General features: G+C 35.3%; 3 protein-coding genes, 2 long non-coding RNA genes and 1 other non-coding gene across 11 annotated transcripts; 2 read left to right on the top strand and 4 right to left on the bottom strand.

The window, feature by feature from the left end:
• Nucleotides 1-257: 257 nt before the first annotated feature.
• On the bottom strand, nt 258-777 carry LOC112756942 (two-component response regulator 24-like). The gene is made up of 2 exons (XM_025805543.1): nt 577-777; nt 258-434 (listed from the first exon to the last, which is right to left on the bottom strand). Exons 1-2 carry the CDS (start codon nt 775-777, stop codon nt 258-260), a joined length of 378 nt encoding a protein of 125 aa, XP_025661328.1.
• A 17,157-nt stretch (nt 778-17,934) lies between these two features.
• Nucleotides 17,935-19,085, top strand: LOC112757980 (uncharacterized). 2 transcript variants are annotated; one of them, XR_011874180.1, is made up of 3 exons: nt 17,935-18,105; nt 18,222-18,316; nt 18,399-19,085. It is a non-coding gene; the product is annotated as an uncharacterized lncRNA (long non-coding RNA). The 2 variants fall into 2 exon arrangements; XR_011874181.1 differs by having other exon boundaries at nt 17,970-18,105; nt 18,218-18,316.
• Nucleotides 19,086-22,349: 3,264 nt separating this feature from the next.
• On the bottom strand, nt 22,350-29,861 carry LOC112758864 (uncharacterized). Of its 2 annotated transcripts, XR_003814920.2 has the most exons (3): nt 29,705-29,861; nt 29,310-29,514; nt 22,350-28,901 (listed from the first exon to the last, which is right to left on the bottom strand). It is a non-coding gene; the product is annotated as an uncharacterized lncRNA (long non-coding RNA). The 2 variants fall into 2 exon arrangements; XR_003179837.3 differs by lacking the exon at nt 29,705-29,861 and having other exon boundaries at nt 29,310-29,682.
• Nucleotides 29,862-41,577: 11,716 nt separating this feature from the next.
• On the top strand, nt 41,578-43,779 carry LOC112756940 (putative AC transposase). The gene is made up of 2 exons (XM_025805541.2): nt 41,578-43,418; nt 43,524-43,779. The coding sequence occupies exons 1-2, from the start codon at nt 41,636-41,638 to the stop codon at nt 43,574-43,576; spliced, it is 1,836 nt and encodes a 611-aa protein (XP_025661326.2). The 5' UTR covers nt 41,578-41,635; the 3' UTR covers nt 43,577-43,779.
• A 4,999-nt stretch (nt 43,780-48,778) lies between these two features.
• On the bottom strand, nt 48,779-51,033 carry LOC112758205 (uncharacterized). The gene is made up of 3 exons (XR_011873602.1): nt 50,695-51,033; nt 50,049-50,297; nt 48,779-49,129 (listed from the first exon to the last, which is right to left on the bottom strand). It is a non-coding gene; the product is annotated as an uncharacterized protein (transcript).
• Nucleotides 51,034-53,206: 2,173 nt separating this feature from the next.
• Nucleotides 53,207-66,014, bottom strand: LOC112758863 (CLIP-associated protein). Of its 4 annotated transcripts, XM_072220179.1 has the most exons (23): nt 65,626-66,014; nt 65,118-65,485; nt 63,683-63,838; nt 63,516-63,578; nt 62,808-62,876; nt 62,494-62,653; nt 61,530-61,691; nt 60,901-60,998; nt 60,612-60,686; nt 60,450-60,518; nt 60,283-60,368; nt 60,088-60,205; nt 59,741-59,839; nt 59,305-59,659; nt 57,719-59,170; nt 57,369-57,628; nt 56,721-56,822; nt 56,102-56,206; nt 55,854-55,928; nt 55,705-55,773; nt 55,503-55,571; nt 54,419-54,520; nt 53,207-53,608 (listed from the first exon to the last, which is right to left on the bottom strand). In XM_072220179.1, exons 2-23 carry the CDS (start codon nt 65,448-65,450, stop codon nt 53,447-53,449), a joined length of 4,239 nt encoding a protein of 1,412 aa, XP_072076280.1. In that variant the 5' UTR covers nt 65,451-65,485; nt 65,626-66,014; the 3' UTR covers nt 53,207-53,446. The 4 variants fall into 4 exon arrangements, with proteins under 4 accessions (XP_072076280.1, XP_025663432.1, XP_029149820.1 ...); XM_025807647.3 differs by having other exon boundaries at nt 57,369-59,170; XM_029293987.2 differs by lacking the exon at nt 65,626-66,014 and having other exon boundaries at nt 65,118-65,603.
• Between the last annotated feature and the right edge of the window lie 6,075 nt (nt 66,015-72,089).

Genomic DNA, 72,089 nt, shown 5'->3' with positions numbered 1-72,089 from the left:
ACAGAAACTTGAAACACCTAAACTCCAAAATCTTCATGAGAATATATAAAAATAAAAAAGAGGCAGTTAATGAAATTCCTTCACTAAAGTCAACTGTCCGAGCTAGTCATATATAATATAAGACCTAAATAATGCAAACCCCAAACAATTAAAAAAGAAAACAATAAGAACAATCAACTAACAATATAGCTTAGTGAATAGCACATCCTCAATTTCATGACTTATCCAACAATGCAACTATATAACTAAAATAGAGTTTAATTTGTAGCATAGAATTTGTGAATGAATGAAGTAAGCTTAGCAATATTTAGAGGCTTCTCTAAGTATTCATCTAATCCTGCTTCCATAAATTCTTGAATATGTGATTCCATTGACCGTGCTGAAACACCAGCAATCGTACTACAAATTCCCATTGATCGAAGTTCTTTTATTGCCTAATAATATATCAATCAAAATAAATCTCATTATTAAAAAAGACAAATTAAATTATTATTATATGTAAAGAATATTCTTATCAAACAATATTGTGCATGTAATTGAACATAGTTAATTAATTAAATGTAAATAAATAATTACCTCGATGCCATTCATGATAGGCATATCCAGGTCCATTAGAATTAGGTCAAAGCTTTGACCAGAGAGATGAACATTAATGGCTTCTTTACCATTTTGCACAACTTGATTTTTCACCCCAACACTGTTCAACATCTTTCCATGGATAATTCGTACCATCCTATCATCATCAACAACAAGCGCCGTTAGTTTATGAGAATCCATGATCACTCCCTTAGCTTGCAAATAATTGCAACTGGGATCTTCGAATCACTACTACTACTTCTTCTCCCTATCAAATCACCTTTATTGTTTTTATTTTTAATAATAGACTAGACATAAAAAAAGAAACAAAGACACATAATTGGTACGTAATATATATACTATGTTAGTGATATCAATATATTGTGTGAGAGTGTACACGTGACACTAACTTTGGATTTGATAGCTCTATCTCCAAATCCAATAGACAATACGTATGGATCATATACTAAGTAGATATCTATTTGCAATAATGCAATGGATCCTAATAAAAAGGAAAAAAAAACTAAAAAAAAAAAAAAAAAGATTTTGCTCAAAATCTCATATCTAAAAAAAGTATAATTAGTTTTTCCAAAATGGGTTGATTCTAATCTTAAATAAACTTTTAGGGCATTTTTTTTTTGTGCAAAGCATGGGACAATATATTGCAAAGTATATTTTTGGGTCATTTTATTAATATTTCGCTTTAGTTTTCTTTAACAACTAAAATAAAACTAAGCAAAATAAAAGAGTAAATACTATTTTCGATTTCTGATGACTATTGCTTGGAAAATAAGGTGTTTTTTCTTAATTTGAAAAATTTTAGTTGATTTTTAATTATTTAAATATTAGTTTAAACAACTTCTGTTATTAGTCTAGGAGGTCCTTGACGCATTATTAGCAAGTTACCGTTTACAAAGACCATTTAAACTAATAACAAAGGATATTTAGACTAATTACTTGGATAGTCAGAGATCGATTAAAAAATTTTTAACTTGTGAATAGATTTTTTGTCCTTTGAGTAAATAGTTAAGGATTAAAAAGAGCATTTACTCCAAATAAAATTTTTATTAATGGACTCTTTTGAATAAAATTTTAAAGGAAAAATAATCATTTGTACCCATGAACTTTGCGATGCTGATAAAAGTACCCATCAAATAAGGAAACTAACGTTATACTCATGAAAGATGGGTTTCGTGTGATAAAAGTACCAAAATCCTAATTTTTTGTTGACTTTTTAATAAAATTTTCAAATTATCCCCGTCTTTTATCTTCATCCTCAATTCCACCGCCATCTCTTCTTATCCAAATCCCAAATTTTCATAACCCTCATTACCACCAGCACCTCCCCTGATTATCACTGCCTCCCCTCTTTCAGTCCTTTGCCAACACTGGCTCTCTCGTTACCTGTGTCAAGAACTTCCCTTAAAACCTTAGCGTTGTCCTTGCAATCATCAGCCCAATTGTACTACGCTTTCTATTACGACGACTCCAAGACATTGATTCTTCTTATTGGGTGGCTTGCTGCTATTTCTTTCGTCTTCCTATGAACCGTTCGCGACATAAATCCTATTTGTCAGCACAACAAACTCGTTGTCTTCTACAAATTCCTTTAAGGGGTGATGATGGCAGTGTTGGTGGTGGTGACGATGAGTGGTGGTAGTGAAAAAGGAGAGGAGAAACAGTGGTAATCAAGGGATCAGGTTGGTGGTGGTGAGAATTGTAAAAGTTTAAAATTAAAAAAAAATGGTAGAATTGAGATTGAAGATAAAGGATAGAAGTAATTTAAAAATTTTATTACAAAGTCAATAAAAATTAGAATTTTAATATTTTTGTTACATGAAACCTATTTCTAATGGGCATAACGTCAATTTCTCATTTAATGAATATTTTTATAAGTGTTCATAAAGTTCAGGCGTAGACATAGGTGGTTTTTTTTTTTAAATTTTAAAAATATCACTTTTCTTCTTAGACCCTGTGTATAGAATTCGATCTATCTATATCTTAGTATATATGTGTCGTACAATAATACAACAATAATAAATTAAACACGAGGAACATGTGTTCATGTCCATCTTTTCCTTTTGTTTTTTCCTTCAAAGAATAAAAGTTCACATTTTAATTTTTTTCAATTTACCAGATGTTACGTAATCAATGTCTATTAATTAGGTAATCGTTTATGCCTAACAAGAATAATTGAACAAAATGCTCAATGTGTTAATGTAGACCTTGGTTGTAAACATATAAATAAATTTATATTCTTATTACTTGGTTTAGTATAGTGGAATATTAATTATTAATTCGCAGCATTGGGTATCTTTTAGAAGCTAAGTAAGATTCTATAGTCTACTTCAATTTAGTTTTTGACATCTTTTTATGATGGAAGTACAATGATGGCAAGTATAAGTGAAACTTATGCCATAAATGGATTATACTATCTTGTACTTTAGTGAAAAACAGAAGTTTAAAATATGATATTTTAAAGATATTAATTAACATATGTGCATGCTTTAACGAAGATTGTTTTCTCAAAGTATAAAAAAATTAAAATCTTATTTCTTAAAGGAGTGTGGGTAAAGAAAATAATGAGCAGCAGAAAAGGATTTGCCTCGGTCTTAATCGGAGTTTGGATGATCAGGTGGAGGGTGCCAGCCTTCAATTGGCACCCAAGGAGATATGAAGCTACTCTGCTGGAACTGTCAGGGTTTGGGAAGACCCCTGACAGTCCATCATTTGAAAGGGATGTCAAGGTCCCACTTCTCCGAGCTTGGTTTCTTATGTGAAACTAAGAACCAGGCTTGTAATGTGGAGCAAAAATTAAGCGCAGCTGGTTTTAGTAATTGGTTTATCGTTGACCCTGATGGTGTGGCGGGAGGAATGGCGTTGGCTTGGAGGGAAGGGGTGACAGTGCAGGTCGTGCAATCGGACCACTTCTTTATCGCGGCAAGAATTACTGATCAAGGTCTTAACAAGAGCTGAGGATTGATAGGGGTGCACTTAAACGCCAATAAGCAAGTGCGTTCATTGCAATTCTCTCAATTACAACTGGTTATCCAACAATTTGGAGGAAAGGTTGTAGTTACTGGAGACTTTAATGCCATCACTTCGCAAACTGAGAAATTGGGAGGTATTGCTAAATCGGCATCTTCCATTGCTGCATTTCGCAACTTTATTGATGATGGAACTCTGGTAGACATAGGAATAGTAGGGAGACCCTTCACTTGGACAAATAGGCGCCGCGGAAATGACTTGGTACAGGAAAGATTTGATAGGGTCCTGGTCGGAACTGATTGGCTGTTGTTGTACGCTAATTCGGTGGTCCTTAGGCTCTCGGAGTTGGGCTCAGACCATGCCCCTCTTTTGATAGACTCCAACCCAAGACCAGGGAACACTAAGCGACGATTCACGTTCCAAGAGCGATGGTGCTCAAAACCGGAGGTGCGACAGATTATTTGTGATGTTTGGAAAGAAGAAATCTCTGGTTCCCCAATGTTCATTCTGGCCCAGAAGTTAAAACAATGTAGACACCGCATCGTTCAATGGCAACGAGAGGGAGAGCATAACTCTAAAAAATAGATTGAGCATCTAAGCCGTCAGATTGAAGAGATGAAGTCAGCGGGCGTGCATGGTGGGGAGGAACTGCTGGAACTAGAGCGAAAATTAGAAATAGCCTACCATGATGAAGAGATGTATTGGAAGGCGAAATCCAAAGTTAAATGGCTTAAAGAGGGGGACCGCAACACTCAATTCTTCCATCAAAAATTCAGAAACAGGATGAGAAGGAACAGGATTTGGAAATTAGAGAATGTAAATGGTGAAATAGCAACTACAAATGCAGACATTGCAGGAGTAGCTCAGGAATATTTTAAGGAGATCTTCTCTTCCACATGCCAAATTGAACCGGATCCTTATTTCACCGACTTTGAGCCTAAGGTTTCCCCTTCCATGAACCGTAGGTTGCGAAGGCCAATTACTATAGAAGAAGTTAAGAGAGCCACTTTCAGTGTGCATCCCCAGAGTGTCCCGGGAGAAGATGGCATGACAGCCAAGTTTTTCCAGTGTTACTGGGATATCATTAGCAGTGACTTATTTCGTGCAGCTCAAAGTTTCTATGCAGGTGGAAGACTTCTTAAGAGCTTAAACCACACCCATATTTGTCTCATTCCTAAAGTTCCAGATGCTAACAACATGACTCAGGTGAGACCTATTAGCCTCTCTACGGTGGTCTATAAAATTATCTCTAAGATTCTGGTTTTTAGACTTCAAGGCTTGATGAAAAATTTAGTAAGCCTTAATCAGAGTGCTTTTATTAAAGGCCGCTTGATCTCAGATAATATTTTAATTGCACATGAATATATGCATTCTCTTAAAAATAAGAGGCAAGGGCTGGAGACTGAAATGGCATTGAAATTAGATATGAGCAAGGCTTATGATAGGGTGGAATGGCACTTTCTCTGGTTCATGTTAACTAAACTAGGCTTTGATGGTACACTGATTGCTTGGATTCTGGAGTTAGTCACAACTGTTTCTTATTTTGTCGTTGTGGAAGGTCAACCCTATGGTTTCTTTAAACCAAATAGAGGTCTCCGTCAAGGAGACCCCCTATCCCCATATCTTTTCTTATTCTGTGCAAAAGGTCTCTCCTTCTTGCTACACAAGGCAGAACAAAACAATCTAATTCAAGGTATTCAAGTGTCAAGGAGGTGCCCCAGAGTCAATCACCTACTATTTGCGGATGATTCGATCCTATTTTGCAAGGCTTCTACGATCTCGTGTGCGAATATTTTGGAACTCTTACATACCTATGAGGGTTTTAGTGGACAAAAAGTGAATCTCAACAAATCGTCAGTCTTCTTCAGTCATAATACTCCGGATTTACTTAGAAATCAATGGGCAGCGGCTCTAAATATTAACCACATTGGGGCTACAGACAAATATTTGGGCCTTCCTTCTATAGTTAATAAATCGAAGAAAGCTACTTTCAGCCTCATTAAGGATAAGATCAGGAAGCATATTCTAGGCTGGAAAAGAAAGTTACTGTCGGCAGGAGGTAGACACACATTACTCAAGGCAGTACGAGAAGCAGTCCCTATATATACACTGTCCTGTTTTAAGCTCCCAGACACACTCATCTCAGAAATTCATAGCATGCTCTCTCAATACTGGTGGGGACAACGTGGTACAGAGAGGAAAATGGTGTGGATCAGCTGGAATACTATGACAAGACCTAAGAAGGAAGGAGGACTAGGGATCAAGGACCTCAGGGCGCAGAATCTAGCCTTACTGGGGAAGCAGTTTTGGCGAATAACAACACAACCAAGTTCACTCCTATCTAGAATATTAAAAGGAAAGTATTATCGATATTGCAATGCATTAAAAGCCGAGACTGGAAACACACCTTCATGGGGGTGGCGCAGCTTGCTAGAGGGGCGCAAAGTGGTTGAGAAGGGGCTCTCTTGGAGTGTTGGCACAGACTCAGAAATCAGAATCTTCGAAGACCCGTGGCTTCCACCTCCATATCCTTTCACTGTCCCTCCACAATCAGCTCATCAAGCTACAAATCCAACAATTTTCTGGGTTAAAGACCTAATTAATTCAAACGGCCAGTGGAACACAAATATGATTCAGCAAGTTTTTACCGAAGACATTTGTAGCAGAATTTTATCAGTTCCGATTGAAGGTGATAGTGATAAAATTAAATGGGCTTTGCACAGATCAAACACTTACAGTGTCGCTACAGGATACCAGATTGCCTACAACTTTTTCCACGAGCCCTTGGAGCTTGGCCCTCCAAATCTGCGTCTGAAGGACCTTTGGACATCCCTATGGAAGCTCTCAGTCCCCCACAAAATCCAAATCTTCCTCTGGAAAGCATGCCATGAACGACTACCAGTCTCCTCTCTTCTCCATCACTGATTCCCGTCTACTAGTGGAATCTGCCCTTGCTGCCAGGAAACAGAGGAAACCTAGCTTCATTGCTTGGTCAAATGCAGAGAAACACAAGAAATCTGGGGGCAATCTCAACTCAACTGGTGCTTACCTAGCTCGGAGGTCATTGAATTCAGCTCATGGTGGTTGGCATTAGTTCGAGGACATGGAAGAACAAGAGGGAACTTGCTGCTACAACAGATCGCTGTAACCCTTTGGTTGATTTGGAAGGAACGAAATAGCTGGATCTATGAGGGCACATGCCGCAACCCAGTGGAAGTAATAGCCTCGGCGACGAAGCTAGTCAGAGAAATGAGAGACCTTCCTCATCACCTTCCCCTTTAGTTGCTCTTACAAATGTTTCACTGTTCTCATTTGATGTTAAGTTTGGTCTCTTCAGATGACCTTTTGGGAGATCCCCTTTTGCTTATTTCAGTCCTTGTAATGTGGACACCTCATTTTATTTCTATTAATGAAATTTCATTATCTTTGGAAAAAAAAAGAATATAGACTTCTATATCTAAATATTTAAATATCTGATCTAAATTAGAAAATAATCAAAATATCCATTATTTAGAATGGTGAATGCTTTCGCTCATAGGCAGCATAGAATGATCAGATAGAGAGGTCCATTAATGAATAAATAGTTAATTATGGTATATTTTTTTTATTGAATAAATATTTTAAATTTATTTTACTCAAATTTACATGCGACTTAAATAGAACGTCCCTGTTACTGACGGCTGTTTCACGGCTTGATAAAAAAACATAGATGTCGCTAAAATAGGACACATTTATTTCTGTGGAATTAATTTATTGACGGCCAAGCCGTCAGTAAAATTTGGCATCAGTTTGGCTCCACTTGACTCGCGCTAACATTATCAACACGTAGTCACGTAGTATTACCGACGCCTGTGCTGTTGGTAAACAATTAAATTTGTTACTTGTTTTTTATTTAGGGATAACTACTTTTTTCGTTCCCAAGGTCTGGGGTCAAAATTAATTTCGTTCTTAATCTTTTTTTGTTATTAAAATCATCCTCAACGTTACAAAATGTTATAAAGTCGTCCTTTTCTATTTTAATTTTATTTTTTTATCAAATTACCCTTATTAAATAATAAAAATAATTAAAAAATTAAAACAAAACCTAACAACCCCCCCCCCAACTCCCTCACCGTACCCCTCACCCCCTCACCGTAACCCCCCATCCCTTACCCCCTTCTTCATCACCACTAACCCAGTAACCCCCAATTCCCTTCTTCATCACCAAACCTCTTACCTCCTTCTTCATCACCAAGCTTCTTTCTCTCTCCCTCCCTCTCCAAGACTCTTACTCTCCCTCATCATTTACCTCTAACCACAAAATAAATAAAAATTTCAGCAACAACATCAATCACAAAATAATCACAAAATTAGCAACAATCCATCATCAATCATGTATATGTTCTTCAAAAATTAAAAAAAGAAAAAAGAAAAATAGGAAGAACGAAGAACAGAGAAAGAGAAGGGTGAATCAACAATGGTAAAGCAACAACAAAAACCATCTTCTTGCTCCCAGGGTTGGAGACAGTTGCAGCAAGCAAGAATGGAAGGGACGTTCTGGCAGCTATCCCCAATGCTGTTGGGTAGAACAATGCACCGAGGAACGAAGCAAGGAGAACCCCAGACCATATCCACACTTCAAAGGTAGAAAATGGGGAGGGTTTTCCCATAGGTTCGGCATCTACCATTTGTGTCTTCACTGCTTTTCTCACTGCTATAGCCGTGAAACCGGCAACACAAATCGTAGCTAGCCATCCTCCAACTGCAAATGAGAGTCGACAAGGTGCATAAAGAAATATGAATGATGAGTAGTTGTTGAGAGAAAAAAGGGACCTAGAATGAGGCAAATTTTGATGCCAGAAGCAGGCAGAATATCTCTGACAGAAAGAGGCAGGACAACCAAAGATGGAATATAGAACAAAGGGAGATATCTTTGTATGAACATGAACGCAGGCTCGCTCAAAGAAGTTCATCAAGGCAGTAGCCGCAGAAGGTAGGGTGGAGTCAAGAACAATTAGAAGCGAGAATATACAGAACATCCTGAACAATGCGCTGGGGAACTTAATGGCAGCAGCTACAAACGCTTTCTTCAAATACTTGTCTGTTGCAAGAATAAGCCCCAGGGACACAATCAAATGGAAGAGCCCAACTACCTAATCATTGATCAACAACAAAATAAGGAATGATTGCCTCATTCCTGTTTGTAGTGGTTCAAATAAAAATTAGAAGCTGACTGACACTTTGGGTAAGTGTGGAAGAGGAAGTGCCGCCAGATTCAGTGCCAGCTGATTTTGCTAAAATTTCTCTGCTTTTGCGAATTCCATCACAATGAGAGGCACCCATTTGCCTTTGGAGGAGGCAGAGGCCTTGGCCTTTTCCCTTGATAGCGAAGGGGATGGCTGTATTGTGTGAAAAGGAGCCTTTCTGGAGGCCATTGGGAGCAAGAAGATGGTTTGACCTGGGCGCGGGTTGGAGGCAGGGGCGGCGGCGGGTTGGACGCAAGGGGTGAGGGGGTGATGGAGTGGGGTGAGGGGGTGAGGGGGTGAGGGAGTGGGGTGAGGGGGTGGGAACTGATGATGATGATGATGATAGGATGGGATGGGATTTGGGGTGGAGTGTCAGAGAGTAAGAGGAAGGGAAATTGGGGTGGGTTTGGGGTGGGGGGAGAGACGAAGAGATGCTGGGTGTGGGTGGGGTGGGGTTTTATTTTTTTAATATTATTTTTATTAATAGTTAAGGGTAATTTGGTCCAAAAAAATAGAAAATGACGATTTTATAACGTTTTGTAATGTTGAGGATGATTTTAATAACAAAAAAAGATTAAGGACGAAATTGATTTTGATCCCAGACCTTGGGGACGAAAAAAGTACTTATCCCTATTCTAAATTAATTTAAATATTTAATTATCTATGATTTTGTCATTGGTAAATTTCAATAAATAAAAAATTTATAATAAAATTAACGTTATCAATTATTTACGGCTTAACAGTCGATAAACTTAAAAAATTTATTTGATTTTTTAATAAATTATGCTAACGCTATGATATTACCGACGGTTTAGGTAAGCGTCGATAATAGTACATTAATGAAACAATGTTAGGCATGGCAACAGGTATCCACAGAGGCGGGAACATGTCCTCCGCCCCCCTCCATATCCAGTCCCCATCCCCGTCCCGTCCCCGCCATGGGTAACGGAGATCCCGTATCCACCGGAGACCGAGAATTCCACGAATATCTGCGGATTTTTAAAAAATTAAAAAAATTAGAAAAAATTGGAAAAAAATGAAAAAACCGTATCAATCATCATGTTCCTTCTCTCTAAAGCATTAACAACAACAAAGACATTAACAACATGTTCCTTGTCTCCAAAGATATTAACAACATTAACAACAACAAAGACATTAACATGTTTATAGTCTCCAAAGACAATAACAACAACAAACAATATCAAACATATCCATAAAACAACCAAAGTATCAAACATATCCGAAAACTACAAAGCATAATTCATCACATTGTAGAAACCTCAAGCCTTTTTTCATGATATAATGGTAGTGATGGTAGATTTCAATTTGTTTGAATCCTACATAAAAAAGAATACAATTAAAAGTTAAAATCGTAAAATAAATCAAGAATAAGTCAATAATATGAAAAAAATAGTATTGTATATAATTTAGTAATTTTCTTACATCAATATCTGCTTCAATTCTATTAATTGTGTAGCACTCAAATCCTATGTTAGCTGTGGTTCCAAGTTCATTCCAAAGCCAATCTTGATTACACATTAAAGCCTTTAACGTATCTGGACGCAACCTACTACGATGTGGTGTAACAAATCGACCACCAGTACTAAATGAAGACTCAGAGGCAACTGTAGATATAGGAATAGCCAAAAAATCCCTAGCAATCGCTTGCAAAGTGGGAAATTTCGCGCCATTCGATTTCCACCAATTTAACCTAACTCTAGATTAACTCAAAATTGACTCAGAAATCAGAATCACATCAACTTAACTCAGAAATATAAATTAAAAATCAGAAATTTAGAATCAGAATCTCATTAACCTAACTTAGAAATATAAATTATAACTAAATTAGAAATAAAAAATCAGAATCTCATTAAACTAGCTCCAGATTAACTCAAAATTGACTCGAAAATATAAATCAGAATCACATCAACCTAACTCGGAAATATAAATTAAAAGTCAGAAATTCAGAATCAAAATCGCATTAACCTAACTCAGAAATATAAATTATAACTAAATTAGAAATCAGAAATCAAAATCTCATCAATCTAACTCCAGATTAACTCAAAATTGACTCAGAAATATAAATTAGAATTAGAAATCAGAATCACATCAACCTAACTCAAAAATATAAATTAAAAATTAGAAATTTAGAATCAGGATCTCATTAATCTAACTCCAGATTAACCCAAAATTAACTCAGAAATATAAATCAAGAATATCTATTCAGAATCACATTAATTTAACTCAGAAATATAAATTAGAATCAGAATCAGAAATTCAGAAATCAGAATCTAATTACCCTAATTCAGAAATCTAAATTTAGAAATTCTTGAATCAGATCAACCTAATTCAGAAACATAAATTCAGAAATCATAGGGCTAACTTACCCGACGGAGAAGAGGGGCAGACCAGCGAAGACCGGCAATTTGGCGGACGAACGGCGCAGATGCGATGAAGACGCTGCTCTGCCGTGATGAGGAGAAGACGATGACCGGCGAGAACGCGACGAGGAGAAGACGTTGCTCTGCCACGATGAGGAGAAGACGACGACCGGCGATGATGCGATAAGGAGAAGAAGACGACATGGCCGCGACGGTGAGCTCGAGACGTGCAGTGAGCGACCGAGCCACTTAGGGCGTGGGAGGCGGCGCTAAAGGACCGAGGGGGTGGGAGGTGGCAGTCGGCGGTCAGCGGTGTTCGGGAAGGAGACAGGAGGGGCTGAGAGTTTGATGAGGAGTGGAGAGGAAAGGAGAAGAGACTCTCTGTCTTTAAAGTAGTGAAGCACCGAAGCTTTGAATATGTGATAGCTAGGGTTTTTTTCAATGGCTAACATATTATATATTTCAGGAGTATTTTCGTCTTTTTACAATGTGTTTCACGGTTATTGGTAATTGAAGCGCGCCGGTAAAATTAAACTCCAAAATTAAAATGCTACAGCCTTCTTTTTCCTCCGTATTCCTAAACACACACACACACACACACACTCTCTCTCTCTCTCTCTCTCTCTCTCTCTCTCTCTCTCTCTCTCTCTCTCTCTCTCTCTCTCTCTCCACCTGGACCTTCTATTGTCGTTTTCTCACCCATCAGATGTAAGACCCAAAACTTTTGGAAAATCTTATTATGAGTCAATTTCAATTTATTTATTCATTAAAGACTTTAATTTCAAAAATTATTTTATTAATGCTGATTAAACTAAGTTTTGATAATTAAATTAGAATTTTTATCTAATTTTATAATTATTGGATAATTTTTATATTTAAATTATAAAATTTAGTAATTACAAAATAATAAGAATTTTATATGAATTGATTTAAATAATTGAGATTTTAGAATTTAATATTTTAATTTTTATGAATAAAAAAAGTAATTATATTATCTCTAATTATTAAATTAGAGTAATTATTTGAAAATAATTTATAAATTGATAATTAAACAGTATTTTATAAATATTAGTGTTGAATTAAAATAGGTTTTCAATTAATCTATTACTCCTAATTTTAGTAAAATTACTAAACTATTCCTAACCTTAATTCTAACACAACACATACTCACCTTTTTCCCAAAAACCTAGTTGTTACTCGCCAACCCCCCTTCCACACTCTCAACGGCACTCGACACACTAAACAAATACACACACAACCAACAAGAGAAAAGAAAAGAAAAGAAAAGAAAGGGACGAGGGAACAGAGAACAGAGGGAGCTGCGTTGCGAGGGAGAAGAAGAGAGGAGGAAGGAGGGAGCTCGCGCCAGCCATGGGGATTGCCGTCACTGCACGTCGCGCTTCTGCCATAAACCAACCCGCCTTGCATCACCGCCGTTCCGTCCAGCAAGGACCAAGGAGAGAGAGAGCATCGCGCTTGCCACAATTCCACTGTCAGAGAAGTCGCCATCGCACAAGCCACCCACGCCGAGAGGAAAGAGAGAAACGGAGGAGAAGTGCAACGCGAGGAAGGAGGCAACGCGGTTTGCGTCACCATCGCTGAACTCCATCGCCATCACCGTCACGTGTGGAGTCGCCGTCATGTGCTCCGTTACCGCTGGTCTACCTCGGAGCCACCGTCGAGCAGAACTCCGGAGAGAGATGGTTCACGAATGAGAGAGAGAACCTGAAGGGGGAGCCACTGCTGGAGGAGAAACCAACTGCGCCACCGTGCCTAGCCGCTGTGAAACGCCGCTGCCATTGCCAGCGACCATTGTCAGTAAGGGTTTTGAGTTTGGTTTCCATTTTTTGAATTCCGAAAAAATTATTATCACTGAGTGGTTGTTATAGTTGCCGTCACCGTGCCTCTGGCCTCCAGGAACGGTTCTGTGGCCGCCGAAACTACCACCGAAGCTTCTGCAGTTTGGTTCAGTCATTACTCCTTCGTTACGGTAGGAGTTTACGTTTCAGAACCTTTGAAAATCTGTATTTTGTTATGTTTGGTTATAAATTCTGAGGTTTTCGTAACGTAGGGTCGAGTACTGATTATTGCATGTCGCAATTATAGCTGTTGTTATTGTGAGTGGTTTGGAGCTGAGGTTGCGGCTGCCGCCGTTACGGGCCAAGAGAGAAAATAAAGTTTTGTCGCATAGTTAAGTCGCGAATGAGGTATGAGCGCTTTCTTTAAACTTATTTTATTCTCAAGAATTGTTATAAATCGGTATTGATGCAAATAATATATTTTTGATGATTATGTGAGTCTTATGGATTGAACTGAGTTGTTTTGGATAAATGATTAATTTATTAATTGATTAAATTGGCTTCTGAATTGTGATACAATGATTATTGAGCGTTAAAATGCGTATTGACAATTGGGGTTGAAATATTGTGATTTACTAGATTGGTTGTTCAAATTCTGAGTTTTTGTTGATTTTCTTGAGTTGAGTTGGAGTTGTTGAGATAATGATTTATAAAAAATAATTTTGAGAGTTGGAATTGATTTGTGATATTCGAATTGACCTGATTTTGGAAATGATTTGAAAAGAGTTGAGAAATGGTTTGGTTGGGACCCTTGAAGGGTGGAAAAGTCCGAATTTTAGAGGAGATGTTGCCGAAATTTTTATAAAATTCTGAGATTTTGTTTGAAGTGTTATTTAAAAGAAATTTGATTTAAGAATCATATTAAATGGTTTCGATTTATTACGGAAAGAGTCATGTTTTCAGTTAGATTTATTGAGAAAAGAAATATGTTTTTAGTTTTATTTATTAAGAAAAGTATTTTGTTTTAAGTTCGACTTATTAAGGAAAGGATTTTGTTTTGATTTTGATTCAATAAGAAAATGATTATGTTCTGAACTCGATTTCATATAAAAAAAACTACGTCTTAAGTTTGATTAAAGAATCCCATTTTTGAAGTTGTGGTGAAAAGGAGTTTTAAGAAAAAGAAAAAGAATTTGAATTTGTTTTTTAAAAGAGATGTGGTAACGAGAATGATTATGGCCAATGAGATGAGTATAAGCGGACTTGTGCTATGAGCAGTGATCTCTAGGGGTGGCAAAGCGGGCTGGCCTGCCCCAACCCGCCCCGCCCCGCCTAGGCCCGCCCCATAAACGGGGCGGACCGGCCCGCTCCGCCAACTAAAATGGGTTCAAAATGCTAGCCCGCCCCGCTTTATGGCGGATTGGCGGGCTAGCCCGCTTCTTTTATTTTTTGAAAAATAAAATTCATTAAAATTAACCAAAAATAATAATTATAGTCAAATTATAATATAATTTTTTTGTTATTTTTTTTTAATTTTTAACTTCAATAAAATTGTTCAAAATAATATTTGTCAATAGAATAATTTTTATTTTAAAAAATAAGTCACATAATTTGAGCATATATACGAAATTATAAAATAAAATAAATAAAGTTAATAACTAAAAGAAGAATAAAAACAAAAAATGAAAAAAAAAGTGTTTAAAAATTCTATAATTATTAATTTTATAATAGTAATCACTCTTTTATTTAATAAAAAAAAGAAAAATAAAAATCTTTGGCCCGGCGGACCGGCCCGCCCCGCCCCGCCAAAACCCGCCAATTTGGCGGTGCGGGTTTGGCGGGTTTTTAAAATTTGGCGGGCTCCAAATCCTAGCCCGACCCGCCTTTTTAGCGGGTTTAGCGGATCGGCCCGACGGGCTCGACCCGTTTTGCCACCCCTAGTGATCTCTAAGATTGAGTATATGATTGTGATATGCATTATTCTCCGTCGTAGGGGATGTGACAGTCTCCTGCCTACGTTCGGATGTGAGGGCTGTGGCAGTCTCCTGCTCACGTGACATGCATTGATTTGGTATGTCGCTATGTGCTTCGGGCAAGGTTTGTGGCAGTCTCCCGCTCACATAACCTTTCTGCCACCAGAGTGAACTTGGGCACTATAACTCGAAAGAGTGTGCCGGGCACTATAACTCATGGGGCGCAAGATAAAGTGATGGGCACTAGAAAAAGTGGGCAGGGCACTATAACCCTGGTTGTGGCATCAGAGCTCTATTCGCCGTTCTGAGACCACCATCCTGTTCCTGGTAATGAGCCCTTCAGTTTAATCAATTTTTTTTTTTTTTGAATTATCCAATTTTTTCAGACATTTTCAATGCCCCTATTTTGTGAGTTTTGGGTGCATTTGTAACAATGTTGATCAATTTGCAAGTGGTTGTTGTTGCTGTCATGTTGTTGCTCAATTTAGTGCTTGAAGGAGTCAGTGTATTTTTATTACCTTTTAGGTATATGGTTTAATTTTGTTTCAAAGTTATGAAAATGTAGTTAAATATATAATTAATTGACCCAACAATTATATTCAAATTAAATAACGAAAAATTATTATTTTGCCAATTATGCATATTTAGGATAGAGTTGTAAGATGGGAGAGACAAAATGATTCTGTATGGGAGCATAGAGATCCTTCTCATTTGCATGTTAATTGTTTGTATTGTGTTATGTATCATTGAATTTATGCAATATACGATTGGGATTGATAATTGAAAAAACTGGAGTGTTCTGATTGTAAGGGAGGTTGTCAACTTTTTTTAAAATTTTCAAATACTTTATAAAATTTAAGATAAAGTATAATTTTTGTCCTTGAAGTTTGGCAAAAGTTTCAAAAATATTCCTAAATTTTATTTTGTTTCAATTTTATCCCAAAGTTTTCAATTTGCATCAAATATATCACTGACGGCTAATTTTTCAAAAAATTTAGAACCAATTCTACAATAATTACATAAAAACAAACTTCAAAATAAGCAAATCAAATATAATTGTCATACATTATTCTTGAATTGGTCTAAAATTTTGAAATTTTTGTTGTCAGAAATATATTTGATACAAATCGAAAACTTTTGGAACAAAATTGAAACAAAATAAAACTTAGGAATATTTTTGAAACTTTTGCCAAACTTCAGCGAAAAAAATATACTTTATCCTAAAAATTAAATACGAAATCTTTTTTGTTAATGTAAGAAGAATTTTGGGTTAATAGTTCAAAATTTCTCATGGATGTATGATGGGGTCTATCCAAATAGGGGATTTGAAACCGTCTTTTGTTGAGGGTTTAACCATTTTCTTAAACACTTGTCTATTGTCAGATGATTATCTGAAGTTAAGAAAGGTTGTGATCATGTGCCAAGTGAAAATTCACTAAGTTTAAAGCTACTGATGATGTTATATGTGATTTGATGATGAAGGGGTTTAAGCCGAGTTATTGGGTTTGTATACAAGACGGAAAAGATAGTTTAGAAGTTGAAAGTAGCTCTGGAGTAGATGGATATTGTCATCTAATAATGTTCCGGGTATGGTTTCCTAGAAGGATAACGTTGTTAGGTATGAATCGATATCTTTCAACAACCTAACGTAGTGGTAAAAGAGGAAGAATAACTTAATCCAAATACACAAAGATTTTATCAAATCTTAGAATTAGTGCTCAGGCCTTTCGAGAAAGATCTGTTCACTCACAACTGTCAATTGCCATAAAAATATTTAAGAATTAAATATGAGAATAATCACTCGCAATACTCTTTTGACCAAGTGGCTACGCTACTTACATTTTAACCTTTAAATACAGACAAAACATGTGCTAGTGGTTGCAAGAGTTGAGACTTTTTGATGGTTATGCTTCCAACCTAAGCAGGTGCTCTAATGTCACTAATGAAAGACTTCATGGCATAAAGAGTTATGGTTGCCATGTTTCCATAGAATACCTACTCCTAGTGGCCTTGAGAGAATTGTTTGACCAAGTTTAAAAGTCCTTAACAGAACTGAGTTTATTTTTTAGACATTTGTGTTCTCTTTCTTTGTCTGTAGAAAATCTCCTTGTAATGGAACACAATATCTCAAACTTTCTTTATAACTTCGAAAGAATCTTTCTGCTTAGATTCTTTAATATCATGGAACATCTCTCATTCACTTTAGCATATGAAGCACAGGTGTGTGGTCTAGCATAGTATTGATGGATGTAACTCTTTGAGTGTCAGATAGGTGTTTATAAGAGATCGATCAAGAATTGAGACAGGGTAGAAGGCTCAATATATGAGGCATACAAGTCGAAAGAAACCATCTATTTTTGTTCTTACTATTTTGAACCTCATGTGCAATCGAGTCACACAAGAGTAGGTCGTAATGATGATGGTGGCGAAAGTTTGTTTGAACCAACATTGCCCATTTTCAACCGAGCCGACACTCTTGGTGGAAAAAAACAAACTAGGTGGTTAAACTTTACAGAGTTAAACTCGGCTCACCTGCATATTCTACTAAATTGTCCCGAAGTCAATGAAATTAGGAGGTAATATCTTATAAACAATTAATCAGTTAAAATAAAAAAGTTAACTTAAGCGTGTTAAATATAAAAGTTTGTTGCCATGCCTACAGGTTGTACGAGGCATTTTATGGATCAAAAGATATGCAAGATTTTTCTACATGATTTCAATCACATGTGAATGATCCTAAAAAAGGTGTAACATGTCCTTATCTACATAACATGGTTCAGGATCCTACTAGTAGTGTACTAGTTGGACTATGATGAAAGTCAATAGAATGAAATTTTATACACCCGAACATGCTCGAGTAAGAGCAACATACAACATGGAGTTTTCTAAAGATTGATGTTGGAAAAGGTGGACGTAACTAATTTGGGTTGTTGTATGAAATTTTAGAAATTGAATATCTGGACGCACTAATCAAATGGGTTCTAATATTTAATTGTGAATGATATGATCATGGACGATATCCTCGTCTAGGTTAAGGAATACTAAGTCACAGAGGATTATCAAGAAATCTGGGCTACAGGCATGGGCTAGTCAAGCATCCAACAATGGGGAATATATGCCCACCCAAGGATCCACCACCTACAAGGTGAAGGCGAAGAAGATGGTGTGTATAGAATAATTGTGTAATTGTATTATTAATGTGTTTCCTTTATTGTTCATAAATATGATATATGATGACTTCCTGATCTTCTAAACTATATTGTTATATGGGCAAGCAAGGTCGCACACACACTCAGAGTGAAATATTCAAGAGGACATCGATGAGGAAGGATGGCAGCTCCAAGTAGGTTTAAACATACTCTGAGGAGACTGTTGTAAGTTATTTAGACCTTTATAGTTATTCAACATTATGGTTTATATTTAAATAGTGTTAAACCTTCTACTATATGAAATCAGCACCTATTCGAGGAAACCATTCTCAAGGCCCACGAGGAGTGTGCGACTCAGATTGCTCAGGGGCCCAAAGCCAATACATATTGAGGAGGATTCTCCGTGGATGCAAACTGCAAGTGGACGCAAGTAGGGGAGGGTGTACGGTGTTGAGTCCACTATTAGCGGACCTGTAGATATCAAGGAGCAGGTTACCCTGCTCAACGGAGAGCTACAACAAGACTTAGAGCTAAGAGAGAGCTATAATAGCACTGGACGAGATGCAAAGTTAGAATCAAACTACAAGCAGGAGCGAGCGGAGTGGATATGTGCTTATCATAGATATGAGGAGGAGATTGGTCGCCTCCAATAGACCGTCCGCACCCAACTCTCCGATTCGACCAATGGAAGAATGACATGTACTCCTTTATGCGGCAAATTTCAGCGAATGGCTCATTTAGCGATGTCACTCATGTCTCCTCTACTTCCACCTCATCGTTCATCTCATCCTCGACTGTTGATGCCACTACCACCAGCACCACAACTTGGAGGTGATGGATTAGCAGGGGGGTGATGATGATGCCTTCATCTTGGACGAATACTTGTAGTTTAGATTTTATTTATTTGTAATTGGATTTTTAGTTTTCATGATAGTTTGTATAAGGTTGTACATTTACTATTTATTAAGCATTGAATAATTACTTTTTTATATTATTAATTGGTTTAAACTTTTATATAGACAATTGAATATTTAACTAGTGTTTGCATATATATATAAACACTAACTCTATATAAAACTCCAAAAAAAGGAAACAAGGTCATTCGTAACAACAAAATATATATTTATGCTCTTTTTAAATTATTTTTAATATTTTTTCCACACGCAATTTTACCAACAGCAAGTAAAATTAATATTTTTTTCACGTTTAATTTACTAACATTTGTTGCCATTGGTATTATTATTTTATTATTACCAACAGCTTTGAGTCATTGGTAAGATTTCTCGAGTTTTTTCATCAACCAAATTTTCCAATCACTTTTACCGATGGTGTGGCCGTCTGTAAAATTAAATACCGACACCTTGGCTGTTAATAAGACCGTCGGTAAAATTAGCGCATCTTATAGTACCCTTAATGTCATTGGTAAAATTAAATGTTGACGCCTTGACCATCAATAAGGGCATCAGAAAATTAGTGTGTCTTATAGTCCTGACGTTTTGGTTATTAACAAAGTCATCAGTAAAATTAACACATCTTATAATACCCAAAAATCGTCGGTAAAATCAAATACTGATGCGTTGATCAAATTAGTGCCTCTTATAGCAATCTGATGATATCATGATACTTTATTCATATTCTTATTTTACAAATTAAACGTCTCTTTAACTAAATTTACAATGAAAATAAGGATATTTTTCTAATTTTATTTTAACATAACTCAGTCAATTATGCACTATACACTAGAGACCATATTCTCATTCAACCTAATTCTAAACTAATTTTGTAATGTAAAACTTTCCTAATTATTAATAAATATATCTCAATCAAAACCTAAAACCAATATGTGCATACACTTATTATCCATTTAATTTTAATGTCACAACAATTTGACAGGTGTCTTAGTTAGCAATGTATTTATCACAACCAGTTACACTAAGTTAGTTAAGCCTTAGATAATTAGAATAAGAACTTGCTATTAGAAGCTGTTGGAAGTAGTAAGTTACTTTTCTGCCAAAACCACTTGCATATATATGCAACTGTATCACTGTGTTGCTAATAAATCAAGTTTCTTTTTTTCTAGTTCTCTGTCTATTAACATGGTATCAGATGAAATTCTCTCACCTTTTGCACCTTTCTTCATTTTCTAGAAAATTCTCATTTCTTTCTTTCATCTTCTCTTAGACTCACACAATAGAGCTTTGATGAGAGCTCGTTTGATTCACTACCTCTGTGATCAAAAGAGTTTCCTGATCAAATGAGTATAGAGAAGAAGTTTTGAATTTTGTTTTCTCTCTCACACAGATCCATTGATAATCAACAATGGCAAATTCGTTTGATCTCTCAACCGCATATCAACCTGGTTTGATCCTAGCTAGTCACTTAATAACTCACTGAAAAAAAATTACCATTCATGGAATAGGAAGATAAAGAAAGCACTCAATGTTAAGCGCAAGCTTGGTTTTATCACTGGCTCAAAATTGAATTTAGTTTCTAAAGAAATTGCAACTTCACTTGTCTATACAAATTCTGTTGTAGAATTATGGAAAGATCTCAAGGAAAGATTCAAGCATCGGAATGGACCTCGGATCTTTGAATTAAAAAGAGAATTGATGAATTTAAAGTAAGGAGCCATGATAGTTTCTCAGTATTTTACTCGAATCAATATAGTCTAGGAAGAGTTGAGTTCTTATAGACCTATATAGTGCAACTGTGGATTTGCACGTCCATTGCAAGATTTTCTGCAATCAGAGTATGTATATTATTTTCTAATGGGACTTGATGAATCCTTTGCTCAAATTCGTGGCCAGATTTTAGTCATGAAACTTCTCCCAACTATTAACATAGTGCTCTCACTTGTTCAAGAAGAGAAGTATAGATCAATTGGTATCAATTCTTCTCCAAAGCAAGTTGCTTTCTTGGCCAAGAATACACATGCACAATGGAACCAAGGGAGAATGCAAAGCCAGATGAAGAAAGATAAGCCTATGTGCTCCCATTATGGTTTTTCTGGCCATACCATAGACAAGTGCTATAAAATACATGGATTCCATCCAGGTTATAGAGGAGGAAGAGGCAACAAGCCTTCAATTCATCATGTAGTAGCTTCTTCACCAAACACTAAAATTCTTTAAATTTGGATGCCAACTAGATTCAACAATTCATTGTCTTGCTAAATAACCAAAAGATCCAAGAAGTACCAAACACAAGATAACTGAGGTCTTAACATCAGCAGGTATAGTCCTCAATTCATCACTATCAAAACATCAAATTCCTTTAAATTTTTGGATACTGGACAGTAAAGCCATAATTCACATAGCATGTGACCTAAAACTATTTTCTAACATTCATACTTCACAATTCTTTTTCAGTAACCCTCCCAAATGGTGCAAAATTTTGAGCAAATTTCAGTGGTTTTGTAATTGTGAATGCTAATTAAATTTATCTATGGAACTTTAGACTACAACATGCATCAAATAAAGTCTTACAAAGACTACCATTGTCTAATGAACCTCCTTTTAATTCAGTTTATCTTATTTGTCCTCTAGCAAAATTCAAAAAGGTCCTTTTTAATTCAAAAAATAACATGTATCTACATGCATTTGATTTGAACTAAAAAATAATATGTATCTGACGAGCGAGATTTAATGTCGGTAAAGAATGAAAATAATCGCGTTGTAAGTATAGTTTCTAAACCAACAGAAAATCCCTTCGTACAAACGTTTTGGTTGTCATAAGTAACAAACCCCTTTAAAATTGATAACCGAAGTATTTAAACCTCGGGTCGTCTTCTCAAGGAACTGCAGGGAAGTATGTTCTTATTATTGGTTATGAAGATTGTAAATTGGGGTCTTTGAAAATAAGGAATGAGTAATTTAAATGGCAAATAAAATAAATAAATAACTGTAAAATAAACTCTTGGCAAGGTATAAGAAATTGGAAGTCCTATCCTAGTTATCCTTATCAATGGTGATGAGAATTGAGTCTTAATCCCACTTAGTTAGCCTTTACTAAAGCAAAGGAAGATCAAGTGGATTAATTAGTCTGAACTTCAGGTTCTGGTCAATCCTTAAGAAAAGACTGGAATTATTGAAGTTCAATTCAATTAACAAGATAACAATTATCAATCACGTTGAGTTTGATAACTCCTGAGTTACTGATTTCTTGACCAAGACCAAAAGGGGAAAAAGTAAATATGCTGGAATAAAAAAAATGTCTTCAGATTGGAAATAATAATAATGTAAATAAAAGAAAGCAATCATAAACTGAAATACCTCAAATATCATTAATTAAGAGAATTATCTGTAACATAGAAAAGTTCATAAATCAATATTGAGAAAATAAATAAAAAGGAATATTGAACCTGATGAAAAGAGATAATCCTGAAAGCAAAGAAATCATAATTCTAAATCCTAAAAGAGAGAGGAGAGAACCTCTCTTTAAAAACTACATCTAAATCATCAAAAGTAACTAATTGGAGACTCTCCTTTGAATGGATGCATTCTTCCACTTCATAAGCTCTGATCTATGCCTTCTGGACTTGGATTTGGGCCAAAAAGGGCTTCAGAAATCGCTGAGAGCGTTTTCTGTAATTTTTTGTGCGTGGCCTCTGACACGCGTCCGCGTGGGTCACGCGGTCGCGTCATTTGGAGTTTTCCTTGTCACGCATTCGCTTCGGTCAAGTGCCCGCGTCATCTGCGTTTTGCTCGTGGCGCGCGACTGCGTCATTCACGCGTTCGCGTCGCTGCCTTTTCGTGCTAGGCATGCGGCCGCGTCGTCCATGCGCGTCGCTGCCAGCTTCTTCAAAAACTCAATTTTGTGCTTTCTTTCCATTTTTGTATGTTTTCTTTCCATCCTTTAAGTCATTCCTGCCTTAGAAGATCTGAAACTACTCAACACACAAATCACGGCATCGAATGGTAATAAAAGGGTAATTAAAATAATTATTTTTAAAGCATAGGAAACATGTTTTTCACATACATCACATAATAAGGAAGGGAAAGTAAAACCATGCAATTAACATGAATAAGTGAGTGAAGGATTGAATAAATCACTTAAATTGAGCACAAAATATATCATAAAATATGGGTTTATCAGTATCCACCCGCATTTGATTTGATTCATTGTGATGTTTGGAGACCTTACTATGTTTCTCAAGATAATAGACTCAAATATTTCTTAAGCTTGGTTGATCACTGCACTCGTTTTTGTTAGATTTTTTTGTTGCATAATAAAAGTGAAGCTGCAGGATACTTAAAGCAGTTTTATAAACTAATTGAAACTCAATTCAACATCAAGATTAAATACTTTCGATCTGACAATGACAAAGATCTCGCCATTTTTTATTTTCTACAAAAACAGGTGATACTTTACCAATTTTCATGTCTGTACAAACCATAGCAAAACGATGTGATTGAAAGAAAACATTAGCACATTCTTAATGTGGCAAGAGCCTTATACTTCCAATCACAAGTTCTAATTTGGCTATTTGGGGGGGGGGGGGGGGAGGAGTGCATCACTACTACAATGTTCTTGATTAATCAAACACCTTCTAAGCTATTGAATTTCAAGTCCCCTTTCGACAAGCAACCAACATATGAGAGATTAAAGGTATTTGGTTACTTGCCTTATGCAGCAACTTAATCAGGTGAAAGACTAAAATTCAATGCCAAGGCAGATCCATCAATCTTCATTGATTATCTACTTGGCTACAAAGGATACACATTAAACAATTTGAAGACTAAACAGTTCATGATCTCGTGAGATGTAATGTTCCATGAAACCATATTCCCATTTGCCAACAAATCTACACTACACACACTTGACATTTTTACTGACACTGTACTACCCTAACCCATCTTAGATCCCATCCAACCTCAATCCAAACACTCAACCCAACACTAATATAGTTGATCCACAAGACCCCATCACCATTAACAACTATATGCCTTTTATTGAACTCTAACAAATAATAGTCACTAATCCATCCTAGCCTCAACCCCTTCGAACACCAACTAGACAACACAATCCTCTACCCTATCTTCGAGATTATATTTATCACACCACCTCTCATCCTATGTCCAACCACATTAGCAATCATAGACTTAGCAATATCTATAAGTACATCATTGCCTTATTCAATAAAGATACCTGAACCACAATTTATCACCAAGCAGTGAGGTACGAATAATGGAAGAGAGCTATGCAAGAAGAATTGAAGGCATTGGAATCTAATCATCCTTGGCAATTGGTACCTTTTCTACCCAACAAGCACACTATTAGGTGAAGATGGGTCTACAAAATAAAATTAAAAGCTGATGGTAGCTTAGATTGGTATAAGCCAAGGTTAATCGTGAAGGGTTACACCCAACAAGCAGGCATTGACTTCAAGGACACCTTTAGTCTAATTGCAAAGATTTCAACAGTGAGAGTCCTTTTGAATGTGGCAGTAGCTGAGAATTGAACATTGCTCTAACTTAACAATAATAATCAATGTTCTGAGAATCGAACCAAACCGGCCGGTCAAACCAGTCCAATCAGAAACTGCTAACTTATGCGATTCGATTTACAGTCTAAAACTACCTGAACAGAAATCGCCGTTGAACCGCTAAACCAGCCATGAACTGGTCGGTCGGACTAAACCAAAATCCGATCATTTTTCTAAAAAAATCTCTCACCCTAAAAAAGAAAAAGAACTCAGACCCTCTCACCTTCAAAATGCACATAGAGCCAAATTCAACTATCTAACACTATTCCATTGACTTATTCTCTGCCGCCAACAACACCTGGGACTTCCACCAGAAAAAAATAACACAGAGAAATGTAGAGAACCAAAAAGTAGTAACGCAATAAAAGTGGAGAAAAGTGAAAAATGAAGAAGAAAAGCCAAGCAGAACGATGAACGCGGGCAAAATATTGATTCAAATTTTTCTCAAAAAGAATTACTTCGTCGATAGTATAGTTCTGAACCAACAAATGACCCGTGTCAGAGTTTAAAAGATTGTCACAATATAAATCAATAAAACCAGGAGTTTTAAATCTCGAGTCGTCTCTCAAAGGAATTGTAGTGAGGTGTACGTATCATTAGTTATGAGAAAAGGAGTTTTGATGGCAAAAGGCAAGAAATTAAATGACAGGAAATTGAAAAGCAAACAAGGAATTCAAATGCTAAAAAGCATCTTAGCAAGGATTGAGAGTTAAGGATTCCTATCCAAGTCATTGACTACAACCATGGTAATTAAGAAGAGGTAATCCCACTTCGTCATCCCCAAACATCGAGAGAAAGTCAAATAATTGATCTTAATTCACAAGTCCTAGCTAACTCACTAATTAGACTTAGTGAAAGACTAGCGTTAGTGGAAACAAAACCAACTAACAACCCTAAATTACCAATCAATATTAGACATCAATGACTCAAGGTCACCTAAGTCCTCAATTCCAAGTCAAGAATGCAAAATTCTACTCTAAAACTAGAGAAAATATTTCAACAAACACTTGGAAGGCATAAAATGAAAACATCATAAATTGTAAGAATAATAAAATCTATAATTACCAAACAAGAAAGCAGTAATAACAACTAAAAAGAATATCAATAAACATAAAACATCAAATTGCATTAAAGAAAAATAGAAATTAACAATTGTTCATAAACCAAAATTAACAAAATAAAGAAATTAACAAGTAAAATTAAACGAACTAAGATGATAGAACATGAAAATATAAAAGAAACTACACTAAAACAAGAAACCTAAATCTAAGAAAAATGCAAACTAAAAACCCTAAATTCTAGAGAGAAGTTGGAGCTCTCTCTCTAAAATTCTATCCTAAAATAAAACATAAAACATAATCATCAAAATAGAACACAACCATGCATCTTGCTGTTATCCTTACTAAACTATTGAAGCTCTAGATGAACTTGTTGGTTGATCCTTGCTTGTCTTCTTTGCCCATTTAGTCTTTGATTTTTCCATTTAGATTTCTAAGCACATGTTTGCAAGTCCTGTATACTTGACACATGTTGTTAGTTATGTTGTATACTTGTGGACCATGACTGAAGTGTCATTTTGACTTGCATGATGGATCAAGCCACATCATATGCACCCATGTAGTGACATTCACCTACTTTAGCCTCTCCATGTGGGCATTAAACCGTATCCATGTGGTTATCTTGGCACACTTTTAAGCAAGGCTCTTGATTTTTTTGTCTTTAAACATCTTCGCAATCATTGCCCAAGCTTTCTTACAACTGTGTTAGGAACCATTTTCTTGTTTTAGTTTTTTGCTATCCACCGTTGCATAAGCTATGACAAAGAAATGGTTGTTTGCATCTTGTACTACTATTGAGAGGAGTTGTCCACCATAGTATCCTTTTAAAAAAATCCATCAAGGCCAATTAATCTTACAACTAGCCTTGAACGCAAGCGTACAAGCCTCAAGAGAGATGTAAAGCCTGTTAAAAAATGACATCCTTAAACCAGGGTTGCTCCGGTGTAGTTCCATCAAGTAATCTCTGATTTTACCATATTGTTCTCCCTGCTTTCCTATTATTTGTTCTCTTGCAAATTTCAAAGTTCTTATAATCATCTTGTCATTAACTTGAATGTTATAATCTTGATTCAAGTGTTCTTTAGCCTTTCTTAGTGTCAAGTCTAGCTAAGTGACTAATCTCATAACCAACTTGCTTGCAACCCACTTGTGATTGGCCAGCTTGGAGCCAAACTTCTTCTACGTGTATGCTTATCTAGAAATGCATTGATTTGATAACATTCATTCTTAGAATTGTATGAAGTAAAAAATCAACCCCTTCAACACACTTGGCACTAATCCTTTTTTATTCGTTCCTAATGTATTGACATTTCTTTCTCTCATATACAAAATAACCCTTCAAGGTGGTCTTAAAACTCAGCCATTGTGTCAAACTCTATTCCCAACTCAAAAATATAATTTTCTATAGCCATAACTAGTTTTGTACTTTGGCCATTTGTGCTTATTATCTCCCTCACCATTTGATGAAATAGAAGAAACAAATGCCTCTCGCATATACATAATCATTCTCTTCTTCATAATCAACTTCTTCAACAATTGGCTCAACAATCTTAGCACGATTAGGCCCAGTTCTATTTTGTCTAGCCTCGGATTAGAGCATTCTACAACCAAGCTCACTACTATGGCCACCATTATTAGACCCTGAACTAACTCCAATATCACACCGCTTGTTGGGCCTAAAATTGGGCCTAGCATGTTTCTTGCTCTTTCCAGCATAGTTCCTAGACACAACCTTATTCTTGGGTATAATGACATCCACATCAATTTTCATCATCACAATCTGTCTCCAACCCCGCACTTATCATTATCCTTTGCTTAATACTCATCCTTATTCTTCTTGATACTTTCTCATTTTCACTTTATATTCATCACCATAAGTGTCACTACTCTCATATCCATTAGGAAGAGGCTTGTATGCCTCATCCTCACCACTCTCGTAACCATTATCAGATGAGGATAAGAATGAGAAAGAAGAATAATTAATTTGAACTATAGTTGGACCTATATCCTCTTTAGCAAAACAAGGCTCACCAACTAGTGTTTAAAGTATAAATTAAAATTCACACATGCCAATTTTCAGAAAACTATTCTTCAAATCATTTATCTTATAACCCCCGTTGATCACATGATGCCGAAATTCTAAATTAACAGTTGTAGATTCTAACTAGTACATTGCAGTATAATCAGTATATCCTAAAGTCTTTAGTAATTCTTCCATATAAAAAATATTTAATAACTCTATGTCCATATGAAAGATTTTATGCACCTATCAATCCAAATAATGTAACATCTCATTGCTATCCTTCATAAGTCTCTTACCATGGTTAAACACAAGAATAACAAAGTTGGACATCTATAGCAGCAAAAAAAAAAATTAGCACCAAAATTTAAAAATTTCAAAAATTGTAAAAGCATTTTTATTCCAAAAAACACAACAACACTAACTTTGTTTTAAAGTAGTTTCTCTTAATCCCAAAGTCATATTTTTACAAATATAACAATACAACATGATGAATCTTTTAATTTTTTTAATGAAAGTGCTTAATGGTTTAATAGTTTAATAACATAACAATAGTTTAATCACTAGATCATAGATTTCAAAGTTTGAATCTATTTAAAAAACAGCAATTATTATTCTTATTTTTTTAATTGTTATACTCTCTAAAATTTAGCTATTGATATCCACTACATCATTACATCAATTAAAAGCCCAAAAAAATCATTTAAAAAAATTAAATAAATGACAAAGAAAATTCACGAATTACAGTGAGAACATTAGCATATATGGATATGAAAATGACACCAAGACAATGTTAGCTACCTCCACGACCAAATTTAATCACGTTGACAGTAACAATTTCTAAAGTGCCAAAATGTTAATGCATATATATTTTCAAGTTGACAGATGAAAATTGTCCTCAATTAAAAATTATTTAACTTCTTAAAATATATTTTTATATCGGTCAAAAGAGAAGCACACATAAACTTAATTAAATATTGATTGTTATGAACTTACATACGAACGATACAAGACATCACGCATTAAACAATAATATTCCACCCGAATAATTATCAAATACATCATGAATTCATGAGTAATGAATTTCTAAATCATGTCTTCATTCTTCAACTACAGTATGATGATATTCAAATGCAATGGCTGAGTGAATGAATGAAGATATTTACCTCACCGATGAAATGCTCTGTCACAGCACCATCAAACATCGTCAGTAGCTCCGACAACAACAACATCTTCCTGGGAGTCAAGCTTCATCAACAAATTTTGGAGGGAGAGGGGTTAGGATTTTGTGTAATTTTAGAGAGAAAAGTTGGATTTTGTGTTCATGGGGTAAAGATTAGGTATATATTCTCTCCAAATATATTGAACAACGATATTTTTTTACAAAATTATCAGGTGTCAAAATCGGCTATAGCTATTGAGCCCCTTCAAGCTGGCATTTAACAGACATATTAGCCGTTTAGCATGTCATGTAGTCATATTCTGTTGACTCTAAAGAGCTCATTGATGGAGGGACCAACCAGTCTCATGGAGTTAAAGAGCAAGGGTTGGAAAGGTTTTTTTTTTTCACTAAAGGCCTTGTCGTCCGTCAAGAAAATTGTCAAGAATCGGGTTAGGTATTTACCAAAAAAAAATGTATCAACAATGTCAAATTACCTATATTTGTATTGATGTCGTCATGTGCAATACTTAATCGAGATGGTACGTGTCCTCTGGTCTACCTGCATCTGTTGTTGTTGCATCCTCCCGGGCACCTACTGAACTTTCATCATAGCAAATCTAGCCTCTTTTCTCTTCGACCCATTCACAATTCTGTCTCCTCCTTTCGTAGTGGCATCATGCATCCTTCTCCTCTCGGCAGCTTCACGTAAAAACAAATGAAGAAGAGTGAAAAACATGAATGAATGATAAAGAATATAAACGGACGAAGTTGGAAGGAATAAAAAAAGACATAATAGAACACAAAAAGATAGATAATAGTTTTTCTACTAGACATCTAAAAAACTTGTTCTTAGCAACCTAGATCACCGAAAGGATTTTTCATACTAGACCTTCAAAGAACCTATCCTTGACAACCTAGAATAATCTGATTGATAGAGACTTTCAATTTGACAAGAAGAAAAAATCAAATTATATGAAAAAAGACACAAAACAAGGATAGACACTTTTTTAGAATTTTAGAGATACTAGAATAATTTCCAATCCCAATTGATATCCTAGGGTAATTTGAAACAAATATAAAATTTTGGATACTTGAAAATTGAAAACAAACAACCTTGTTAATTATATGATATTCTCTTCCTTTTTTGCACTTCAAAAACAGTACCTCTTCCTCTTTTTTTTTTTTTTTAATTATATGTTTTTTCTGTACCTCAAGAACGTTACCTCTTTTTTTTTTTGAAATTTTTTTTATTTTGTGCTATTTTATTAATTTTTGAATTTTTTTAATAAAATAAAGTAAAATTGCAAAAATAAAATAAAACAAAGAAATGAGACAAAGATCCTAGAACATGTAGATAAATAAGAATTTATTAATGACATATAATTAATATCAAATGACAAAGAATATAGACAGATGAAATTGGAAGGAATATATAAAAAAAGACACAGTGAAAACACAAAAGATAGATAAATATTTTCGTACTAGACCTCTAAGAAATCTGTTCTTAACAACCTAAGTCACCGAAAGAATTTTTTCTACTAGACCTTTAAAAAATCTATCCTTGACAACCTAGATTAGAAGGCTAAAAATTGAAATAACTAATACTAAAAATTTACTTTAAGTTTGGATCCTTCAAATTTCAAGCAAAACAAGTCATTTATCTTATTGGATTTACCTGCTTGCACAACTTACTCATAAATTGCAATGACTTGTGCGAATTTCTTCTCTTAATAAATCACATTGGTGTTTAGGAGTTTTCTTTTCAGTTTAAAAAATGTAGGGTAAAGTATATTTTTTATCCCTAAAATTTGACAAAAATTTCAGAAATACCCTTAAGTTTTATTTTATTTCAATTTTGTCCCAAAAATTTTTTATTTGCATCAAATATACCCCTACCGGCTAAATTTTCAAAAAAATTAAGACCAATCTAACAATAATGCATGAAAATTATGCTTGATTTGCTTGTGTTGAGAGTTGTTCTTATGAAATTGTTGTTGAATTGGTCTCAAATTTTTTGAAAAATTAGCCGTTAGGGGTATATTTGATGCAAATCGAAAATTTTTGGGACAAAATTGAAACAAAATAAAACTTAGGAATAATTTTAAAACTTTTGTCAAACTTCAGGAACAAAAAATATACTTTACCCAAAAATATATTATCAAAGTGGGATTTATGTTTTGCGATAGATAAAGACACTATGGTGCGATTTAAGAACAAAAAGGAACTGTTAGAAACAAGAGACTGAGAGAATAATATGAAAAGTGTATTATTGAATTGTGATGTTGAGGTACAATATACAAGGGGTATTTATAGGTGCTAAGTGAATCAAAGTAATAAAGACATAGAATCCTACAATTAATGTACAGATATGCTATATAAATATAGACGATGCTAATTGATTTATATTGATTCTCTAACATCCCCCCTCAAACTCAAGTGGGAGCTAAGGATACCAACTTGAGTTTGGATAACAAAGTCCGAAAGCGAGTCGGGTGATGAGCTTTCGTGAAGATATCAGCAGTCTGATCCAGTGTCCCAACGGCAATGAGACGAACAGCATCAATAAGGATACGTTGTCGAACAAAGTGACAATCAATCTCAATGTGTTTGGTGCGTTCATGAAACACATCATTATGGGCAATCTGAATAGCACTGCGGTTATCACAAAAAACATCAGTAGGAGACGACTGAGAAGCACCCAGATCTTCGAGAAGCCAACGAACCGAGATAACCTCAGCAGTGGTGTCAGCGAGGGCACGGTACTCAGCTTCTGTGCTTGAGCGAGCAGTGAATGTTTGCTTCTTAGCACGCCAAGAGATGAGAGCGTCACCAAGAAACAAACAGTAACCAGTAGTAGAACGATGATCAGTGGGATCACCAGCCCAATCAGCATCAGAGTATGCCTGAAGGGTCAAAGAGGAATGGGCAGAAAAATGAAGGCCATGAAATAGAGTGCCTTTGACATACCGAAGAATGCGAAGAACTGCCGCATAGTGAGTAGTACGAGGAGCTGACAAGAACTGGCTGAGGACATGAACCGGATAGGCAATGTCTGGTCGGGTGACAGTCAAGTAGACGAGACCTCCAACTAACTGGCGATAAAGTGTCGGATTATCCAAAACAGTGCCATCCATAGGGGTAAATCGAACATTAGGCTCAAGAGGAGTAGACTCAGTGCGACTATCTGTAATCCCAGCGCGAGCAAGAAGATCTGAAGCATACTTAGCCTGAGAGAGATAGATGCCATCATCGGTGGAGATGACCTCGAGACCAAGAAAATAGCTGAGAGAACCAAGATCTTTCATCTCAAAGGTACGGTGAAGTGAGGCCTTGAGATCAGAGATACCATCAACATCATCCCCAGTAATTATCATGTCATCAACATACAGAAGTAGAAGAACAACTCCACGTTCGCTTTTACGAATGAAGAGCGCATTCTCATGAGGGCTAGAAGTAAAACCAAGACTGCATATGGTAGTGCTGAACTTGTCAAACCATTCACGAGGAGCTTGCTTAAGTCCATAAAGTGCCTTGCGAAGGAGACAAACCTTATTAGAAGGACAAGGATATCCCGGAGGTGGTTTCATATAGACTGTCTTTTTCAAATCCCCATTAAGAAATGCATTCTTCACATCCATCTGACTGAGAGTCCATTTTTTAGCCGCGGCGATGGCAAGAAGAGCTCTAACAGACGTAAGACGAGCGACAGGGGCAAAAGTCTCTTCATAATCAATACCATACTCTTGCGTACAACCTTGAGCAACCAAACGGGCCTTATAACGGTCAATAGAGCCATCAGAGCGAGTCTTGATCTTGTAGACCCATCTACTGCCCACAACTTCCTGATCAGAAGGAGGATCAACCAGATCCCAGGTGTGTGCCTTTTCAAGTGCCTGTAATTCTTCTTGCATTGCTTGTTGCCAATTTGGGTTTGAGGAGGCTTCTCTGAATGCCTTAGGTTCATGTTGATGAAGAATAGTAGAAAAGCAATGGTAATCAAGAAGATGAGGAGGTGGATTCCTTACCCTAGAAAAACGAGCGGGAGGAGGAGGCATGACGGTAGGAGCAGGATCATCGTCCGGTCTGGAATCATCGGGAGATGGAGAAGGCGGAGGAACAGGAGGCTGTGGAGGGTCACTCGAGATAGAACCTGTAGAATCATCACTAGGAAAAAGATCAACATTGGGGTTAGTGAACAAAGGTGACTGAGTAGTAGGAATCGACTCAAAGGATGAGAACCGAGAAAACATGTGGTGCTCCCAGAAGACAACATGACGAGATATACGAATACGTTTAGAGAGAGGATCCCAACAACGATAACCCTTGTGTTCAGTGCCATAACCAAGAAAACAACACATACGAGCCCGAGGTTCAAGTTTACTATGTTCATGAGGCTGAAGAAGAACAAAACATACACAACCAAAAACTCGAAGAGAACTATAATCTGGGGGGGTATGATAAAGACGCTCAAAGGGAGTAACATTACCAAGAACAGAAGAAGGGAGTCTATTGATAACATGAACAGCAGTAAGAACAGCTTCACCCCAAGTACGCTCAGGACACGAAGAAGAAAGGAGCATTGCACGGACGGAGTCAAGAATGTGACGGTGTTTGCGTTCAGCTCTACCATTTTGTTGAGACGTACCAGGACAAGAAAACTCAGACAGAGTACCCTGTTCTGCAAGAAAGGCTAAGAGTTTGGAATCACGGTATTCCATAGCATTATCACGTCGGAAAACCTTAATGACCTTGGAAAACTGAGTTTTAATCATAGTAGCAAAGTTGATATATATCTGAGGTAACTCATGGCGATTAGTCATCAAATAAACCCAAGTAAAACGGGAATAATCATCAATGAAAACGACAAAGTATCGAGCTCCGCCCATAGAGGCAGTGGGAGCGGGGCCCCAAACATCAGAGTGAATGATATCAAAAGGAGAGCAAGCAAGAGATGAATTATTGTGAAAAGATAAAGCAGGTTGTTTGGCAGTTTGGCAAGAAATGCAATAAAAAGATTCATTTGGAACCTGACCTAAAACACCTTGAGACACAAGAGGACGCAGTTTTCCTAAGGAGGTGTGGGCAAGACGTTGATGCCATAAGTGAAGGGTAGAGGGAGAAGAAGCAGCACAGAGATTTGGTACAGGAGGAATATGAAGACTTTCGAGTTCAAACAACCTTCCGACCTTACGTCCAGTCCCGATGATTTGTCCCGTCCGAGGATCCTGTACACGACAACCAGAAATAGAAAAGGTGACGTCAAAGCCCAAATCAACAAGTTGACCAACAGAAATAAGATTGAAGTGTAAATTGGGAATGTAGTAAGTATCTGGAAGATTAAGAGATGACTGGGATATAGAACCCTTGTGTGTTGCGTGCAAGAGGGAGCCATTTGCAGTATTGACAGAAGGTCCATTTGTAGTTGTAGACATGGACGAGAAAATATTACGCAACGGAGACATGTGATTAAAGCAACCCGAGTCAAAGTACCATTTAGAATCACCTGAAGGGGTTGATAAAGCAGCAGGAGTATTACCAGAAACAGAGAGAAGACGCCGTAGAAGAGATGCAATATCAGATAGAGAGACAGAAGACGGGTTGAAAGGTGCAGAGGGGGTAGGTGCAGTAGTAGCAGCAACAGTAGAAGCAGGCGCATGACGTGGGGGACGAGTAGGACAGGTAGTAATCAAATGTCCCGAGAGCTTGCAATAACGGCAGAGCAACTGTGAACAATGGTAGCTAATATGCCCTTTCTGGTGGCATGTCCGACATTCAACAGAGGGGCAGACGGAGAAAAGGTGCCCAAAACGGTTGCAGTTTCGACAGAATGTATCCTTTCTGTCTGTGGCAACAAAAATATCCGACTTTTCCATAACAGGAGTCACACAAATCAAAAAGAGGAGAGAAAACTGCAATTTCGAAGCAGAAAATGAGAAAACGGAGCGCGAAATCGGAAAGAGCTCACCAAAAAACCTTAGGGAGGGTCCGCTTGTCAGCCACGTCAGCACTATGTCAGCGCCACGTCAGCAGTGACGTCAGCGCCACGTCAGAGGGGGTGAAGACACGTGGCGGCACCGGAGTGGAGCAGAGGAGACACGCTGGCAGGAGAAGGACGCGGGTCAAAGCCGGGTCGAGCCGGATCGCGTGCGGGTCGGGCTAGCGCGCGCGGGTCAAACGAGAAGCTTCTGGCGACACGTGGCAGCGGATGGAACGTCCGATCAGCGCTGAGATCTAACGGCTGCTGAAGCTTCTGGATGAGAAAAGAGTGGTGGTGGACAGCAACGTTCTGGAGGCGCGTGGAGGCGCGTGCGGCGGTCTCTGGAGGAGATCTTGGCGGCGTTGGAAAGCTGACGGAGAGAAGAACACGATGATGCCGGAGGTGACGAACCAAAGCGTCGGAAACAGCTCGAAAATTGCGAGCAAAGTGGCACGGGTGGAAGCTGGAGGGAAGGTCAACCTGGTCGTGGCAGCGTCTTTCGGCGGCGCGTGGAGGCGCGTCCGGAGGCGGATGGCGACGGTTCTGGTTGCGTTGGAATCACGGCGACAAGACGAACAAGATGGTTATGGGGGTGACGAACCAAAGCGTCAAAAAGAGAACGAAAAAGGAGGCCAAAGAACACTGCCGACAAGAAAAAAACAAAGGGGCTATGAACTAATATTCATCGGAAAAAAAAAGACCTAAGCTCTTGATACCATGTTAGAAACAAGAGACTGAGAGAATAATATGAAAAGTGTATTATTGAATTGTGATGTTGAGGTACAATATACAAGGGGTATTTATAGGTGCTAAGTGAATCAAAGTAATAAAGACATAGAATCCTACAATTAATGTACAGATATGCTATATAAATATAGACGATGCTAATTGATTTATATTGATTCTCTAACAGGAACCATGAAACAAGCTTAAAATTGCATTGGGTAAAGGAAATTTATGTATTCATCTTAAATCCTCTTACTTTGTGTAATTTATTCTCATTTAAGTTGAAGAGTAAAACTTTTAAATTTGGTATGATTTACTTATTATTTTATAAAATTCAAATCTACACTGCGTTTTATTTATATTAAAAACATGACACATATAAAAACATAATTAGATGGATAAAGTAAAAGACTAAATTCACTAGAAAACCAACAAAAAAAATATAGTTTTGAGAATCGGACTGAACCAAACGATTCAGTTGGTTAATCAAAAAAAGTCACTAGATAGATCCGGTTCAGATAAAAAATTAGTTGGCAACAAATTGGTCAAAAAACTGGTTAATTGACCGAATTGAATTTGTATGCTTCTTTAGTGATTAACCAATTTAAAATACTAAACATAAAATGTTACTTTTAAAAAAATATATTATTTTATTATATTTGATTCAACTATAATTAAATTTTGATTGAGTCTTTATACTTTTGAATTTATAACTCTATCAGTTCAATAATCGATTTTTTTTTAGAATCTTGCAAAATAATCAACTAACTTCACCTAATAATAAATTATTGGACTTTAACTAAACAAACCTACTTAATATTTTTTGAAAATTATATTTTTAATCCTTTTCATTTCTTCTTTCTTCTTCTCAACATCACAACTTTAACTAGCTAGCCACCATCGCCTCCAACCACCACTGGCCACCACCCTGTTATCGCCATCCATTCTAAATCCTAAACTCTATATCTTAAATTATAAATCCTAAATCTCAAATTCTAAATTTTAAACTCTAATCCTAAATTCTAAACTTTAAATATTAAATTCTAAACTCTAAATTTATTTTTTTATTTCACTTTTCAATATTTTTCTACTTAAATTTTAGATTTTTTATTGTTTTTAATTTTGGATATTTTTATATTCATTTCTTTCGAATTAATTAGCTGAATTAACATTAGTTCCTTAGAATTTTTTGAAAAAGAGCCCAGACAACAAAAGTTCATGCACATGGGAACATCATCCAAACATATACACACATTAGGTAGATGTTTATATTGTTGACCAAAAAGAAAAAAAAAATGGATAGATGCTAATATTCTTTTGAACTACTACTTATTGCGACTTCAAATAAATTCCTTTGAAGTTAGGATCTTCCTCTATTTCGTGCCCCTCTATGTATACATTCATTCATCAATATAATAAGAGATCTCTCTTTAGTTTTTCGTTTTTTCACCTTATTTTGCATAACATTAACATTAACATTAACATGTGGGCTAGCATCTACTCTTTTTTTTTTCCTTATATGTATAGATAGACACTTATTCATTGTGTGTTTATAATACATTTAAGAAATACATACAAATGTTATCCTTTTTGTGTTATAAAAAAATAAAAAATAAAAAAGAAAGAAAGAAAGAAAGAAAGAAAGAAGAAGAAGAAGTAGTATATAGGAGACGCTAATAAGAATAGCTACTTACAAAGCTGATGTGACAATTGACAAATAGTAAATAGATATTAAGGGACATGTATATCAATTGATAGGATAGTAGAAGTAACAAGATCAGAATAATAATATTGGTCGGAAAGAAAAAAGAAAACATAAATTATGAAAAATTTGACGACGGGTATGGCTTGATTTTTTTTTTTTTCTTTTAATTGCTATTGTAATATTTGTTCCAATATTCGTTTCTAATTGAGACTTACTCAATTATAAAAAAATTATATCCCAAGAGAATCCATTTTTTCTACATTTTTGGAACCACGTCTCAAAGTTTCTTTGATTTTGAGTTCTTTTTTTTAGAAAGGTGTTTTGGAAGTTATCTAAAACTGACGATGTAGATCTGAATGTGAAGTCCATATTCTTTAAGGTGTTGGGCTCGATGTCTCTTATGGTGTAGCAAGGTCATTTGACGTCTTTGAGTGAAGATAGAGAATGATGTCTGTAAAAGACTCCGATATTTAAATTAGCAAATATTTAATACAAGTTTATGAGTTATGGGTTGAAAAATACCTGAGTTCTGTGGGGGTATTTATATAGTTGAAATGGTGACTTACTGACCACTCTTGTAATCTCCCATCCTCTTTTGGTGGGTAGTTATCTTTCCCTTTTATCTAAAAGTTGTTAAGATCTCATATTTAAATATATGGGCACATTTGTAGGAGCATTTAAGATTCTGCACAGAAGTCGGTATGAACAAGTCGGGCATGACAATGAGATGGGTGTGGACTTTAGTAGATTTGGATTTTTGTCTTTTGGCCTAGCTGAGTTGCGGGTCAGGGTATGAACAGTACTCGAGGTCGGATTTTGAAAAATCGGATCTCGAGCAAGAATCTTATCATTTAAGCCAACAAATCGTGATTTCACCGAGTCGAATAGCTGTTTGAGTATCTATCCTGAGTCGTTTTAATTTATAAAAGCGGGTTGGTTGGAGTTGGAGCCTTTAGGGTTGAAGTTGTATTCTCAACGTGATTTGTAGCTCCAAGAAGTTGAAAACTTTGACGTGATTGATATGTGTGTTGCTTCAGCTGTTCGCGCACTTTTTCAATTGCTTTGGTAATTCTGTCCATCCTTTAAATCAGAGTGAGATGAATTTTTTTGTCCCTACTAGCTATTTATTTATAGCATGTTTCTTCTCACTCTTCTTCTTCTTTTCCTTTTTGAAAAACTTTTGATATTATTTACTCCTTCATCCTCATTATCACTGCTTCGGATTTCATCAAGTGTTTTTCACTTCATCCTCTTTTTTCAAATAGTCTCGCATCTTTTTCGTTACTACTTATTATTTCTGTCTGGTTGATGTTGATATGATACCAATGCTTTGAAGATGAATGGACGTTGGAAAAAATAATTCCTTACGAGAAAAATAATTTCTTTCTCTTTCTCTTTTGACTTTTCTTTGGTTGTGGCTAGTTGTGTTGTGGAGTTCTTACCCCGTCAGAGATGGTGGTGCTGCCTTTGGTACAGTGATGTCGTCGTTGTCATCGTCGTAAGTGTTGCTATGTCATCACCTTTGGTTGAATGAGAAGTTCGAGTACATGTTCCATCTTTATTGGAACTCTAAACTTGAGATCATTCGTTCTGACTTGGAGAATTTTATTGGAGAAGAGATGACAATGGTTGAGATGTTTTAAGAATGTTAGGGTTGAGCTCCCAATCATCTTCCTACTAAAGCATTACTTCTTAAAAAATCCAATTTTTGTCTGAACTGAACTAGGTAGACTTTTATAGGTTGTATTAGGGGTGTAAATTACCGAACCGGACCGAAAATTACCGCAGAACCGAACCGAATTTTAAAACAACCGATTAAAAAACCGAAAAATTGGTTTTTTTTGGTTTTTTCGAAATAAACCGATCGGTTCGGTTCGGTTTTCGGTTGACTCGAAAGAAACCGAACCGAACCGGACCGAACCGAATAATGAGGGTTCAATGGTGTGTTTTTACTAAGCTGCCCTTTAACCTAGGTATAAAAGGGCAACTTCACACACAGCCCTAGCCTTCTTCCTCTCTTTTACGCGAACGGCGAATCCGGAGCCCTAGCTTTCTTCCTCTGTTCTTCTCTTCCACGACCACGGTTCCACACTTCCACCTTCGATTCCACCATGCTCGAGAGAAGGAGACCCTGAAGGAGAACCCTAGCTTCTCTTCCTCTCTTCTTCTCTTCAGTCATCGCCGTCGCTGGGTCGCCGTCGCTGCCTCGCTGGGTCGCCGTCGCCGAGGAGCAATCCATTCACCGAGAAGCAGTCCTGTCACCGTCCTGTCGCCAAGCAGCAGTCCAGTCGCCAAGCAAGACTCCAGTGGCCGTCGCAGTCCAACTCGACCGCCGAGCAGCACTCCTGTCACCAAGCCATCTCCTGCAGAAAGCAACTCCACAATGTCTTCTTCGGAGGTTAGAAATTCTGAACAATTATTTTTAGAGATTCTATTTAGTGATACTGTGCTTGATTTAACCTGAACAATTGTTTTTACAAATTCTATTTGTGGTTATGATTTTTAGAAATTCTGTTTGTGCTTTTGTGGTTATGTTTTTTAGAAATTCTGTAGCTAGAAATTCTGTTTGTATTGGCTACATCAAGAACTCACAGGATAATGCATCGCTTTTTTTTTATTTTAATTTTTTTCCTGGATGAAAAATAGAGACATTCATTGAATACATTGCTTGTGAGGTAATATGAAGTTTGCTGTCAAGCTTTAGAATTCAGCTTTAGTGGTGAGTGCATGAACTGGCTAAAAGTGGCAGTTGATACTTGATAGTAATTTTAGGGATGAAATCATTGAAATAGGCATTGGACTAGCTTCACTCATTCCCAATTTTGATAGAAGGTCTATTATATATCTTGTTTGGGACAAACTGCATAGAATCTTATGTTCTTTGGCACATGATAGTATTTCTTTTTGGTTTCTGGGTGCATAGGAGACCTTATTCTAATTAGTGTCAATAATAACCTGAAGCAAGGTTACTTCAAGAAAAAGGAAATTGATTCTTTAATTCCCCTGTGCCATTCAATGCCGTTAACTAAGATCATGTTTGACTCCAAATGTGATGATGTATTTGATGTCAAGGTACATGTTTCTTTAATTTTATTATTGAAGCCTATAATTGATTCTAAATATATATTTCATAAACTATAAGGAAAAAAAAGATTTATTTATTACACTTCCAATTGATAGAAAAAAATTGTAACTTGTAACAATTTATGATTAATTAATCAAGAGAATCTAGTACATGTTATGATTAACCTTAATCTTGGACTTTTGGTATCTGAGGAATGCAGTAGTGTCCTGAAGCAGTACTAATCTAGAATTTCCTGGCTTGTCTACATAGCACATGCCCCAATTAATTTTGAACGTTTCCATTATTATGTTCCATTTGAGACCACAAGCTGTAGTTTAGCTAAATTAAAATGATCCATTTGCTTAAAATTAATGGCATGACATACATAAACCCCTTGCTTTGTCATCATCCCACTTATGTTTAAGTGTAAGTGTAACATTAAATAATGGCTTGACAAATTGCCTCCTCATACAGCTAACTAAACTACTTTATGTATGTGCTTCCACCTATGATCCATGTCAGAAAAATTTGGGTTCTTCTAGGACGCGTTTGAATAATAATTACGATGATGCTGATGCAGCCTACTAGGAGAGCTATTCTTAAAAACTGATGCAGAAACTTCATGCTAGCTTAAATCTTTATATATTTCTTTAAATGCATGTTGTGTTTTCGAATCATTATTAGAATACTATTAATTCATTATATTTCTTATGAAATAAATAGAAAAATAAATAATAAATGATGGTTATACTTATATGTGAAATTCTTCCTTTGTTATGTTGAGTATAATGCATCTTGAATGTGTAGTTTGGTGGACTATTTGAGCTGTTAATTATGCTTGTTTTGGTGGACTGTTAGAGCTGTTAATGATGCTTGTTTTGTTGCTGGAAACAATACTTTTGGTGCTGTTCATGAATTAAAAACCTTAATTTTTCATTGTTCTGTTTATATATATATGCAGCCAACAAGCAATGAGGTGCCCAGTGAGCGGACGCCTGAAGTTGGGGGTGAAATTGTTGAGTCCGCGGTACGTTCTTCAACGGACAGCGGCGTGCTTACCAAACCCCCGCCCCATCCTAGATCAAAGAAGAGGAAGGTTCATTCAACTAATGTGGGTGCAACTCCGGGAGCAACTCCAACAAATCCATCTCCAAGTACTGTGGAAACTGATGAAGAGGATAGCAAGGATGAAGCTAATGAAGGTAACAGAAAACCTTCTAGACCTAGATCTTGGACTTGGGAACACTTTACAAGGGATCTTAAGTCCAAGCCATCACATCCTAGGGCTAAATGTAATTGGTGTGGTGCATCATATGCATGTGACTCTCATAGAAATGGTACAACTAATATGCGTTATCATTTGTTGAACCAATGTAAAAAATTTCCTAGGGAGTCGGGTGACCCTAGTCAAACAATCCTTACCTTCCAACAAAAAAAAGAGGGTGAAGGGGTATTTACTGCAGTTACTTTTGATGCTGAAATGTGTAGAAAAGCCCTTGCTAGGATGATAATTGTTGATGAGCTACCATTCAAGTTTGTTGAGGGGGAGGGATTTAGATTCTATATGAGTATTGTGCAGCCTAGATTTTCACTTCCGGGAAGGATTACTGTTGCTAAGGACTGTTGGAATCTCTATATTAGTGAGAAGAATAGGTTGAAAACTGTGTTCAAGCAACCGAATCAATCTGTTTGTTTAACTACTGATTGTTGGACTTCTGTGCAAAATCTGAATTATATGTGTCTCACTGCTCATTACATTGATCATGATTGGAAATTGCAAAAGAGGATTATTAATTTTTGTCTTATTAAAAACCACAAGGGAGAAACAATTGGTAGAAAGATTGAGAGATGTCTTTTGGGGTGGGGGATATCTAGAGTGTTCACAATTACTGTTGATAACGCTAGTTCTAATGACACTGCAATATCTTACCTAAGAACTAGAATGGAGGATTGGAATTTACATCCTTTGAAAGGAGAGCATTTGCATGTTAGGTGTTGTGCACATATTCTTAATCTTGTTGTTAATGATGGATTGAAAGAGATGCATGAATCTATTAGCAAGATAAGAAATGCTATTAGATATGTGCGTGCTTCCCCTAGTCGTATGAATAGGTTCAAAAATTTCATTAAGGAAGCTAGGATACAAGACAAGTGTACTGTCCAACTCGATGTTCCCACTAGATGGAACTCTACATACACCATGCTTGAAAGTGGTTTGAAGTTTCAAAAGGCGTTCAAGAGGCTAGGGGAGAGAGATACAGAATATGCTCTAATGCAAGGTGGTATTCCGAGGAATATTGATTGGGATAATGCAAAACACTTTATGGAATTCCTGAAAATTTTTCATGATGTTACAAAGAGTGTGTCTGGTAGTTTGCTTGTGACTTCTTCTCAATATTTTCATGAGTTTTGTAAGATTTTGCGTGTGTTCAAAGCTTCTTGTGGTAGTCGAGATCCATTACTTGGGAGTATGGCTGAGAGGATGAAGCTTAAGTATGACAAGTACTGGGGTAACATTAAAAATATCAACATGACGATTTTTGTTGCTGTGATTCTTGATCCTAGATACAAGTTGAAGTTTGTCAACTTTAGCTTTGAAAAGCTATATGATAAGGATGATGCTAATTTTTTGGGTGCAAAAGTGAAAGAAACCTTCTCCAAGATGTTTGAATGCTATATGAATGCAAATAATGGGGGAAGATCTTTTACTTCAACAACAATGGATGGTGCATCAGATGTGGGAGTACCTGATGGCGACATGGCTGGTGATTTTTTTAAGGAGGTGCATTTTCATGAGATCATCAACAAGAATGAGGTGGATTTGTATTTGATGGATGGTTTAGAGAAGCCTGGTGATCAAAATACTTTTGACATATTGAATTGGTGGAAGGTAAATTCTAGCAAGTATCCTATCTTATCCCAAATAGCTAGAGATGTCCTAGCAATGCCGGTCTCAACTGTTGCTTCAGAATCAGCTTTTAGCACTGGTGGAAGAGTGCTTAACAACTATAGGAGTTCTTTAACTCCAAAGACAGTTGAGGCATTGATATGCACACAAAATTGGCTTCGTGCTTCTCCAATGACAACTGATTTTGAGGAGCTTATTGAAGAGTTTGAGAAACTTGAATTAGGTATGCAAAAAAGAAATTTGTAGTTCCTTTCATGGTTTATGTTTATAATCTATAATCTATATTATATTTATAATCTATATTGATTTTCTTGTTTTATTTTTGTAGAAATTGCACCAACCGGAGAAGATGAGGATGAGTCTGGTGTGGATTCAGATTAAGTATGGTGGTTGATTGGCTGTTTGGTTTTTATTTGTTTTAAAGTGACTGTTGTGGTTTAAAGTGTGTTTATTTTTTTTGTTTTGCTAGACATTTTTAATTGCCTTTGTTTTATATTTAATTAAGTTGAATTTGTACTGGATTTGAATGTGATATACTCTTGTAATTCTGGTTTATTGAAGGTTTTAAACTTTATTTTATGATATTTTAAATTCTGTTTATTAGATATAAAAAAACCGAAAAAACCGACCGAACCAAACCGCTGTTGGTTCGGTACGGTTCGGTTCGGTTGTCCAGAAAGCAGCCAACCGAATGGTTGATATTAAAGTTCAACCGATCAGGTCGGTTCGGTTGGTTTTCGGTCCAAAACCGAACCAAACCGAACCGATTACACCCCTAGGTTGTATGGTTTGTTTCTTTTATATATATGCATTCTGAAGTAGTTCTCCTTTTTAGTAGAGAGAATGGTCAGCTCATCTGAAGCTTATAAGTTGAAAGCTTCCAAGAAAAACTTAAATCAATGCCAAGCTCAACTGGAAATACAAAAGGTCGTGATCATTTGGATATGAATTCTTCTCCCGAGTTGCCACCCTCCTCTTCGCATGTTGTTTGAAATAGATCCCGACCTTCAAATTACCAAGGTTCTTCCAAAGCTTCCCTAGTTCCCAAGTTTCATGAATTGGACAAGGGTTTGATCAAGAGAGTTCTCGTAAAAGAAAAAAATCTTAGCAACAAGTAAGGGAACTCCTTTAATACCAAGTTTGATGTTTTGAGCTTTACTAATGAGTATATCATGTCGGACAGCAACATAGCTATAAATGACCTGGGAATGGAGAAGAACTTAGAGGTGTGCATAAAAAGTAGGATTCACACTTTGGTTATATGCAGGGCCATTCAGAAGAAGCTTAAAGAATCTTCTCTCCAACACCTTGCAATCTAAGCTTTCTGACCTTCATTCTAAGATTGAGGTTCTTGAGAAAGAGAATGTCTGACTTGAAGCTGAACATAACACTACGAGGTCGGATAATATTGATCTAAGAAAGATGATTAAGGAGAGTGACGAGGTCCGAGATACTAAATTCGAGACTCAAAAGAAGGTTGAATCGGAGAAAGTACGACTTTACGATGAAGACATGAAGTTGAAGACTTGGAGAGGATGAGAAAGGATTATGAGCAACTTGAGTAGGCTTTGAAAAGGGATTGGATTACACTAGAAAATTTGAAGGCTCAGGTTCGAGTGTTGGTGCCTGACTTGGTCATTTCTTTTATCGACCCAGACAAGGTCGTGGTGGATGGCCAAATCGTGGATCCTCATACCTCTTATGCTACTGAGGAAGATGCTCCTAAGTCTAAAGATAGAACTCACGAGGTCTTTTCGAATGTTGCAACTATCGACCTTTCATTCGAGGTCGTTCCTTCTGATGTTGTTGTTGCTTTTCCTTTGTTTTTTCCTTTTGTGTATGTTTTCCGAGTTGTAGATTTTTGAATAAAGATTATAATATTTTAGATATTTATGCCCTTTATTGGGAGATTTTGACTTTAATTGTACTAAGTCACACTGCTTTTCTTAGCATGCTTTTGTTTGCACTCTTCTGGGTTACATCCATTGTTGAATAGCTTTGTTAGCTTTAATTTTGCTAAGTGTTGTGCATGCTTTTGAAACTCGCACGCTTCCAACTTCTAGTATAGTTTATAGAAGACCTCATAACTTGTTTCTTTTTACTGCATGCTTTTTAATTTGTCCTTTTTGACTTCATTATCTCGATTAGTACGAGGTATTTTAATTAGAGGATTGTTTTTATGTTTCAATTTTTTTGAATCATTTTTACAATTCTTTCTTTCCTTTTTAACTCATTTTTGTATGAGTTGTTTAGCTTGATGATTATTTTTCTTGTCGTGTTTTCTTTTACCCGTTTTAGGGCTTTATCAGCTCTTACAATGCATGCTTCAACTTTTGATTTGTCATTTTCGACTTTTTCCTAACTCGTTTTTCGTACGAATTGTGGGTTATAGGATTTTTTTTACGATTTAGATTTCTCTTTGATTCGTTTATATAATTAGTCCTTGAACTCAGACCTCGTCGCTTCATAGCCCCGACTGTCAAAGTTGGTTTAGCTATTTTCGCACTTTTTCGAGCACGAATTCAAGTCATGTAAGTCAGATTCAATGAAAACTTGTAGAAATGTAAGTGACTTGATTTATTAATCTTTGAAAGCAATTACAATAGATGGTCAGTTGCTACTAGGAGCTTTTTACAAGTGGAACTCCTAGTCCTTATTTTGATGCCTTGTTAAAAATATTTTAGTAAAGCCTTGAGGTCGGGAAAATAGTGCATCAAGGAGTATGGTTTGCTTTCTAGCTGTCGTATCTCTTTAGTTGTAGACATGGTACGATCTAGGTAGATTGTTTTCAAGCAAGTTGGATATTTTGTAGTAATTCTTTCCCAAGTAACTTTGTTGGGATCCTTCCATTTTGTTGCCATCTTTTCTTCACCCGATTCGGCCCGATGTCATTTTGAATCAAGGCGAGGTCGCTATTTTAGAAGGTTCGTCGTACAACCTTCTTATTGTATATCATGGCCACTTTTTTCTTGGAATCTTCTTTTTGAAGTCATATCTCGAAGACGGGGTCGGAGTTTTCTCTGTAAGCTTGGAGGTTTCAACCTCATTATAGAGTCCGATCCTTTGGCTTTCTTTATTTGTCCCTATTAAGATTATTGATTCAATGTCGTGGATAGGTGGAAAGATGATTTCCTATTTGTGGGCTGGAAAATTGTCTGATGTGCCTGTGGCCTCTATTTGAGCTCTAACGTATTGACTTTTTTGCTTGTGGGGCTACTTCTGAAGTTAATACTTTTATTGTAAAATTTATGCTCCGACTATTGATCCCCATGAATGGTAGCTATTCCCTCCTTTGTTGGAAACTTCATACGTAGATGAGAAGGGGACATTACTACAGCTAGTCGATTTAATGTTGTCTGACCTATTGATGGATTGTAGGTAGATGGGGTGTCTACCACGATGTAGTCAACACTGACGGTATGGGCTCTAAAACTTTTACCGAAGATGGTATAAGGGCTTATGTACCCAAGTGATTAGATTGGTGTTTCTCCTAATCCAGATAGAGTGTTTGGGTACGCCTTTAAGCTATTTTCTTCTTGTCGAAGGCAGATTTGAAGATGTCTGTAGAACTCTCTTAGTTTACCAATATCTTATTTAGAGTTTCACATTGGTTAATAATATTATATCACCAAGAAATCATCATGGATGATAGCGATACCTTTGATATCTTCTAGTGCAAAAATTTTAGTGGAAAGGTCAGGTTTATTACAGCCTTTTTCGACCTGGTAGACTTCTTTGAGATGTCTTTTTTGAAATGACTTAGTTGTTCTATCTTCAATGGGTCCTTTTATGTTAATGTGAACATGTCTATTTAGGGTGCTTTATGGGATTTGACGATGTTTTCCAATCTTCGCACTCCCATCTTCTTTTGTGGTCTTTTTATTTGTGCTTGAGTTAGTAGTTATTTTGACGATCTTGTTGAGGCTTCATAATCTGAATAGTTTCTTTCAGATTAATGTATTTTTCATCTCGTTGTTGAATATTGTACAAAAAAGTCGGGTGCCTTTTTTATATGACTATAAGAAAGGACCTTCTCTGAGGATATTAATGAGTCCTATGATAGTTGCTTCAGTGGGCATGTTCTGAATCTCCAAATATACTTTATTGAACTTTTTCATGTAGGATCTAGAAGACTCTCCGACTTCTTATTTGACACCCAAGAGTCTTGGAGCATGCTTAGATTTGTCTTTTTAAATGGAGAATTGAGTGGGAAAGTTCTTGGCCAAGTTGTCAAAGCCGCTTTGGCCAATGTGGTCAGAAAGGCTTTGCACAGAGTTGTGTCAAAAGCATCGGCCAAATACATGCGAGTTTTGAAATTGCTTAAGTAGTGTCGTGGGTCAGTCGTTCTATCGTAGAGGTCCATGTCTGAGCTCTTAAAGTTTTTAGGGACTTTAGCCCACATGATTTATTCTGAGAATTGATCTTCACTTTCCAGAGTTGTGGTTTTTCGACCAGCTCAAGATCTCCTACCTTTGAGATCGGATTCCAATCTCTCTAATTTTTCTTCCAACTTCCTACATTGTCGTACCTCTCTTTGTAGAGCTCGTTCAGACTCACATTATCGCTCCAACGCAATCTCGAACTACTCCAATCGACCTTGTTGTCCATGTGGAACAAACCTATTAATTTTGTTGCTTCTTTGTCTCCTAATGTTCCAAGTCTATGGATCTCTAATCCTAATCTTCGTTCACTGGGATTGTTTCTATCTCTTCCTTCATCAGTTCCTCTATCTCTTGGTGGGAGAGGGATGACAACTGCCCGATCATTTTTAATTTGTTCATCTTGGAGTTTCGATTCTGATGTTGTGTGTCCATCTTCTAGGTAATAGTTAGCCATAGTTGGGTGTTAAACTCTAGGTCCCCAACAACGGCGCCAATGTTCCGAAGATTACCTAAAAATGACGATTTGGGGCTGAACATGAGTTCCAGACTCCTTAAGGTGTTGGGTCCGACGTCTCCTCTGGTGTGGCGAGGCCATCCGATGTTTTTGAGTAAGGATAGGGGATGGTATCTGCAAGGGACTCCGATGCTCAAGTTAGCAAAGGTTTAATACATATTTATGAGCTATGGGTTGAGAAATACCTGATTTCTGAAGGGGTATTATATAGGTGGAATGTTGGCTTAGTGACCACTCTTGTAACCTCCCTTCCTCTTCTGATACGTAGTTTATCTCTCCTTTTTATCTGGGAGTTGTTAAGATTTCATATTTAAATATATAGGCACATTTGTAAAAGCAGTTAAGATTCTGCATAGAGGTCGGTCTGAACAAGTCAAGTATAATGATGAGATAGGTATGAACCTTAGTAGATTGAACTTTCTGTTTTTGGGTCTGGCTGAGTTGCGAACCAGGACATGAACAGGAGGTGTTCTCATCAATAGTTTATGGTAGTCTTTTTTTTCTTTTCTTTTTTCCTTCTTTTTCTCTTTTTTTTTTTTTTATTTTTTGGACATTTTTTATGTAATATTGTGCTGATTGAGAGCTTTTAACGCATTTTTTTTTAATCTCTGGGAATTATTCAGTATTTAACTATTTAAAGAATGTCAAAAATATAAGTGATATCAAATATAATACATTGTACTGCTGTAAGAAAAGTTATGAGTTTCCACTTAATTATCCCAAAGATCATTTAAGAACTTTCCAAAAATAAAAGGATCATTGTAACTATAGAGACCAATAATGGAACGGACAAATTTTTTGCATATGACATAGCATACATATGCCTGAAATTATTCACATTTCAAGTAAAACATATATAATTTATTTGGTGTTGATGATATGATGAATAATGGAAGCAAGCTTAGCAGTTGTCAATGGTTTCTCATGGTAATCATTTAAGCCAGCTTCCATAAATTCTCTTATTTCCACGTCCATTGAACGTGATGACACACCAACAATCATGCTGCAAATGCCCATTGACCGAAGCTTTTTTGTTGCCTATAAATGTAAAAGCAACGTGACAATCTCATTAGTCATTACACAACATGCTAGAAAAAATTATGTTATGGTGAAAAATGAAATTAGGTAAAAAGTGAAGATTGTAATTTTTACAATAGAATAAAAAAATATATTAAAAAAATAAAAATATCATATGCAATGCATATTTAATAAAAAAAAATAACTACAATTTTCACTCTTCATTCAATTTTATTCTTTACTTCAGAAATTTTCTTTTAGAAATTATTTCTCTAACATTATATTGAACCTTATCCTTAGTCTTTTCATAAATAGTAAACCTATCCTAGGAAACTAGCTAGTCATCTCATCAACTTGGCTTAAATAAATAAGGTTCTTGTTTCTACCAAAAAAAATTATTAGTCCAATAAAATTTAAAAACTTTTAGTTTTAAGACTTTAGTTTTAGTTTCTGTTGCTACTGCTTTGTTAATCAATATAAAAATACATAATATACCAGTATTTAAACTGTTATGTTAACACTTCACAACAGTCAGCAATAACTAAAACAATTTTTTTTTTTAAAAAATACTAGACTAAAACAAAAAATTAAACTGAAATTTTATAGGAACCAAAAATTTATTAGTCTCTCAACTCTCTATCTCTTCTTGCGTTGAAGGAGCATAAAGATATTTTATTTGAGCAAGATTTTGTTTTTCTCATTTCCATTATTTAAATTGTCCAAGACCTATAGTTAAGAGACTAATGCAACTGATGATGGAATGAACTTCATAATTAACCTACTGTATAAATAAATTTAAACCAATGCACTAGTTAATGCATCAAAAGCTTAAGCTTTTTTATTCTTTCAATAAAAACATTTCATTTTAATTTTCTAAATATCATGAACATATATACAGTCTAAATTTAAAATATGAGCTTATAATAGCTTAGCTTATTACCTCAATGCCATTCATGATGGGCATATCCTTGTCCATAAGAATGAGGTCAAAGCTTTGACCATAACCGTGAACATCTACAGCTTCTTTTCCATTTGCTACTCCCATGCATTCCACTCCCAAACCATTCAACATCTTTTGATGAATCTTTCGGTTGATCATGTTGTCATCTACGACAAGAGCTCTTAATTGGGTCGATAAATTTCGACTTGTCATTAGGTTTCTCTCCTTGTGACTTAGTCAACCACAAACCTAACTTGAAAGAAATATTTAACAAAGAGAATCATCAAATGAAATTCCATATCTACTATATCTCGTTAGATATGTCTTGATGAAAATGTCGAAGGAATCAATAGAAAAGGGGCTTTATTCTAAGGGTTGATTTTTGAATTATCTTTAGATTTCTTTTTGGAACAAAAAATGGTCAACAATATTATTATATACATCTAAATATCTAATCAAGAGTAAAACTACTACACAACTAAAAATATTTATAACATGACAATTTTTTTTAACAAAATATAAACATATATGTAGTTTATTGGATAGAATGATTTGTTATAACGACCCATTTATTCATCTAACAATAATAGTCAATAATGCATGTTAATTAAAATTCAAGATATCAATCTTGAAGCTTCACACTAACCTGGAAGAATAAATTTTCTCCTTATTCTAGAGTAATAACACTAATTTTGTAATACGTGGAGAAATGAGGAAGATGAATGAAATTGGCTTTATGCTTGGGTGCTATATATATATATATACAAAGATATATCATATATTCCAATGTGGTTAATTGACTAAGCATACCACAAGAACATGCAAGATGGAAAGAAAGACGAAGAAAAAGTAGAAACTGTAAAATTAAATTAGGTGTGCACATTGAGTTTGTAGAAGTATCATTTGATTTTGTTCAAATCTCAAAAGTCTAAGGGAGAGTGATTTGTTTTCCAAAAATGGGGGTGATTCCTGATACACTGGGTAAATGTGTAGACCAATCTTTTTTCTATTTTTCACTAAACAAGAAGACAATAATATTACAATTAGATTTTTTTTTGGGTACTCTTGGTTATTTGCCTCTCATTTGGTTTTTTTTTTTTTTTTTTTTTTTCTCGTTGGCTAACGAGTTTGACCCACAAGACTTGCGACACTAGTAAACTATACTTCATTCATTTCTTCTTCTTGAAAGTGCAAATCTTACACTGCATGGAAAATACATAGATAATAAATTAGAGGCTAGCAATGTGTCCACATAATATAACTTTATTTACCAGGACGAGAATAATAGATCACGTGGAACTATAGAATGTTACTAGCTACACTATTCTCTATTCTCCTCGTTAATGGATTAGATTCTATTTTATCTTCTCCATGAACTTCTTTTTAGTTTATACATTAACACAATTTGCATCTTATATATCAATATAGGTATGCTTATAGTAATTAGTAAAGGTGAATTCCATTAACTTTGTTCACCACATATTTGACTCTAATTATTTTGTATATAGTATGTTTCTTTAAAGTGGGTTGTTTCCTTGTTTTTTGTTTCTAACATTTAAACACCTAGTTCCTCATATATTTAGAAATTTTTGTGTTGTTTCTATTCTAACATATGAATTTCATTATTATTATTTTTTTAAATTGAGTTAGATGTTAGACAGGTATTTATTGATATATAAAAGAGAATAATACTATTTATCTAATTATATCCAAGCAGATCGCACAATCTCTCTCTCTCTCTAAACCCTAAACCCTAAACCCTAGTTCCTCGTATATTTAGAAATTTTTGTGTTGTTTCTATTCTAACATATGAATTTCATTATTATTATTTTTTTAGATTGAGTTAGATGTTAGACAGGTATTTATTGGTATATAAAAGAGAATAATACTATTTATCTAATTATATCCAAGCAGATCGCACAATCTCTCTCTCTCTCTCTCTCTCTCTCTCTCTCTCTCTCTCTCTCTCTCTCTCTCTCTCTCTCTCTCTCTCTCTCTCTCTCTCTCTCTCTCTCTCTCTCTCTCTCGTTTTGACCATTATAACCAAGGTTAGTTATTTGCAGCATATTCACATGCCTTTGTTGTATAATTTATTTTTTATTTTTATATAAATATTTTGTTATACTAAAAAGTTGAATTCAGTCTTCTCATTTAGCCATTTAGGCACTTCTGCTTTCTGCTAATATTTGTGTAGGTGTGGCTTACTAGAGAAATAGATTTGATCGAAAATGACATTCACTTGGATTCCAGCTGTGGTTATTCTTTTACCTAAAAGGCAAGTACAGCGAGATTATCAGATTATCCATTAACTCATATATAGCTTAAGGGTAATTCCATAATTTAATTATATTTGTTTATTTGGCAAACCCTAAATCCAAATATCTCCTGGTGCGTCAAAAAAAGTGAGATCGCTCGTTTTAAGAGTGGAGCCTAAATTGTTTGTTATTGAGAAGTGTAAAAGGGTCAACATTTTTTTTTTCTTATGAGGATAAAATACGTACAAGCTGCTTCATTAATAGTTTAGAAATATTGTATTGATTTCCGAAAGCCCCCGGAAATGGAAATGGAAATGTAGTGCTTGCCTTACTGATAGCATTAGTAGCTTTTGTATGTGCTGTAATCTTGGTATATAGTGATATCGACATTAACAGAATTTTTTGTGGTGTCCCATTGGGATAATGCTAGTAGCTTTATCAATTGGAATTTATGGCTAGTGTTATGGTTAACGATTTGGATGGAATCCGTGATGCATTTGCATTTGAGAGTTGCAAGTATACGATGGACATTTCCATTACACAAATAATTTTTCCTATATATTCTCAATACAACAATTTCATTTGATCATTTATTAGAAGCCGGGTTAACTTCGTAGAAAACACTAACCTTAAAAGAAACGCTAAATAATCTACAATAGATGAGGATCTAAATCATGAATTTTCCTCATTAAGAATAAAACAAACAACATTGAAGCAAAGCGCCTTTTGCGAATACTTTGGTTTTATTCTGGCACGTTAGGGTCCCCTAAAATAATGATGATAATAGTATAAAAATGAATAGATGATTTTCTTGGGGTGACAATAATTGTAGCTTGAAAATACGTTTCAAGAAACTTATACCTAAATCCAATATAAAAAAGTAAATGAACCACTAAAAGAATGTAGTACAATCAAATCAATAATGTTTACTCAATATACATTACATGTGTCACTGCATTCCACCAGATCACCACCAGCACCTCTAAATTCGAATAAACATTGGCATAGAAAAAGTAAAGACCAAAACTATATTTTATAAAACAGAGGAAACGGACCTCTAAAATTCATGCACGCAAATATACAAAATACACAACAAAGAATAATAACACCCAAAAATCACAAATTTACTTCTGAATGAGCATGCTAATCATGAGAGGCATCAATGGCTTTGCCTGTCCTCGCTTGTGAGATTCTATTCGCATAAATAGTGACCAACTTCAACTGTGTGCTGTTAAGCCCTTGCAAATATGGCAAGAATGCTTTCCCAAGCATGATATAGATGTCCACAAGACAGAAAACAACGGTCTGTAACCATCCACCACACAAACGGATGGAGAAAAATGAGGAAGTTTAGAAAAGGGGGAAAAAGGAACAAGCATAAAACCAGCCTACAATTTTTAGCAATAGAAACAATACACCAATCTTCTCATTCAAAGAAAATATTTTGATTCAGTCAATCAATTTCATAATCCTTTTAGTGGTGTATATTATGATATTATTGGTTAAAAGAACAAAATCATATTCAGTATCTGAACTGAAGCGTGTTTATGAAATTGATTAAAGAGGGTAATGAGTGCCAATGGTAAGGAAGGAGCAAAGCAAGTTTAAGTGACACAAACATCAAACATCAACATCACTAGACAAGGAGTTTAAACATGAAAAAGGGACTAATTACTAGCAATTGATTCCCTTGAATGGTTTTGTTTATGCAAGTATGCTTGGAAGTAAGAACAAATTTCTTTCCCTAAGGGGAAAGAAAGAACAATTTAATTTATGAGGATACGCCAATACCATCCGTGGCATTGGTGACGTGTTTGTGGTCAAGGCCAAGAGTGGCATTGCACTGATGATGAGAGGCACATAAAGGAGTAACTAGTGAAGGTACTTCTACCACAAAAGTAGATACATTGTATACTGGCATCATTGCTTTTTACCCAAAAATATTTTTCTACTAATGATGGAATATAACTATTTTAAGGTGCTAATGATGGAACATAGCTGCATTCATCTGTTACACTGATCTCAGACTGATCGACAAGGAATTTTTTACAGCCTGAATTTTTTGTATATTTAGTAGAGCACAATAAATTATTTCACGCAAAAGACCCTACATACCTTGCGAACATCTGCACTCTGGTTTCCGAAAGCTTCAAAAAGAGCAGGTAGAAATGAAGGTAACTGAGCCATCAGTTCCTCCTGAGACAGCCGGCCAACAAGCTGAAGAAAGAAATCAAATTACGTTAGAATGATCATAAAGCATATTTGAATCTTGTATAAAAAACGCTCCTAAGAATGAAGGGGTCAGAGTTTAAAATATTGGATGTCGTAAGGCTGGGGTACATAAACAAATCATAAGACAATAAAAAGCATGATCCATTAGCATGTGGTTATCACTATCATTAACTGATTGTGATCCTACTTTTTAAGAATCAATACAGAATTCAACCATGCAAAGTATGTATGATAATTCTGAATTCTCATTCAAGGGGTAAAAAAGGAATGGAGAAAAGTGTCCCTGTTAAGGGCCATTTCTGAACAACAATGAAAACTAAGGAAACAACCAAAGAACAAAGGAAATGGCATATTGGCTGAGTGATCGAGGTAACCAGGATGTAAACATGAAAGAATATAATAAATAACTAAACACGGAAATGCAAGGATAAGTTTTATAATCTAATATAGAATATGACACAATAATATGCGGCATTTGTTAAATAGGTCAGGTGACTTGCTAGTGGGTCTGTAGCCTAGCCTGTAGAAAATAAGTTCAGGCTTAGGCCTTTTAAAAGCGTTTGTTAGTTAATAGGTCAGATCCAGGCTCATTCATAATCCTATTTGGCCTGTGACTGTTATATATATATATATATATATAGTACAATTAAAAAGTACAATGAGTGGGGTTTGAACTTTTGAACATCAAGCATAAGGAAACAACGGCTATAATTTAAGTGATTTTTTATTGTTTTTTGGAATCTTTTTTTATTTTTAAATTTCAAGCCTTCTAACAGGTTTCAAACCAGGGTAGAGTTAGACTTAACAACTGGTCAAACTTAATACTTATAAAATAGTCTATAACAGGTTACAAGCCAAGTTGATGACATTGCAGATCTGGCCCATCTCCACCCCTAAATATGCCCTCACACTTTGAAATATTGTTGACTTAATAGGACACTTTTCCAAAACAAAAGAAAAAACAAACCTTTGTCAAGCAATTTATGCAAGTGACAAGAGTTTTCTCATCCTCTGTAACCAGAAGAGGGACTATAACCTGCAAAAATTTAAATTTAGAGCATCAGCTTAAACAAAGCAAAATCCAGCAAATCCGCTTTCTCTCAAAGATAATCACAGGAAGTAAGGACAACCACAAAGCTGGGAGAGAGAAAAAATCAAGAAATACATACACTTAAACATCTGAATGGATCATACTGGGACAAAACAATGTTCAGGCAGTGCTCTGATTCACTTGAGACCTAAATGCAGGATGTAAGGCTGAGCCAAGGAAAAGAAAGGAACTATCGAGAGACAAACTAAGACAGGATAAAGTGTTTACCTTCGGAATTATATCTTTTGTGACATGAAGCAGCTTCTCAATTACAATCTCAACTGAGTTCTCCATTGCATCTTTCTGCAGAAAACAATTTTCATTTAAAAATAAAAACAAATAAAAAATCATAATGATATAAGTGAATGTCCCAGAAACACCTATAACAGGTATCTATAGTTGCAAACACTGATAATATGAGATGATAAAAGAATTATTTGAACAAGAAATTGAAGAAATGAAGTGAAGAAGAAAACCTGATTTTTAAGCATCTCAACTATCAGTGAAAGAGAAAGCTCTCTGATTGAGGAATCTGAATCATCCAGCACCTCAAGAACAACTGTCAAAATCTGATTGAAGTACTGCAAGCACAACACAAAATTATTATCACATAAAAGACAAATCCAAAGATAAATTCGTTGTTGATTAACAGAATTGAATAAATTACAGTTCTTTTGGACATAGAACTTATCTATTCAACAAGATAATGGTTAACTGTTAATATCACACAAGAAACCAGTAAAACTTCACCAGCCAATATGGATGCATTACAAAGCTTTTATTTATGCAATGGGTTGGGTGGGTACAATGCCTAAATTGACCAATATAGAAGAAGTACTTAAAAGTTTTCAAACAAATCATAAGAGTTAGCTGCATTAAAAACATTTTTACAGTTTAACCTTCTTTTTTTTCCGAGAGGTTGTCTGAATTATTACAATAGGAAGATAAACACATAATATTAATACTAACTACTAAATGAAAACATCAGTATCACTGTAAAACAACTTCTATATATGGTTATAGAATTAGGGAATTTAATAGACTACTACTTTTCTTTTCAAACTACTATAGAGACACTCATGATACCAAACATACCTTAGTCCAAACAGAATGATCATTTGTTATAGAAGCGTCAACTAACTGTTGAAGTGCTGTCCGTTTACTTGAAATAGGGCTGCCATCACCCTCGCTGCATATCTACACAAGAGAACAGCTATATATTTTCAATTTTCAGATAATCCAAGAACACAAGCAACAATTAAGCCTTGTCATGTGACATAACCTAAGATATAACTTCAAAAATAAACCAAAAGAAAAAATCAGTCCCAAGCCACATTAAGTTGTCTCCACTTTACTTGAAAACACTTATACCATCTGTTGACTAATTATAACTGCCACTTTCAACAGCTGTCTCAGAAGTCATTATCAAAGTTGACAGATGTATAATTAAGTATCTAAAGATTTTTAATGAATATTGTGTTACTATCTCTAGAATAATGCTATAATTTTACTACATCAAGTTATTGGACTCCCAGTGGGTTAATCATCATGTCTTTAGGGTTTTCTGCATATATTTTACAAACGTATCACAGGAATCTTTTAAGTTAACTTCCTATTTCTTATGTGCATTTTGCTGCTCTTGGAGAATATCTTATAAGTCTCTCAGTCTCAATATATATATACACACATTTCAAATAGTAACATTATAAAGGATATTGATTCTCTAGTAGTTTCAAAACTCACCATATGAAGAATTTGAGGAATGCTGGGTCCTGTGTCAGTCATGGAATTAACCTTTACAGCTTCAGCTAAGTGATGGTTCAGTTCCAATTCAGAAGAATGTTCTTTGTCATGTACATATGCTTCAGCACCATTTAATTGCTCTAATGACACCAGACCATTATCATCAAGATGAGGAATTGAAAGACCCTCATAATTCAAGCTATTGTCCACATGTCCAAGTTGGCTAGTTTGAGAGCCAAAGTTTTGTCCCACTGGATTAACTGCATATGCAAGATCATTAGTTTTTGCACCAACACTCCCACTAGTGGAATCTGTCTCAAGATTCTGACACAAATGTTCCTGAATTTCACCTGAAGCTGTCTGGCCAAGACTGGCTTTAATCAGGGTTGAATCTTGAGAACTCCACTTTCTGCCACTATCACCATCTAAGGAACCAGCAGAATACCTTCCAAGGTATTGAGCTTTTCTAGAGAAACCAACATATCCATCTTCTGAGGATGACCCCACAACATCAGAAGGATCAAAGGAAGACTTAGAACGCCGATCTTTCTTGCTTTGCAGATAATTCATTAGGTCTACTTCAATGCGAGGAGTGTATTGTTTAAGTGCTCGTCTCAAAGAATTTTGTTCTTCAACTGACAAACTAAGTATGAAGTTAAGAACTGCAGTTGAATCAAAGTGGGAGTACACTGATATAATGCATGTAATGGCATTTTCTTTAAGTTTTGTATTTTTATCATAAACCAATGGGGCTAACTTGGCAAGCCATAATTTTAGGATGCCAATATTAGCAGCACCTTCTGGATTCATTGCATGCTTCTTAAAAGAACTGATGGCAAATTCGATAACAGCCAACTTAGCCTTGGGAGACCTTTGTTCATCTAGTGAGCGTAACAATGCAGGTAAGAGTGAATCTATACTGTAAGTTTTGCTAACAACTTCCAAGGTGGTTGAACAAGGCTGTCTAACAAGCTCTTTAGGGTCTATTAAACGTGAAAAGACATGTGGCAATATTCTTTCCATGTAACCCTCAAAAGGCTTTCGGCATGCTGCAACTATATCCGCAAGAGTAGAAAGAGCAGCCTGTGCAACCTTATGATGGGGATCATCTAAATGCTGGAAAAACAACTTCATTACCTTCTCAAAATTTTGGACAACTTCTTGAACCCCCTTTGGACCTAGCTGCAACAAAGAGTGAAGATAATTGAAGGCAGCAACCCTGGCAGACCAGTCAGACCCTGAAGTAAGTCCTTCACTCAAAGCTTCATTAAGAGATGCTGGACCATCTGAATAATTTGACACCTCTCCAAGAGAAAGCTGGTTATCATCAAAACTCCTCCTCCTGCCAGCAGACATACGCCCAGTAACATTCTTTCTCAACAGCGGCCTCTGGAAATTAGGCACATTACTATTATGTGAATCCCTTAAGTTTACATCTCTATATGGAGCATCCAAATAATGCTTATCAGTGTTGGCCTTCATAAATCTCCTAGCCTCTCGAATGTCACTATTGTCATCAAAAGAACGTCTTTCCTGCAATCTTTCAGAAGTCCTTTTACTTGAATATAAAGATAATGATGATAAAGTCTCAGCACTGACATTACTATGATATGAAAACTTGGCAGAATCTTTCGAAGCTTGAATTTGAGTGATTATGTCAGATAAACCAAGACCACCATTTCGATTACTACTTTTATTGACGCCAGAAGTAGTTGATTCTGTTGTTGAAGAGCTTGTCAGATGATTAGACGCAGGAACAGCAGCTGGGAATGGTGGATCACGAGATGATGGAGGGTCAACTCCTGCACTAGGGGCAATAAGAGAAAAATTTATCCACTCAAATAATTTATAGAAACCATCATCAACCGATGAATGGCAAAAAATCCTGAAAACTAAGGTAGAAATAAAAGATTCAACAGGTAAACTTATTTGGTACCTAGATCCAAACTTGATGACCGGAGAGATGAATTATGCTTATCAGACAAATCCAAGCCTCTAAGCATGCTTTCAATAGCAGTGACCTTCTGTTTGCTAGCATGCAATACACTTTCCAAACTGCGTTCATTACCCTTACCAAGTGACTTAGCTTGTGAAAGAAGTATGCCAGAAGAGACAGATGTCCCTGATGATACACTTGAACTTCTATCCATTGCGACAATAGCAGAAGTTCCATAACCAGGTACATTAGAGGAAGCAGAGGCTTGACTTGGTAAAGTCATCAGTGCGCCTTTATCACGAATGGAAGGGGAAGCATGTCGCCTATGTATTCCTCCATCCTCTTCATTTATTAACTGTAATTTTTGTCATTTTAAAGGTTACTTAAACAACATAATATAGGAACCAGTAACACCATCCAAATCTTAACTACATACCCTCTGGATTACAGGGTCAAAGGATGAGAATAAACGTCGAGAACGCTCTGGCCAAGTTTTTGCAAACATTCTGTAGCATATCCTTGCTGTAGATCGTACCTATCAAGCCTCATCGAAATCATTCTCAAATACGCATAAATTGACATGAATAAAGAGGTCACATAACAATGTCCTGTAATGAATATGCAAGTAATCTTCTGTCTAAAACCAATGAAGTTTGATAAACAAATATAAAATGGTTTAACGCATATTTGCAAGACATTTATCAAACATGTTACCAACTACCGAGCATGAACTATGACACAACTATTTACCAAAAATCAAATAACCTGGAACTATAAAGCTACCTCACTCATTGCATCTGAAACACAACACTTTATCATATCCTCGTATAAATCAGCTGATCGATGTATTTCTGGTGCATCAGGCCAATGTTCTAGGACCAAAAGGGCATATTCACAACACCTGAAATACAAAATATACTGATTGGGAGGGGGAACTAAACTCTCATACACGTCTTTCAAATAGTTTATAATTCATACCTAGCACGAAGAACTGCATTTCGATCATTCTTTGCGCAATCAGCTATACGAGGAAGCACACGAGCAACTTTGCAGTTGCGCAGCATCTATCAAAGAGAAGACAAGCATGAAATGGCATATAGCTCGGAGGTAAGAATATGCATACACAATTAGATATATAACATTACCGTTTTTATGCAATTATCTGCTGACTCTGCAATTACAAGCACAGTAATCACAACCAGCTTGAAAAGGACCTGATTATTATTAGATCAAGAATTAATAAAGATTCTGAAAGTATCAAAATTGTGATAAACTACTGATAATTAAAGAAAACAAGTAGAACTTACTGGTATAAACATTTCAGCACAAGCTTCAAAATCCCCCAAGAGTTCCTTGGATAAAAAGCAAAGTAGATGGCAAGCCTAGAACAAAGCAAATAGCAAAAAACTAAAATCAGGAATGTGGCAAGAACCTGACCGATATACAACGTCCTTGAATGCCAACAAACATATTAAGACAGGATATAAACTTGTCAAAGTAATGAAGGTTAAGCATAATACATAGAAAGCAGGACCACTTTATAGGAGATAGAATTCACCAATCTCTCAAGTTTTATTATAGAAAAAGTTAGTGCACCTGCTTCACAATGCTAGACCTTCTGTCGGACAACTGTGTGCTCAAAGGTCCAACAAGTTGCTTCAAGAGTCCCCGGAAACTTGGATAATCAGCAACACCTGATAAGAAATTGAGTACAAAGATATACTCAACAATCATGATATAGAAAACACAAAATAAAATTGTAGTAGGCTTCATATGTCTGCGAAAATTACAAATGAATAAAACATAAAACCACTATTACTAAAATAATAGTAAAATGTAAGTGAAAAAGCCAATGAAAAACAAAGCAGAGAATTTAAATAAATAATAGCTGTCTAGTTCAATAAAAATCTTGGCTATAATCAATTTAGTTTGAAAGTGCACCCCAATCCTGCCAAAAATTTTTGCCTAACTAAGAGTCTAAGACCCTCAAGATTCGGCCTCTATAAGACTAGTACAGCAGTTGTAGTTTAACTCCCTACTAGACTCAGCAAGTTTTTGATAATGTTTACCAAATATATATCCAAGTTCTGGTACATACTTCTCATAATCTCATAATGAATATATATACTGCAATGGAAAATATATATGTATACACTATAACAGCAAATGTTCTTAACATTCATAATTCTGTGAATAATCCTGAAAAGGAGTTAAGAAGCACCAACCTCCTAGAACAAGACCTTCAACTCTCTGCATAGCAGCAATACGAATTGACCAATCTTTTTCTGGTACAAGAGTAGATGCAATCTTCTCAATTTCCCTGGTTAACTCCTTCTCTGAATATACCTTGATAGGGTCTATAGGCTTCTCAGTAACGTCACCTTCCCCTGGTCATAATCAAATAAAGAACGCAAATTGAAGAATAATAAAGAACGCAAATTGAAGAATTCATGTATTAAATAAAACAAATTTGACTAACAAAAAGGAACAATAAGCTTATATAGCATGCTTGCAAGACTATACACAAATATGAACAATATTCAATGTAGACCGCATGTACACTATTTCATTGACAAAATGAAGAGGAAAATATTTACTATTTGGTAAAAACCAGTCAGATCCCAAGACTAACATCTAACTAGAGGTCAAAGCTGATCATGCTGACTAAATATGTTGAATTGCCGACTGCCCAATGAGACACGCTAAACATCCAAATTTGTATTAACTGATCAACGCACAAAAGGAAAAAATAATTACCTTACCACACCACAGCTAATGCCATTTGGAATAGCACCCTTTATAACCACAAGCTGACAATTTTAACAATCCAATTACGATATGGAAGCTTGTTTTGGTATCAGGATAGAAGGAGATCAAATGACTTTTGAATATGAACTACCATGTGATACCAAAAATAAACATGTCCATAGTAGACATATTACTTAGACATTTTAAAAAAGATTATCCAGCACTGTCACCATTATGCAGCACATCTCTAAATGAATAAACGGGAAACAAAATATAATTGAAGATAAAATTAAAAGGCAAAGTGGCCAAGTGAAAATGATAGTGCTGGTGCAAGTCTGGAAGAACAGAATTTATTATAAGCCATAATCCCATATATAAAATTTCATCAAGACTAAATTAGAATAGAAGAGTTTATGATCCAATAACTGCAAATGTTCTAACCTCCAAATAGAGAGGTCTCCCTTGATGAACTTTTAGCCTTTGGACTACTTTTCTTGGTATTTAAAGGCTTAATTTCCCCAGTGATATAACCACTCGGAACACCATCTGAAGAGCGGACTTTTGGTTGAATTCCCTCTAGCCTGGCATTAATATCTTTTACCTGAAACCACCATGATGCAATGAGTAAGAAAAAGTGAAATTTGAATGTAGTTGACACTAAATCTAAAATGGCCTTCAAACTTCAGAGATCTAAATTCTTGAGCTTGAATGTACGTAAAATATTAAATGACATTATGCGATTCTTTCATAATTACCAAAGATGATGGAAGATTGTGGCGTTGAAGTTCATCACGAAATTGAGGGCCAGCTTGAGCATACATCTCCTGTAAAGCAGATAATAATAATAATAATAATAATAATAATAATAATAATAATAATATTCATATAAATCACTATCTTCATACACAAATTTATCAACAAATTAACCTTGGTTTATTTCAAAATAATATCAATTAAATAAAACAATGAACCAACAATTGAAACAAATATAATTCATTTATTTATTCATATTCATAACTGATAAACAACAGAAAAAATAAAAATACATAAAACACTGTAAAAACTAAAAGGATTTCAAACATTGAATCAGATCAATTCTTAATATTATCCATATGAAAACCACAAGTTTCAGGCTTTGAAAAAATAGTATAACTTTCTTTCATATATATAATATCAAATTTTGATATTGCAATACAGCCAACAGTACACACAGCATGATTCCAATATCAAAAATACCGAATCACATCACTAATTAATCCCACTTCCATTCTCTCATTGTTTATGCTAAAAACAGCAGTGTTTTTGACATACTTCTTTATTTATGGCTAAGCTAGTGATTTAAATTAATCACTGATAAGCAACCTTTATCAGTACCTAAGATAAACTTAATATCCTAATGCCATAACCTAATCCTTTAGCCAATATATACAATATTAAGTTATTTCAAGATAAGGTCTACCTACCTCAATGCACAAAATAGCTGCATCACGAACGGCAGGGTTTGGATCATTGAGCAAATGCAAAACCTGACAATTGATAGTTGTGAAAGGAATTAGTATTTCATCCTAAAAGTATTTTAACAATAAAAACGTACAAGAACTGCCTATCTAAAAAAGTTCAATCAACATACAGGAGGAAGGATGACCCGTTGAAGTGGAAGCTCAGTAGATGAAAATAGATTAATTGCTGATGTAACAGTTCGTGTGAACTCCTCTCTGACTCTCCAACTTCTGTGGGCCCACGCAGAGGATCCTGCTCGTTCAACGATTATTGTAGGAGAAGAAACCTACAGGTGATAAAACTATTTCAATTTCAGAACACATGCAAAACATAACTACTTAGAAGTATCATTTCCAAAATGGAGTTCAGAATAGATCCAAGAACATTTTGCATATTAGTGCAGTGTAAGGAAATCACCCAAATGTCACTCCAATATAAACACTCAAGCTACAATAAATTCATATAGAAATAAAGCCTGACTCCAACAGATTTTCAATGTGAAACTCCCTTTATTTGGTGATATATCACTATCCAGATTTTGCAATTAAACAATAACAATCTGGAAAAAATAGTCATTAGTCCTCTAAAAATATCTCCAGCCTTACTTGTTAATAGGCCTACTCTTATCCATGGACCATTTTAGAAAGGAAAGACAGTTAGCCTAGAACTTTCTATGGTACACAATTATTATTGAATGCATACTCATAAGTTTCAGCAGGTATAAAAACATCCTTATCTCTCATCATGGAGAATAGCATCAGCAGGTCTTTTGAAATACAATCACAACTGCCAGCGGACTTGTCATGAATTGTGGTTTAGGGATGTAGACGCTATGATAGCAGGCTCTAAAAATTATACTTTAAAGGATATTAAGATTTAATTAGCTTGTTCACTGGCAGATGATAATTGCAGGAAGAGTGCATCATATGCTTCCTCTCCTCTAGAATAAAAGCTTGAATGGCGCAGAGAGTCAATTTGTTGGATTTAGAGGCACCACAATTTAAAATGTGAAATATTAAGACATCAGAAGAATAAAATAGAAGGGGAATTAAACCTAAAAACAGAAAGGTTTTTGACACCATGATGATGCCCATGCTCATGCTATCATGATGACTGCATTGCTTTGCACTGACATTACAACATAATACTCTACATCCGCAATACAAATCCCGAAGAGATCTATCTTAAGGCCAAGCAGCAAAGGTCACAACCACGATAAAAAGAATAAGTAAAATAAATTGTGTTGCATAATATAGAATAAGGAAAAACCTAGACAATAAATTAAACCCTAAAGTCTTAACATTCTCCAGACAAAATTCAAAAGAGGTTAAAAATCATCATCCTTAAACAACTATCTATTCTAAATTAACACCTTAACAATCCAAGCAGTTCAGCTCACACTTCACTCTCTCACCACTGGCAATCCAAATGAAATTCTACACTAATTTCTGCAACTAAAGTGAACATGCAAAAATATAAATAGAAACAGGAGTGTGTGTGTGTGTGTGTGTGCGCGCTCGCGCGCGTGTGAGTGTGTGTGTGTGTGTGAGAGAGAGAGAGAGAACCTCCATGAGAGTGAGCAGGAGCCTGCGGGCGGCATCACGAACAGGTTGCTTGGCGTCACCGAGACGATCGACGACGGCCGGGAGTAGGGCGTTAAAATGGAGCTTGAAGTGGTCGCCGGAGAGGACTGCGGCGGAGGCTAGGGACTGAAGAGCGCCCTGTGAGACCCTGAAGTTGTTGTCCTTAAGCAGATCCATGCACGAGTCCACAAGCGACGTAACCTCCGATGACGTCAGCGCCTTCCTTGAAGATTCTAGAACCTGGTGTAGTCTCTCCACTCCCGCCATCCGCTCCTTCGTGTCCTTCGCCCTCGCCAGTTCCAGCGCCTCCTCCATCTCTGTGCTCCGATCTGGTGCAGCACGATGCAGATCTGGTGCACCAATTCAACAAACGAATGTGGAAAAAAGAGGCGCAAAGTGAAGTGAATTGCTAAGGCTTAAGTGAGAGAAAATGTAGAGAGAGGAAGATAGATAGTGCAGCGAGCGATTGAGATTGAGATGAGAATTTTACCGCTAAATGTAGCGGAGCCGTCAAATTCAGAGACGCTTTTGGTGTTTTGTTGCTTTAGAGAGAGAAAAATGATAGCGACGGAGAGAGAGAGAGATTGACGGAGAAGAAGCAGACGACGACGATGAGTGAATTTGAAAACTCTGTTTTGTGGTTGCGGGACGTTGAAATTCTGACCACAGTTTGACTCTTATTTACCATTTATGCCACTGTGTTATTTTGTTTGCTTTTATACGTTGTCTCACTCTCATTTTCTTCACTACCCTTTCACATTTTTTATGCCATGGTCTCTCTCTCTCCGGAAGACTGAGAGAGAGGAGGGGGGGGGGGTGGGGTAAATGGAAGGGCGTGGTGAATGAATTATTTCAAAATCATGGAGTAAATCATAAGATATTTCATTATTTCAAGTTTCCAGTCCATGAAAACAAAAACAAAAAAAAACTATTTCAAGTTTAATAATTATAGCCCATTCTACTGTGCCAATTATTTAGGGTCAAATTTGGTCGAAGTTATTTTTTTATAACAAATTTTAATAAATTTTAGATGTATAAAATAAATCATCTTTTATATTTATATTGTTCGTTAGTGAAAGTAATAGTTGTATAATAATAATAATAATAATAATAATAATAATAATAATAATAATGTCTTCATCACATAAGTCATAAGTGATGATGATAAATAGAGGCAAGAGTAATGTTTGGACGAGGTTAAACTCGAGATTTAAAAGAAAATTAAGTAATAAATTACTATTTTTATCTACAAATATTTAAAATCTTAAAAAATTTATTAAAAATAAAAATAACTTTGTACTAGTTAATAATGAATTTTAATTGACAATAATATTTATACTCTAAAAAATCATCTAAAATTTTTAAATTATTTTTTATAATCTAATATATTTTATTCATAATTTCAATCATTTCCACTATTATTACTTAAATCTTTCTTCATCCAATTCTCATTTTAGTTATTACTGTCGTCATTACCACTATCAGTATCGTTGTCACCAAATATTTTGATTACAAATTACAATCTTTTTTGTTGACCATTTTTCTATACACACACATTTATAACTACAAATCATATTTTCTCTCTTGCAAACAAAAAATCTATTAATTAAAAAAGTAAAGATGATTACTTCTTCTTGTATTTCATTTCATCGATCATAATAATAGGAAATTACATATCATCATCTCCGTAAATTTTTTGGCGATTAAGATAAGGAAGGTAACATTTCTCAACAGTAAAATAAAGTAATTCAGAAATATTGTAAACGTAGCAAAATTCACGATGGATCACCTTAAATTTCTTGACTGATTCTTGCTTTCTCTGTCGATCACAATTTGTATTTGAAAAATCTCTACATCTTCTTTTCTATAAAAGGCTTAATTCTATCGTCATGTCAACTGACGTCTTGTCTTTACTTTCTTTTTTGTTGCCAACTCTCCCACCAAGCACTTATAAGCAACACTAACTGCGTGTCCTTTCGAATGATGATAGATCAATAATTTTAACATTGAGCTTACAAGGGTAGAGCCATTGTTTTCAGGGAGTAGTTATAGTAGGTTGAGAAAGTCTGCGTTAGAGAGTTACAGTAGTGGTAGTGGTGGTGGTGGTAATAGTGATGGTGATAGTACTCGGAATAAGAGTTAGATGAGGAAGAATTTGAATGGGGATAGTGGAAAGGTTGGAGATTATTGATAGAATATGTTAGGATAAGAGATGTAGTTTAGAAATTTTGAATAATTTTTTTAAGATTCGATTATTTTTGTTAATTAAAATCCATTTTTTACTAGTATAAAATTATTTTTATTTTTTTGATATATTTATAAATGTTCTGAAGATTCATAGGTAAAAAAAGGTAGATTATCCAAAAATTAACGTATTTTTTTTTCAAAAATTTTAAATTAAAATAAAATAACACTTAGCTTCGAATGTAAATAAAAAACTAAATTTATTTTCTTTTTTTATTTTAATCCATTTAAAATTATTGTTCTTAATTTAGTTTTTACTATTTAAATTTAATATTAATTTGTAAAAATATATGTAATTAAAGAAAATTAAAAATGTTTATCAAGTAAAAAAAGTGTGTGTAATTTTGTATAAGAATTACTAACCACATTACCACAACCACACTGCATTATTGCATGCATTATTGGTATGTATCACTTTGGAGGGAAAAAAATAGTGTTCAAATATTATTGCATGATTATTATACATCAAATAATTATTTTAATAATGGAGTAAGGGACTAAAAAAATAAAGTGGTACATGTTGTACATTAAATAAATAAGAAAGGGAAATAAATATAAAATAAAGAAATATAATTAGATAACTCTAGTAATAATATTCACTATGATTACTATTTTAATATAATAGAGATGATTAATATATTATTAATATTATATGTTATAGTATATGAAGAGAAAAGAGAAAGAAAAACTTTATGTATTGCACGTAGAGAGAGAAGAAATATTTTTATATTTTATTGTGTGTCAAATGCCTCAACTTATGTTCTTATTTATACATACGCAAGGTTTCACTTTTTCAAATATTGAAAAACATGCACCGTCTATTCTTTAATGTTTGTACTTCCCAAAAGTACTTGATTAGAAGAATAGATTATGCTGAGTAGACACTAAATGGACATCCATATTGTAACACTCCCTTTCTGATGTCTATTTAGGATTATACCTCATTAAAACCTTACTAAAACAAATCCAATGAAAAAAAAATTTAGTGAAGGAAAAAAAGTATAAAATCTTTTGTGATAGAGACTGCCTTATTAAAAACCTTGTTAAGAAAAACCCAATAAAAAAATCTGACTAAGGGAAAAAGAGTACAGTCTCCCCCTATTGTCGACATTATTTAATATCTCGAAATCGGCGCATCCCAATCTGATGTACCAATCTTTCAAAAGAGGATTTTGAGAGTGACTTGTAAATAAATCTGCCAAATTATCACTTGAGCGGATTTGTTGGACATCAATTGTCCCTTGATTTTGAAGATCATGAGTGAAGAAGAATTTTGGTGAAATATACTTTGTTTTATCACCTTTGATGTATCCACCCTTAAGTTGAGCAATGCATGCTGTGTTATCTTCACAGGACAGATGGAGCTATCTTCTGTTCAATCAGTCCACATGATGACAGAATATATTGGATCAAACTCATAAGCCAAAAACACTCGCGACTTGCTTCATGTATCGCTAGTATTTCGGCATGATTAGAGGAGGATGCTACTATCGTCTGTTTCGTGGACCTCCATGATATAGCCAGTGACGGATCCAGAAAACTTTGGTAGTGGGGGCAAAATTTATATAACATGATAATAATTTTTATAATAAAAATAATATGTGTATATAAAAAATTAAATATTAAATTATCTATTAACCACTATATATCTATGTATAAATACATGTATTATTTAATTTATTTTCAAGGTGTATTTTATATTTTAATATATATTTTATACAGATAATTATTTTTTATGTACATATAGCATGATTATTGTTATGATTATATTTTGTTATTGTAAAATATGATTAGCCTTCAAAATATCTAATATACAAATTAAAACACTAAAATAGTAATTTAAATAATAATATATAATTTAAAATTCTATTCTTTTAGGTTTTATATTTTAAAAAAATTAAGTAATTTTTCTCTTAACACTACCATCAAAATTTCTCTCTTTCCATATATATTACTAAACAATTATTTAAAAATTTACTTCCCAATACAATTAGAAATCGACTCTTATTGATATTCATAGTTAAAAAAGTTCTTTCAATTAATATAGTTGCTACGCAAAAATTAAAGCTAATTTGAAAAGAAGATAAATAATATTATTTTGAGTTGATTTTTAAAAAAGAATGCTAATTTTGTTTAAATATGAGAATTGATCATTCTAACGAATATCTAATATAAAATTTTTAAATTGACGATTAAGTACCAAAAGTTGAGTAAAAAATTATTGTGGGGTCAAATTTAATAATCTAATGGGAGCAAATAAATATTATTATCATATAATACTAAAAAAAATTTCAAATTGTAGCGGGGGCGCTTGCCCCACACCACTGCATTTATATTCGTCCCTGGATATAGCTGTACCACCATATGTGAATAGGTATCCTGTTTGAGATCTCCCTTTATTAGGATCAGACAAATATCCTGCATCTGCATAGCCAACTAGTTGTGACTTAGATCCATAGGGATAAAACAATCCCATATCAACCGTTTCATGGAGATATCGAAAAATTTATTTGATTACATTCCAATGTCTTTTGGTTGGAGAGAAACTATACCTTGCTAGTAAATTTACAGCAAATAATATGTCAGGTCGTGTATTATTAGCAAGGTACATTAGCACTCTAATGGCACTAAGATATGGTACTTCAAGACCAATGATATCTTTATTTTCTTCTTTAGGACAGAATTGATCATTTTCCACATCCAAAGATCTTACGATCATTAGGATACTTAATGGATATGACTTATCCATATAAAATCTCTTCAAGATCTTTTTTGTGTATGTTGTTTGATGAAAAAAATCCCATTTTTTGTATGCTCGATCTGCAGGTCGAGACAAAATTTAGTCTTTCCAAGATCTTTTATCTCAAACTCTTCTTTTAGAGTTTTTATAATTGTTGGAATCTCTTCAGGAGTTCCAATGATATTTAAATCATCAACGTACACAACAATTATAATGAATCCAGATGTAGATTTCTTTATTAAAGCACATGGGCAGATATCATCATTCTTAAATCCGTTTTTGGCCAAATACTCAGTAAGGCGATTATACCACATTCGTCCAGATTGCTTTAGACCATATAAATATCTTTGCAATTTGATTGAGTATAACCCTTGTGAATATTAATTGGATGATTTAGGCTGTTACCACATCCATTAAATGCATATGTAGTTTATGATATGCGGATAAACTGACCAAATAATGCAATGTTATTGCATCCACTACAGGGGAATATGTTTCTTCATAATCTATACCGGGCCTTTGTGAGAAACCTTGTGCCACAAGTCGAGCTTTGTAGCGCACAACTTCATTTTTTTCATTTCGTTTTCTCACAAATACCCACCTGTATCCAACAGATTTTACATCTTCTGGTGTACGGACTATAGGTCCAAAGACTTCACGTTTTATAAGTGAGTCTAACTCAGCCTTCATGGCTTCTTCCCATTTTGGCTAATCATTCCTTTGTCAACATTCTTCAACTGTTTTTGCCTCAAGATCCTTACTTTCATGCATGATATTTAATGTCACATTATATGCAAATATTTCATCGACAATTGTCTTATTTCAGTCCCATTTTTCTCCTGCAAAGACATAATTTATCGAGATCTCATCATTTTCAGAATTTTCAGGTACCTGAACTTCTTCTGGCGTTAAAACTATATCAGAATTTTAGACAACTGCAGGTGTCTTTACTATGTCTTTTTCAACAGGAATAGTATTTACCTCTTTTTTTTCGAGAATTTTTGTTTTTGGAACCGACAGGCCTGCCATGCTTCTGGCATGAATTTATTTCAGTGGCTATTTGTCCGACTGGAATATTAATTCGAATTGGGGCATTTTCGCTTGTATATAAGATTTGGTTATCCTCTTTGTATCGAAAAATGTATCAGGCAATTCATTTGCTATTCTTTGCAAATGTATAATCTTTTGAACTTCTAGTTCACATTGTCCTTATCGAATATCCAAATGCATCAAGAATGATGCATTCCAATTAAGTTTCTTTTCAGGAAGCTTATTCTCTCCCCCTAAAGTTAGAAATTTTGATTCATCAAAATGACAATTCGCAAATCGGGTTTTAAATACATCTCCACTTTGTATCTCAAGATACCTCACTATAGATGGAGAATCATATGCAACATATATCTCCAATTTTCTTTGGGGTCCCATTTTGGTGCGAGAAGGTGATGCAATGGGAATATATATCGCACACTCGAATATTCTTAAATGGAAAACATTTGACTATTGGCCCAAAGCTAATTGTATAGGAGAGAACTTATGGTAACTCATTGGTCTCAAACGAATAAGTGTTGCATCATGTAAAATAGCATGCCCCCAAGCCGAAGTTGGGAGATTTGTTCTCATAAGTAAGGGTCTAGCAATTAATTGGAGGCATTTAATAAGTGATTCTGCTAACCCATTTTATGTGTGAACATGAACTACTGGATGTTCAACACTTATTCCATTAGCCATACAATAAGCATCAAAGGCTTGAGAAGTAAATTCACCAGCATTATCAAGGCGAATTACTTTGATTGGATTTTTTGGAAACTGTGCTTTTAATCGAATAACTTGAGCTAGTAATCTCGCAAATGCCAGGTTGTGAGAAGACAATAAGCACACATGTGACCATCTCGAAGATGCGTCTATTAGGACCAAGGTTCTGAAAACCGAATCGAACCATCCGGTTGAATTGGTTCGACCGGAAACCAGCG

The sequence above is a fragment of the Arachis hypogaea genome, chromosome 16, assembly GCF_003086295.3.
Source record: "Arachis hypogaea cultivar Tifrunner chromosome 16, arahy.Tifrunner.gnm2.J5K5, whole genome shotgun sequence".
Classification (NCBI taxonomy): domain Eukaryota; kingdom Viridiplantae; phylum Streptophyta; class Magnoliopsida; order Fabales; family Fabaceae; genus Arachis; species Arachis hypogaea.
This window is presented reverse-complemented; position numbering and strand designations above follow the sequence as displayed.

Excerpts from the sequence above, each read along its gene's own strand:
- LOC112756942 (XM_025805543.1), bottom strand. The coding sequence starts at position 777 with ATGGATTCTCATAAACTAACGGCGCTTGTTGTTGATGATGATAGGATG. Across the intron at positions 435-576 it reads CTATCATGAATGGCATCGAG|GCAATAAAAGAACTTCGATC; the intron begins GTAATTATTTAT and ends ATATATTATTAG.
- LOC112756940 (XM_025805541.2), top strand. The coding sequence starts at position 41,636 with ATGCGTTATCATTTGTTGAACCAATGTAAAAAATTTCCTAGGGAGTCG. Across the intron at positions 43,419-43,523 it reads GTTTGAGAAACTTGAATTAG|AAATTGCACCAACCGGAGAA; the intron begins GTATGCAAAAAA and ends TTATTTTTGTAG.
- LOC112758863 (XM_025807647.3), bottom strand. The coding sequence starts at position 65,450 with ATGGAGGAGGCGCTGGAACTGGCGAGGGCGAAGGACACGAAGGAGCGG. Across the intron at positions 55,929-56,101 it reads TTGAGATGCTTAAAAATCAG|AAAGATGCAATGGAGAACTC; the intron begins GTTTTCTTCTTC and ends TGTTTTCTGCAG. Across the intron at positions 54,521-55,502 it reads GCATAAATTGCTTGACAAAG|CTTGTTGGCCGGCTGTCTCA; the intron begins GTTTGTTTTTTC and ends TTCTTTCTTCAG.